The following is a 72,089-nucleotide window of genomic DNA, read 5'->3' on the forward strand; positions in this document are numbered from 1 at the left end:
TTTTTTACTATGGATTTAATTTGTTGATATTCCAAAAATCGTTTCTTGTTGATCCCATATTGTGTAACTAGTCTGTCAAACGAAATAAAGTCTGTTCCTTCCCACATATGGTAATGGTAAATGGCCTGTATTTGTATAGCGCTTTTCTAGTCCCTAAGGACCCCAAAGTGCTTTACACAACCTGTCATCCACCCATTCACACACACATTCACACACTGGTGATGGCAAGCTACAATGTAGCCACAGCCACCCTGGGGCGCACTGACAGAGGCGAGGCTGCCGGACACTGGCGCCACCGGGCCCTCTGACCACAACCAGTAGGCAACGGGTGAAGTGTCTTGCCCAAGGACACAACGACCGAGACTGTCCAAGCCGGGGCTCGAACCGGCAACCTTCCGATTACAAGGCAAACTCCCAACTCTTGAGCCACGATCGCCCCCATGTGTTCCAAGTATCCTTTGCAACTCCAATCTGGAAAGTTTATCATATTATTGTTTTGTAATACTGTATGTCCGGATTGTTCCAGATAGGTGTACGTTTGCATGGGATTAATGAAGACTCTGTCATTTTTAGAAACTCCCACCATGCTGTCAGAGAACAGCTAATATTGATGCTTTTAGAGCATTCATGTCGTTTGATGTTTGAGCTGATAAATGGTAGGTCTGAAATTTCTAGGTTATTACATAGTGCCTGTTCTACATCTATCCAAGGCTCATCTAAGAGGGTGTGTTTAAACCATCTAGAGATTAACTGAAGCCTGTTGGCTAAAAAATAGTGATTCAAATTAGGCAGATCTAATCCTCCTTTATCCTTGGTCCTTCTGTTTTTATTTTTAAAATCTCCTTCATGTTGTCCTGTGTTTTATGCTCTGTTACTTTGACACAAAGGCATCTGCTGTGATGCTTACACCCCTGATAAAGTCTCACAAGTGTCAGCTTTCTTTTTATTGATATACAAATATGGATATGTATTGATAAATGATCAGAATTATAATATTATTGACTGTCTGAGGAAAATTTCCCCGATTCAAATAGAACCGATCGAATCATGGATCGAATCGGGACCTTGTGAATTGGAATGGAATCAAATCAGTGACGATACCCAACCCTCCATATTCGTCTTTCACTTCTGTCACCTGTGTTTGTCCTTACCTTTAACCTAAAAATGTCCTATCTTCTTTCTTCTAACTCTTCATCACTTTACACACATCGCCCTTTTGGTTCAGTGCTAAAGTACAAGTGAAAAGGGAACCTCTTACCATATCCTCAGTGGACCTTTATCCTTCTTGTCCTTTTCTGTCTACATCACATCTCAAATATTTCCCACTCCCACCCTCCCTGCAGACACTCTCTCTCTCACACACACACACCTACACTCACACACATGCGCATTTTTTTAAGTCTCCATCTCTGCTGTCTTACTTCCCCAAAGTCAAATTTTGTTTTTTCACACTTCAAGGCCAGTTGTTCCTCCAGAAATAATTCTACTCCAGCACAGTTTGTTTCCCATTAACAGCACAGCCTCTGCTTTGCTAGTGATCCCCAATGTCTTCTGTAACCTTCATAACTGAAAGGGGAAAACCTTGCAGAAATGTCTGATTTATAAAGAAAACAGCCTGAATTTATTGAAGTTTTAATGATGATGATAATGCACTTTGATTTTTGGAAGCCTTAAACTCCATATCACTATGTACCCTTTAAACTCGGTCAAAAATAGAAAAAGTTAAAAGGTCAACAATGGTCAAAGGAGAATAATTCAAAACAGGAAAATCAGTTTCCCCACGTAGTACCCTGCTTTTCTATTTCTTTCCACCTCCACCCATCACCTACAATGTCTTTCCCTCCCTTACTCCTTCAAAGCTCAAGGTCGAGAATTACTCAAAGATACTGTTGGGTTTTAACAGTTAGCCTCCCTTCAGTGTATTTGCATTCAACTGAAATTTGAATCGGTGCCCATGTGGGTGTTAAAAGGAATAGGAGCAGATATAAGTAATGTGCTCCCACACAGTAACAAAACTTTAAGTGGTGAAGAAATTCATGGTGCCAAAGCAATTCCAATAGTCATATATCAAAGGTGGTCTGCTGACTTTAATTGGAGAACAATTCTTTTCAGAGAAGATAGAATATGACTAGCAATTGCATAGAATTGCATGGTTCACACAGGCAGACTACTATCCTTTTGATATGTTTAAGCCCCTGGTTTATTTGAAGACAGAAAAAAGTCAGATCTCTGAAGGTTATTTGTCTATGTTTGTCAATGTTTGAAAGATCAGAATCAGAATACTTTATTAATCCCGAAGGAAAAGATTAATAAAGTATGAATGCAGAGTAAGTTTTACTTATTTTTCTGAAGTCTAACAATCTGAACTCGTGGTACATCAGGCATAATATTAGGACCACTGACAGATAAAGTGAATAACAATGATTATCTCTTCATCATGGCACCTGGGAAGCATGTGAATATTTTGTTCTCAAAATTAATGTTAGAAGGAGGAAAAATGAGCAAGCGAAAGGACTTGAGAGAGAGTTTGACAAGGAACAAATTGTGATGACAAAGGTCAAAAAAGAAATGTTCGTGTAGGATACTACAACATTACAGTGAACAAAAGTTGAAGGAAAAAGACAAGGCAACTGGAAGATGACAACTAGAGAATAGAATAGAAAGTCCATTAATTACATTGTACATGTACTGTAGGAGCCATTCTTGGGTTAATACCTTATGTGGTCGCTAGAGGTCACCTTTTTCTGTTTTGATCATGTAAAGGTATTTAAGGTAGACGCACGTAATCGGGGTCAGGTGTGTCATTGATTGTAAGAAGGCAAACAGTTTGTGACCGCTGCGCTGTTATGTTAAGATGATATGGGGATAAAGACCAAAAAGGACAAGATAAGTACTGCTGGAGTTATTGGACATTTTACTTAATTCATACATACCAGTGACATCGCATCACCCCCGTTAACGACCACCTCAGTGGTTTCAAGCGTAGGCTTAGCCTCTACATTAGAGTCACAAACTCGCTTTTCTTTGGGGAAAAGTTTGTGCCAACTGTGCCGCGTGTTTTGGGGACTTGGCGCAAACAGGACAATTAAATCTGAGTGATCGATCGTCGTGGAGAGCTGAATGCCATTTGGAAAAAGTTACCGTGGAGGGTTCACGAGGAGCGGACAGCTGGACTATCGCTCTATCAGCTGACGACGTGGAATTCCTGGCGACTGTTCCGTGGATGTTGGAGAGGACTCAGAATTCTTCATCGGAATCAGTACAGCGCCCAACGCAAGGTATGAGTAGCGCTACTAATAAATGGCCATTTATAAAAAGTGTGCACACTTATTCAAGAAGACGTAATTCTAATGCATTGGTGGTGAAACATAATAAATCTGATTTATAAACATAAACCCTCAATACTTGGTAAATATTTGAGTTTTGGAATATTTGAACTATGGTCACAAATAAAGCTGCTGACAGGCCCCCTGAGCCTGCTGCAGAATCAGCTGTGCAAAGTAGCAACGCCAACAAGGCTGGGACGCATCCAGAAAAGGAAAAACGAGTGGTGAAATTGACTGCTAAGGCACTTGCAGAGAGACTGGACAGACTGCAACGTGATAGAAAAACTAAATTAAATAAAGCTAATAATTTAAAAGAGAGTATAAGGGTCTCAGTGGAAAAAAACCGAAAAATTCTCAACAATGAACAGTTGCATAAAGAATATAAAAACTTTATGGACGAGATGATAAGTAATGGATATGCAGAGCAAATACCTTCACACCAGCTGTCTTGCGAAAATGGAAAGAAGTGATATATTCCTCATTACGCAGTTTATCATCCCAGAAAACGATCTATAAGAATTGTATTTGACTATGGGGCATCATTCCAGGGGACATCATTACACAAGCAGCTCTTACAGGGTCCTAATCTCACAAGTACATTGCTTGGGGTTTTGCTTAGATTTCGACAGGATCCAGTCGCATTTATGGGTGACATAAAGGCAAGGTTTTATCAAGTTAAAGTTGCCAAAGAGGACAGAGACTTTCTGCATTTTTTGTGGTGGCCAGATGGAGATCTGAGCAAGGACATAACTGAGTTTCGAATGACCGTTCATCTGTTCAGTGCAGTATCTTCCCCGAGCTGCGCCAGTTTCGGTTGAGAAAAACGGCTGAGGACAATCAAACTGAATTCCTAGACAAGGTATGTGAAACGCTAAAAGAGAACTTCTATGTGGACGACTGTTTAAAGAGTGTGGCCTCCACCTCAGATGCTGTTGATTTGGTCAAAGATCTTTCAGCACTCTGTCAAAGGGGAGGATTTACACTGACCAAGTGGGTCAGTAACAATCGCACCCTGTTGCAAAGTATCTCAGAGGAGCAAAGGGCTAAAGACTTGAAAGAATTAAATCTTGACAGAGACAAACTTCCGGTAGAAAGAGCTCTGGGCTTGCAGTGGTGTGTGGAAAATGATACATTCAATTTCAAAATGGATGTTCCTCAAAAATCCTGTACTAAGCGTGTGATGTAGCATAACTTAAGCAGCAAGGAAGGTGATAAGTAAATAGCATTAGCAGATGATTGAAGTTCTTTTAAGCATATTTTATTGCTAGCATCTCCCTTTTACCATAAAACAATCAATCAGGCATGCAAAAATCCCACTGGCTTTATACAAGACTTTGCCCACACCTGACCTCGTTAGTCCCTACCATTGAAACAAAATAGGTCAAACCAAATAATACAATTCTAAACAAAGAACAGGAATAAAGTCATGCATGAAACTGACAAACTCATTTACTCAACTAAATAGTTTGTAAAGTAAAACACTGCATACAATATAACTCAAAAGGCTACTTTAAAGAAAACAAACAATACTATACAAAATGAAAAACCCTCCATTTGGTTACACCCAGTGATGCAATCATTGACCTCATGACCCTATATAAACAGGAAGTAGTGGGCGGCCCTTCCCATACATCTGTCTCACATATAGGACCTGAATGCACAACATGGACACCATGGTAAGTATAACCAAAGCAACATAAAGAAACATAATTTACCAGACATGTGCCTGTAAACAGAAGAGAATTCAGATGATCTGATGGTTAGTAGTGTTTGCTTTAAAACACATGCATAGATGTAAAGAATGTAACTACTGCTACCACAAACAAAACCCGGGATATTGTGTGTTAAGAGAAGTTACACCAGCAATGTCTAAATTAAAGCATTATGGCTGACTGTAAAATAACAGAACACAAAATAACAATATATGCAAGTGACAAATGGCAAATTAATTCCGTTCTAGCCACTTTGTCACAAAGCGTGGAATGTTATCAATATGTTACAGGAAAAATGATTCTATGTTTCTTTACCTTCTTTTAAATGTACAAAGATGCCCTTTGTCTATGGTTAGATTAGTTTAGAATTATCCTTTTAGACTTTCCCAGCAAAGACATATTGTTTTGGGACATATTGTTTTAGATTGTTTTATCTCTCACAGCTTTCTCCCAGCTCTATCTGTTTATTATTTTCTTATCCTGTTCTCACTGTCTTTCCTATAAAAAGTGCCAAGCCTCTGTTCACGACGTGAGTTGTTCTCAGCAGCTCACCCGTGTACACGTTTAGCAAAGAAAGTAACTTTGTCTCATTGTGTCTTTATTTCTCCTGGGTTTTTTTACAGCGTTTTCCCCCAACATTTCTTGGTCCTTCGAGCTGGAGCGCCTCCATCGTGTCCCATCTCCGTGACCAGTCCACGTTGTTCGCCTGTCGACAGCCCACACACCAGGTGTGTGGAAAAAGACCAAGAGCGTTTAATTCGGGTCTTGGCCAACGTTTTAGAAAGCGACCCACGGTGGTGGGGCCCGATCGAGGTGGACCAGACCCGGCGACACTGACCAGGTAGATACAGACACACTGACATAATCTTGCGTAAAAGCGTATTTTAAATTCAGGGAATTTAAAATAGCGGAAGTAGCTCGTCGACTGGTAGCTTGGAGCTCGTTGACTGGAAGCTCCCCACTTCTGTGGGTTAGGTTTGGAGCTCTGGGTAGCTCCCCCAGCTGGGTCTAGACAGGGTCTAGGGAATAAGTAGCTCGTCTATAGAAAGACTGGCAGCTCCCCTTATGATAAGGGTTCCGATCGCGCGAATAGGTGTGAATGTGTGTGTGTGTATTGTTTTAATTAACGGAGCAAGCTGAATTTTCACGGTCCAATAAGAGACTGAGCTGCTCCTACTGTGTTTTTCTTTTACTGCTATTCACTGACGTGCTGGTGAGTTGAGAGAACGGTCGAGTTCCGTCTCGTAAAGTTCACACCGCTTTCGGAACTAGTCCGAAAGTAGAAGGGCGTGTGAACAACCACTCTCGTCTCTAATACCAGCGAAGGTGATAGCAGCTGTATCGTGTATACATTACTTAAACAAAAATAAGTAAATACACAAATAAGATGGGTAATCAAGCAAGTGAAATTAAAACTCACTCCTGCTGACGAGCAGTGGTGAGAAAAGAAAAGTCCAGGGGCCGGAAAAAACAATGTCTGTAAATTGAGAAATTTAAGAAATCAAAATATAAACAGTCAGAACAGAACTCAACTGCCAGTTTAGTAAAACCAGAAGACGAGACACTGTGCAGTGCCCACAATCCTTTTAGTAAACCAACACCCATTCCTGCAGCCGCATCTGCAGCACCACCCATATCAGGAAGAACATAATAATCCCTTATTAAGTGAGAACTAGAGATCAAAGTAGTTTGAGGTAGTTTAAAAGGGTTGAAAACAGACCCCACTGAGTAGATATAAATATAAAAAGTACGAAATAAAGATAAACAAAGGGAAAATTACAGTAGAAATTATCTTTAGAGTATTTGAAATTAATAATAGCAAGGATAACAACCTGTAAAGTGATATTAACAATGAAACACAGTTGGCATGATGACCATGCCCACAATGTATAAAATGGATATAAAGCAAATAATTCACACGAAAATATTTTAATAACATAAATAAGATATATTAAGGCTGTGTCACTGTTCAGCCAAGGACAGTGTGTGAAAAGGTAACCGTCTCCACCTTGGGAAAAGGATGATACTGCAGGTCATCTGAAGCCCTTGATGGATACAAAATAAAATATAAATAATATATTATAATAGAACTGCCTGGTCCGCCATGCAACAGAGAGAACAAATGTGACCGCAGATTGGGTGAATTCTAAATTATCTGTTTGCTGAATAAGATGATCCTAACTAACAAATTGGCTCAGTAGTAGTATAATGGTACACACTAATAAAATATTATAATATGCTATTGCTGTTATATAAGACAGAGGATAATATTAACAATGACATAATATTAATATGAAGAGGCACCTTAGTCGGTTATGATGTAAGGTGGATAATTGTTAAGCAGTAGTCTGCATCAAGCTTAAGGTTTGCTGAAACTCAGTGTAACGACATGTGAGATGAAGACAATACAGAATAACTAAACTAATGAAGTGCATAGAGGCACTTGACCAGCTTGAAACCTATCATCCTAGAATGACACATTGCTGAGATAGAGCACACCTATAATAACAACCAATAAGCAAAACCCTGTAGACAACAGCTAAAACTACAGGATTGAGAAGCTGAATTAAATATGTAGACACTGCTAAGCTGATGAGCATGTTACACATTTTCTTTTCTTTTTTGTTTCTTTAAGAGCAGAAGCTGCTGTAACACACCCAAAGAAAGACTCTAGGTCTGACCAACCGTCTCAGTCGTGGGCAAAAAGATGACAGTCAATAAAATTCTAAAAGATAATTTATTGACGAAAAATATATCAAGAGATAAAAAAATAAAACAGTCCAGTGTCCCACTTATGAATTGTATAAAAACACACAGTCCCAAGGCCAGAGCCAGCTATGCCACATGGCCAAGTTACACTCCACATGTTGCCTTTAACAGGGTTAGAAGTTGTCCTTGGAGACCCACCACCCTGCAAGCATATAGTCAGTGGTCACTCAAGCCTCTGCAACCCTGCTGCCTTTAGGCTGTGGCATATAATAGGCCCTGGACTGCACAGAGAGACAAAACGACACACTTAATATAAAATTCATAGCGCAAAACCCATCCATCCCAAACATATCTGATTTCATCACATTACATACCTGCACAGAGAGACAAAACGACACAGCAGTGTTTGTAGTGTGGGCTATAAGTAGACCAGTGTGTCAGTGCAATCAAGTACACCTGCCTCTAATTAGTCCAACCCCATTCCAGCCATTGGCTCACCAAAAATGTGACAAACACAAAACCACTCCCAACCCAGTGCAACTTCACACAATAATATGGAGCTGAATTAACACAGGCACATTAGTCTACCATGTTACAAGCTGCATGCTATTAAAAGCCAACATATGCAGACTTCTGCCTTGTTCGGATGGCAGCATTTTTCTTTTTTCTTTTGTGTCCTGACACGTTTATGTTTTTGTTTTTGTTTGATTATTTTGTTGGTTTTGGAAACAAATTTAAACGAACTTGTGACAATACTTGACACATGGTGATTAGGCATATGATTGAAAAATGCCTAGGTTTAGAGCTGTGAGCAATGCAAAGTTTAAATATATATATATATATGTATGTATAAATGGGAAACAACCCTAACTTCAAAGTTTGAAATGTATGAGATGCATGATTTGTTTGAAAAACTAGAAATTATTTAAAAATGCCTTAAGTGAAAATGTAGTGTTGCATCTATAGAGAAGAGAAAAAAGAAGCATTCTGTAACTTAAAAATAAGGCTGACGTGTTGACAATAGACTAAAGCACTAATCCGCAGGTGGCTATCAGGAACAGAGAGGCGAGCAAAGTCACAAACACCAAGGCTGCAGACAGCCACGCAGAAACAGCAGATAACATAGAGACAACGCCTGCTAGAACTGTGGAGAGGAAGGTCACTTCACACGAGATTGTAGGAGTAGGCCACAGAGAAATAATGCTCAGGGATAATCTAAGACCAAAAAGAGGCCGTTTTCCCACACCACCTTATCTTTTTCACACAATCCACATGGACTTTATTGAGCTAAATGAATGCCAAGGGTAAAAATACGCCCTAGTGGTTATAGATGTATTCTCAAAGTGGCCAGAAATCTACCCAGTGAAAAAGGCAGATACAATTTCAGTAGCAAAATGTATGTCTAAGTTGTAGGAAAATAAAGAGATGATTGTAAATAACGAAGAATGTAATGATGTCTATCAAGTGTCTTGCAGATTACAGCCCGGTGTCTGGGTTCTGATCAAGGTGCTCCAAAGGAAAAACTGGAGCGCACCCAGGTGGGAGGGACCACATCAGGTTCTCCTCGCCACGCCCACCGCTTGCAAAATAGCGGAACGACCATCTTGGATCCATCAGAGCCATTGCAGGCGAGTAAGTGAAGCCATCTAAACTCAGCCGACACAGGCTCGCCCAGTTGTCGTGATCTCGCCCGGTGGAGGGAACAGCCTTTCTGGCCGGGGGGTCTACTCACGACAGGAGGGTGTGTCCTGTTGTCATGAGGTGGTGGCTCCTAATAACTGCAGCAGCCCTGACCCTGGCCGGGCTCCTCATCTTTGCTTCCGTGAGGGACAACAAGTCACGCTATATGAAGAAAAGGCAGACACTGTATGACAAAGGAAAGTACACCAAGCTTCCCCATGGCTACGCTACTAACTTCTGGTGGCAGTTTATGAACACTACAGCTCACTTGAATAATAAAACCGACTGCTATGCATGTACCCATATGCCCCTATCCTCGCAGACGTCTGGCCTGTGGCCGTACAGCATACCTGAAGATCGCAGTTGGTGCCTGTTGGGCCTGGCAACACATCCAGGCTACGGTACTCTTTGGTCCAAGGCCAACTACAGCATCCCAGCAAAAGCAACCTGGAGGTCATCATCACCCACAAATGTGAACTGTTCCGGACAGACCTACCTACTGACCTGGCCCCAAGTCTCAGACCCACTGCCTGATGTAATTCTACTGAACAAGCTGAACGCAGCGCAACTGCCAGTATGTGTGATGAACAATGGATCGCGGGCAGTGGGGGAGCTGCCTACTCACCTATCTACCGGATGCCACTACAAACAAAGACTCAGTACCAGACAGGATGTGCACGGACGGCACCAAGCAGTAAAGGACCCAGAGTTTCGCATCTGAGGAGGAGTGAAATTCTTACAGAGCTTGATCCCCGGCATTGGAGCTGCCGAGGTGCGGGATCATGTGGAGGTCAACCGATATGCTCTGCTACGAAACATCAACTTTGACAAAGACCCTGGGACCGGCTTTAGCAGGAGAACAGCAGGCCATCAGAACGATGGTACTGCAGAACAGACTGACTCTAGACCTGCTAACAGCATCACAAGGAGGAGTTTGCAAGCTGATCGGGGAGACATGTTGCACTTTTATCCCTGATGGATACGAAGCTGGAGGAGACATTTATGAAGCTTTGCAGAATTTGACCGTTCTGCAACAATATCTCACTGACCACACACCTGGAGCAGCTACAGCACAAGGCTGGCTGGACTGGCTGTTCGGCGGTTCATGGCTGGCTGCTGTAGCAAAACCGTTTGTCCTTCTAGGTCTCATCATGATAGCACTGCTCATATTAGTGTTGTGTGTGTTGCCATGTCTAAGAGTAATGATTTCAAAGATGATAACAACTACAATGACTGCTTATGTTGCCGTGCCTCAAGAAGAACAGCATCCCGTTGCAATTCTGTTAGAGGAACTTGTAATAGCTGCTAATAAATGACGTGGTGATTAAAAATGACTTGTCAAGTGATCATGCACTGATTAACACATTAGTAGTTTATACAGGTACAACATAAGGTTTTCTTATTCTTTTATTTTCTTTTATTTTTTGTAGTTTTAGTTTTATTATTTTTCTTCATTATTACTTTTATACTTTCTTTTACTGTATTTTCCTTAATTCTTTTATTCTTTTATTTGTTTCATTCTTTAGCCCACATGATTTACATTTCTGCTATGCTGACATTTTGACAATTAAAAAATTGCTAAGGATACTTGATAAATAACCTTCACAGACAATTGTTGTGTACATTTAAAATAAGTTAAAACAGGAGGGAATATGTTACAGGAAAAATGATTCTATGTTTCTTTACCTTCTTTTAAATGTACAAAGATGCCCTTTGTCTATGGTTAGATTAGTTTAGAATTATCCTTTTAGACTTTCCCAGCAAAGACATATTGTTTTGGGACATATTGTTTTAGATTGTTTTATCTCTCACAGCTTTCTCCCAGCTCTATCTGTTTATTATTTTCTTATCCTGTTCTCACTGTCTTTCCTATAAAAAGTGCCAAGCCTCTGTTCACGACGTGAGTTGTTCTCAGCAGCTCACCCGTGTACACGTTTAGCAAAGAAAGTAACTTTGTCTCATTGTGTCTTTATTTCTCCTGGGTTTTTTACAGAGTTTTCCCCCAACACAATATCAAGTTCTATTTATGATCCATTGGGATTTCTTGCACCAGTCCTGCTGCCTGCCAAAAGAATGCAGCAGGAGCTTTGCAAAAGGAAACTGGGATGGGATGAACCAATACCCCAAACCATGTTGCAAAAGTGGAAAAGTTGGCTCAGTGATTTGCAAATGCTTTCCCATTTCAAGGTTAAAAGGTGTATACAACCAAGAGAGTTTGGACCTCTCTCACATGCACAACTACACTATTTTTCAGATGCCGGTGAATCTGGATATGGAACTGTGTCATATCTGCGCATGCAAGACAATAGGAAATCCATCCATGCAGCATTCTTGATGGGCAAGGCAAGGGTAACACCTCTAAAACCTGTCACTATTCCACGTCTGGAACTAACAGCTGCTGTAGTTGCCGTCCGAGTGGATCTCATGTTAAGGGCTCAGTTGAAAATGAAACTCGAGCAATCTGTATTTTGGACAGATAGTACATCTGTACTCAAATCCTTACCTTTGTGGCAAACAGAGTCTCATTCATTGCAACTGCAACTAAACAATCACAATGGAGATATGTAAGCTCAAAGGAAAATCCAGCAGATGATGCTACAAGAGGGCTCAAGGCTGGGAATATTGTTCATAGCAGCCACTGGATCGAAGGACCAAGCTTTCTGCAGAAGCCAGAATGTGATTGGCCAACCAATCTAATGGAATGTTCCTTAGAACCAGAGGACCCTGAAGTCAAAGGTGAGGACGCAGTGAATGTTACTCGAGTAAAAGACTTGCTTGATGCTACATGTCAATTGATGGTGTACTTCTCAGACTGGAGAAGGCTCAAGGTTGCTGTTGCTTGGCTCCTCAGACTGAAGGCAATCCTTCGTTCAATGAGAGATAAGAAAAGAAGACCGCAACCTAACTCAGATAACCCAATTTGTAAAGGTACTACAAAGGAGAAAGTAAAGAAAACACAACTGTATAGACTATCTTCAAATGATCTTTTGGAAGGTGAGCTTGCCATTATTAGATTTTGCCGGCAGCAAAGATTTGGAGAGGAGATTGCTACGTTGTCAAGTATGAAAGGTTCTGTGAGCAGGCACAGCTCAATTTATAGATTAGATCCTTATCTTGATGATGAAGGCCTCTTAAGAGTTGGGGGACGACTGACAAAGGACTCCTTACCAGAAGAAATGAAGCATCCCTTTGTTCTTGATCAACATGTAGCAAGTCTCATCCTAAAGCACATTCATCAACAGAATGGCCATAGCGGTCGTAACCACAACTTATCCACACTAAGGAGAAAATACTGGATCACAAAGGCCAACTTACAGTGGGGCAAAAAAGTATTTAGTCAGCAAGTTCCCCCACTTAAAATGATGACAGAGGTCAGTAATTTGCACCAGAGGTACACTTCAACTGTGAGAGACAGAATGTGAAAAAAAATCCATGAATCCCCATGGTAGGATTTGTAAAGAATTTATTCGTAAATCAGGGTGGAAAATAAGTATTTGGTCACCTCAAACAAGGAAAATCTCTGGCTCTCACAGACCTGTAACGTCTTCTGTAAGAAGCTTTTCTGTCCCCCACTTGTTACCTGTATGAATGGCACCTGTTTGAACTCATCATCTGTATAAAAGACACCTGTCCACAGCCTCAAACAGTCAGACTCCAAACTCCGCCATGGCCAAGACCAAAGAGCTTTCGAAGGACACCAGGAAAAGTATTGTAGACCTGCACCAGACTGGGAAGAGTGAATCTACAATAGGCAAGCAGCTTGGTGTGAAAAAATCACCTGTGGGAGCAATCATCAGAAAATGGAAGACATACAAGACCACTGATAATCTCCCTCGATCTGGGGCTCCACGCAAGATCTCATCCCGTGGGGTCAAAATGATCATGAGAACGGTGAGCAAAGATCCCAGAACCACACAGGGGGACCTGGTGAATGACCTGCAGAGAGCTGGGACCAAAGTAACAAAAGTCACCATCAGTAACACACTACAACGGCAGGGAATCAAATCCCGCAGTGCCAGACGTGTTCCGCTGCTGAAGCCAGTGCATGTCCAGGCCCATCTGAAGTTTGCCAGAGAGCACATGGATGATACAGCAGAGGATTGGGAGAATGTCATGTGGTCAGATGAAACCAAAGTAGAACTTTTTGGTATAAACTCAACTCGTCGTGTTTGGAGGAAGAAGAATACTGAGTTGCATCCCAAGAACACCATACCTACTGTGAAGCATGGGGGTGGAAACATCATGCTATGGGGCTGTTTTTCTGCCAAGGGGACAGGACGACTGATCCGTGTTAAGGACAGAATGAATGGGGCCATGTATCGTGAGATTTTGAGCCAAAACCTCCTTCCATCAGTGAGAACTTTGAAGATGAAACGAGGCTGGGTCTTCCAACATGACAATGATCCAAAACACACCGCCCGGGCAACAAAGGAGTGGCTCCGTAAGAAGCATTTGAAAGTCCTGGAGTGGCCTAGCCAGTCTCCAGACCTCATCCCCATAGAAAATCTGTGGCGGGAGTTGAAAGTCCGTGTTGCTCGGCGACAGCCCCAAAACATCACTTCTCTCGAGAAGATCTGCATGGAGGAATGGGCCAAAATACCAGCTACTGTGTGTGCAAACCTGGTAAAGACCTATAGTAAACGTTTGACCTCTGTTATTGCCAACAAAGGTTATGTTACAAAGTATTGAGTTGTATTTTTGTTATTGACCAAATACTTATTTTCCACCCTGATTTACGAATAAATTCTTTACAAATCCTACCATGTGGATTCATGGATTTTTTTTCACATTCTGTCTCTCACAGTTGAAGTGTACCTCTGGTGCAAATTACTGACCTCTGTCATCATTTTAGGTGGGGGAACTTGCACAATCGGTGGCTGACTAAATACTTTTTTGCCCCACTGTAGCTGTAAGGAAGGTTATCGCAGAATGTAATTTTTACAGAAAATATCATGGAAAAGCCTTGGAGCAAAAGATGGCAGATTTACCCAAAGAAAGAACCCACCATTCACCAACGTCGGAGTTGATTACTTTGGACCTATTGAAGTGAAAAGAGGACGAGGTACAGCTAAACCTTTTGGAGTTATTTTAGCCACTTTAGCCAGCCGAGCAGTGCACTTGGAAGTGGCTAGCTCTCTAAGCACAGATGCCTGCATTAATGCTTTGCGCCATTTTGTGAGTCGAAGAGGGCAAGTCGCTCACATCCAATCGGACAATGGAACCAACTTTGTTGGAGCAGACAGAGAGTTAAGGGAGGCTCTTGAATCATACCCAAATAGCGGATGCTTTGCGACACATTGGAATAAAATGGAGTTTTAATCTGCCTGGAGCATCACATCATAGTGGAATTTGGGAACGGATAATTCGTATGATCAGAAAGATTCTGAGATCCGTTCTTCAGCAACAACAGTTGGACGACGATGGATTAAATACGGTTCTATGTGAAATTGATGCAATTTTAAATGACAGACCCATCACAAAGCTTTCTGATGATCCAAAAGACCTAGAGCCACTTACACCAAATCACATCCTCCTGATGAAAGGAAAACCATCTTTACCACCCGGACTATTTGACCCTCAGGATATGTATCTGAAGAGAAGATGGAAACAGGCTCAGTACATCTCAGATCTTTTTTGGAAACAATGGATACGCGAATACCTGCCTTTGTTACAGGAGAGACAAAAATGGAACCAAAAGAAGAAGAATCTAAAACCTGGAGATATAGTCATAATAATGGATTCTTCTGCACCACGTGGTTCCTGGCCACTTGGAAGAGTTCTGGAAACCATTCGTGACAAAAAAGGACTTGTGCGATCTGCACATTTAAAAACAAAGGCTAATATTCTGGAAAGACCTGTAACTAAACTTTGCTTGTTACATGAGACTGTAATCTAAAAGTGTGTTTAAGTGCTATATTACTTAAGTTTATTTATATGAATGTATATGTTTAAAGTAGACTGTATTAGTGGCTCCTTATTTTCTTTGTGATTAGAATTGCCATGTCTGATAGCCATTGCAATTAGGGGCCGGGGTGTAGGAGCCATTCTTGGGTTAATACCTTATATGGTCGCAAGAGGTCACCTTTTTTCTGTTTTGATCATGTAAAGGTATTTAAGGTAGATGCACGTAATCTGGGTCAGGTGTGTCATTAATTGTAAGAAGGCAAACAGTTTTTGACCGCTGTGCTGTTATGTTAAGATGATATGGGAATAAAGACCAAAAAGGACAAGATAAGTACTGCTGGAGTTATTGGACTTTTTACTTAATTCATACATACCAGTGACATCGCGTCAGCCCCGTTGTGTACAATGATGTTGGTTGAGTTGATAGAAACATTACATTTGAAAATTGTAGGGAGAGAACTGTGACGAGCACCGTTCCTTCCGCTCGAACCCCAGTCGCTCTCGTCTGCCCCCTCATAACACTGCTCTTTATTGCAGTTACATGACTATGCATAAGTTCATTAACATATGACGTCTTACACAGGCATACATGTGAACAAAGAGTTCCTTGTCTGCGTGTACGTATAGATATGTGTGTGTGTGTGTGTGTGTGTGTGTGGGGGGGGGGGGGGGGGGGGCAAGATGTGACCCTGTGAAGACTCCCCAAATGTTGGTGCCAGGAGTGCAGCAGCCTCCACCTAAACAAAGGGCTCTTATACTTAAACAGATACAGAGTAGGTGTCCTCCTATACCATAAATCAGTAAGAGAAGGTACGACCTCATGACCTTAAGATATGTGTGTATGCCAGAGTGCTCTGGGAGGCACACAGAGTCTTTGCAGACTGCTAAGGATCAGACCTCTATCATTATGCAATCGATTATAAAAATCTAAGCATATTTCTAAGCATAAATGACAATCCAACAATGTATGAAATTTGTTCACCTATGCTGAAGACCACCAGTACATGAAACAATCTCAATTTGAAATGCATCACAGAATAGCAGACTTACTTTCTCTATTGAAACAAGCAGCTTGATTGGTTAAGAAAAGGCAGTTTGAGTTTTGAGAGGCCGTTGTGTCATGCTGCTATGTTTTCACTGTAAACAGCAGCTACATTGGTGATCTCTGGCATTGTTTTCAAAGTATCTTTTTGATTTTTAATGTCACAGAGTGCTCTGGGACCAGCACATTTTTCCCACAGGAGACAACTGTATTAACATAAACAATTAATGTAATAAAAGCTGTACAGTTCAGATGTAAACATGGTATACCATACATCTGTACCTGTTGATTTGAACAGTCTCCAGACTTTGCTCACTTCTGCAGACAGAAAAATCTTGTTGACAAGAGGTCAGAAGAAAACAAAGCTAAACCACAAATGATCCTGCAGTCTAACAATGTTTGTTGTAATGCATTACAAATTAAAACACAATGCATTTTTTCAGTTGTGCAGTAATGTAACGTGCTACTGTACTAAATTCAGCAATTACATTACAGTTACAGTTATGCATAACAGTTATTTGGATTACAAATGCTTTTTGTTTTTTAAGGGCGATCGTGGCTCAAGAGTTGGGAGTTCGCCTTGTAATCGGAAGGTTGCCGGTTCGAGCCCCGGCTTGGACAGTCTCGGTCGTTGTGTCCTTGGGCAAGACACTTCACCTGTTGCCTACTGGTGGTGGTCAGAGGGCCCAGTGGCGCCAGTGTCCGGCAGCCTCACCTCTGTCAGTGCGCCCCAGGGTGGCTGTGGCTACAATGTAGTTACCATCATCCGTGTGTGTGAATGGGTGGATGACTGGATATGTAAAGCGCTTTGGGGTCCTTAGGGACTAGTAAAGTGCTATATAAATACAGGCCATTTGTTATTTGCATGCCAGAGGGATAGGAAGAAAAAAAAATCAAATAAACATTCTTTTTTTTTTCTTTCTTTGCACTTCAGCTACACTCAGATGATTTCAGTTTGTGTATGAAAGAGAAAACATGCAGTCTACAATTTTTTAGGAGCAGAGATATGTAAAAGAGCCAAATAGTAAAGTGCAATATGTATTCAAGACAGAAACAACTTCATTAAGCTGCTAACAGAACTTCAGCTTTTTTCAAGCATCTGCACAGACAGCATGGTAACACAAACTTAGCCACAAATGCAGAGTGATGATAAAGCTGAGTGAATGCATCCCACAGCCCAGAAGCTAGACTCTGAACAGGTAGAAACAGAGGCTTCAAACCTGCTCACTGCTCATCACTGCCTTTGTTACCTGTTGACAGTCAGTCACTGTGGTAATCGCTTTGAAAGTTCTTTGAACTGTTTTTCATCTTTCCTTTGTGTTATCAGCCTTATGTTCATATATAAATACCAAAAAATAAAAAAGAATCATATCATATCTGTGTCCTCATTAAAATAGCCATTTGCGTTTGTGTGTGGGACTGTAGCCTGTAAATGGTAACTGGTAACAATGCATAACAATGCATTTCAGATCATTTTACAGAGTAAAGAGAAACTGATGTAATGAGTAGTGTAACAAATTACTTTGTCCAGCAAGTAATTAAACACATTACTAATTGCTTTTAGGAATAGTACTAAGTAATGTGTAACACAGTGCTCTTTTTGAATCATGATCCCAATGCTGCCCATATGGTCGTGACGTGTCAACCACATGGTAGGTACAACCTGAACCCTTTAAGACCTACCATAGAACCAAGTCCGCCAGAGCTTATATTATATTTTTACATGTTGTAGAGCCATTTTTGGGAGCATTTCAAGTTGCTATACATCAATACAACCATTACAGCCTAAATTTTAATAATATGCATGCATTAAGTGCATAGTAATTACATACATTGCAAAAAAGTGCAATAAACTACAAAAAAATTTAAAATGGTTTTTGTTTTTTAACATATATTTCTAGTTAGAGAAATTTAAGAGGCTTATCCCTCAAAACTGTAAATACAAAAAAGTTGCACAAAAATAGTTTCCCACCACAGGAAATTTATTTTGAGTGTCTTCAGTTTTATTTTTGAAATACACCAATTTTTATATACTGCAGGAAGAACGGAAATAAATATTATAGTGCAAATTAGCAAAAAAGCAGCATATGCATCAAAATAAACTATTTCCAGCAGTGCAATTCAACTTCTAAGCATCCCAGAAACGACACAGAAAGTCATAAAGTCAAACATAACTTTTAAAAACACAAGTATAAGCTCATGAGGCCTTGATGATAAAAACTACATTTCCGCGAAACTTGACATCACTTCCGGTTTCGGGCAGGTCATGGTGGACATGCGATAGTTCACGCTGATGGACGTAGGAAGTGTTATGAACAGCTGATCGGATCGGCAAAGCGAGTTTCTGGAATATTATGTTTTTGTTGCTGCAAGCGCTTTTTATGCAGTTTTTGCAAAGCTATATGTGGAAGGAAACTGTGACCTAGGACAAGCTGATGACATAAGATGTAAGTACAACTCCTCCGGTTTCATATGCAAAAAAAATTTATTGCGCTAGCTTATGTGGTTGCAGTGCTACCGGGATTTAAAAATAGTTACGCAAAACGGAGCGTGCCCGCTCTGCCCGGTTTTAAAGGGTTAAGCATACCCTGTTTACTGTCCTTTTGACTTTAGTTTTTTTCCAAATGTTCAAAAAGATCTAAAACTAGCGACTGAGGCTATGAACGTATTAGAAATGTTTTTTACTGAGGTCATAGAGCAAAGGCGCAAAAGAGTCAGTTTATGATTATATACAATCAGATTCATTTTAAGCAACCAAAGGACTACTGCCTGCTAGCTAATAAAAAACAGAATGCTGGTTTAGGCACTTGTATATTTATGTTTAGAAGCTACATTCATCTTTTTTAAAGCCTGTGATTTTAGAGTTACAATATGCCAGGGGGCTGGAGCCTCTCCTAGCCGTCATACGGTGTGTACACTCACCCTTTCGCTTTTAGCTCTGCCAGTCTGTTGCAGGGCAAACACAGAAAGACAGACAACAATTTGCACTCACATTCACACCTATGGGCAATTACCTAGTCCCACTAACTGCATATCTTTCAACCATGGGAGAAAGCTGAAGCTCCTGGTTAAAACCCACAGAAAGGCCCCGACCAGATGGTGGATTTGAACCCAGGATCTAGGGGACTCATCAGTAGTATGATAGCAATAGCAGCAGCCATGGTGTGGAAGCCACAGGGGGCTGTTGCGACATGCACGCAGGCTCCACTGGCAGCCAGCTACACCAGAGCTGACCGAGCGCCAGGCATAAAGGTACCGAAGTACCCTCAACCCCAGAGGGGCCATCCACCCCCAGACCCAGGAGATGTTTCCCTTTCCTCTGGAGTGGAGAGCGGCACAGGCTTCCTTTAATACAGATAGGGACAAAGAACATTCCACAGCACTTACATATCGCACAGCACGCAACCCTGTTTACTCTTTCCCTTCCAGGCTTCTAGATTTTAGGATTCGGCATGTTCTTGAAAGCATTTGACTTTGTTTTTTGCATTTACATGTGGTTAGGCTAATTTTTGTTAACACTGCTCCCGCCAGGGGGAGCGGCGGGGTCGGGGGATGTGGGTCCCCCTGCGGACGGAGGAAGGCGGTTGGGGTTGCGAAATCTCCCGAGGGGATGGGAGAGAGAGAGAGAGAGAAGGGACAGAATAGGCCGGGGTCGCGAAATCCCCCTCCCCCAAGGGGATGGCAGGGGGGAAGAGGCGGGAGTCACGAAATCCCCCCTCGGGGAGGGGATGGGAGGAGGAAATATGCAGGGGTCGTGAAATCCGCCCAAGGGGATGGGAGACAGAGAAGAGGAAGAGAGAGAGAGAGAGAGGAGGGGGTGTGGGGGGGGTCGAGAAACACCCCGGAGAAAGCACAGTGTGTCGCGCGACGAGATGATAAGAGCGTGGATGGCGGGTACTAAGCATGTTGGGGTTTGGTTACAGAGGTGCTGTCCGGGCGTGCGCTGTACAACAACAACAAGGTGCCAACGAGAAAGAAGAAGACAATGTCACGCACTAGACTGTGGGAGCCAAAGAGCACTAAGGTCGGTACAGGTGGATCGCTTTCGCCGGCGGTGTCATCATCACCATGGTCATCACCATCGCCATCACCATCGTCAGTGCGTTTGGCGTACGCGGGGTCGGCTCCGGTCGCTCCGTTGTTGCGAACAGCCGCATTTCACTATCGAGGGCCAGGGGTCGAGGAAGACCAAGACCAAGACCAACGTTGCCCTGTACCTGTACATGTGCAATGACAATAAAGTTGAATTCTATTCTAATTCTATTCTAAGAGGAGAACCCGGAGGGGGAGGAGGAGGAAGAGGGCCCAACACGATCATCCTCTACTATGTGACCAAGAAGAGCCCCAGCCCAGCCTAGCCGCCGCATCAGCAGCAGCAGCGGCGGTGGAAAACCTCCCTTGGTGCTGCATTACAATCGCCGCGTGTGTCCCAGGAGCAAAGACATCAAGACCAAGATCCTGTGCCACGAGTGTACGTGTGCACCAACTGCTGTCCCAACTGCGCCGCTTCCCGCACTGCTGCTCCCCAGACGCCGCCAACATCGTAATAACACAAGTGCCCCTCGGGGGTCCTAGCGATCCCCCATCCTATCATCGTCATAACAAATATGCCCCGAAGGGGTCACTACGACCCTCCACCCTATCACCATCATCATCATCATCATAATAACAAACACGGCCCTCGGGGGTCACCACGACCCACGCCCCGAGAACAGGCGGGTGCACAAATGTTAAAAAAAAACAAAAAATCTCAGTGTCCTCAGTTACCCGTGTACGTGTGGATGTAGCCTAAGGCTCACAAAGATATGCCTTCCAATGCCTCCACTAGTGAAGCAACCCTCCCCCTCAAATTCTTTAGAGAGGGGCCCTCTCTCTCTACTGACTAACGGTGTCCATGTGTAGCAGTCTATTTCAAAAACTACTCTACAATACTTTACTGTGTGGAATAAAGTATAAAACACATGTATGATGTTATCCTTAACATATACATGTAAAAGAAATTTCCATTACATGATTTGGGAAAGTTGTTCCCAAGTTTCCCAAATTTTGGTCAACACGTGCCACAGAAAGTAAGCTGAATCAGAGTCAAAACAGTTCTGTTACTGGGCCCAGAAACAGGTCCAAAGTCCAAAACAACCCAGAAGCTGAGATGACTCCATCTAGAATGCTGTTCAGTAAATCACTTGAAAAAACTTGTGATACAGCAGTTGGTCCCCCAGACAATTCTTTGTACTGATTTTAAATGTAAATTCTTACTTTTGTTGCATATATTTCTTACTTACATTTTTCTGTCGTGATGTTTGTGGCAGAAGACTGCAGAGTATTTTGCCACAAGTGCGTCACCCTCTGGAGCTTAGTGAACTCCAGTGTGGATTTTTCTCTCTATCTTCCTCAGGATGGTCTGGACCAATGTTCCCTCTAAGCTGCGCGTGTGCACAATTACACACTGCTGGCACTCTCTGCACACAGAAAATATGCGTTTTGCACAAAAAAAAAAAAAAAAAATCTAACCTGAGTTGAAATTAAAATAAATACATTATCAACTCTGTTTTGCAGTGTTAGTCAGTAAGTGACTGGCTATGGGATCAGAACGATGCCACCTTATCCCATAGTCCAGCCAATGATGCGATTCACATTCGTATATATGCAGCTAATCAACGTCGTTGACAGGCTATGACAGCGTCCTTATGTGCCGACACCGGTGTTTTAGCTAGCAAAGCGGCGTGGCTGATGTGGAGTGAAGCCACGTTAATGACAATGTGTACAACTATTGGAGATGTGGGCAGGACAGACGGAACAACTGACGGAAAAAAGTGTGGACTTTATACCAGTTTTTAAATTGTGTTGATAGGCCACGTAAAAACCAGAGTTATGATAAAAATATATGTAAAGTTTGTTTTTGTTTTTTTCCGGAATACTATCATTGTTTATATTTACTGCTGGAAGAAACGGTAAAAACTGCATTTTATAAGGAAAACGCTCAAAAGCACTCTCCGCCTGTAAGCAAAAACAAAACCAACCCCCCCTCCAGCCTTTCCTATTGGTGGAAAAATGTACCATGTCGACCAATCAAAAAATTATATGCATCAAAGTGAGGTAGGTGGACGGTAAGTGACGGAAGTGACGAGTAAGGTAAGCGACCCATGTTGTAGGTGACGTCAGACGCCGGAAAATTGGCGGAAAAAAAGCAAATGGTAGCATAGAGTTTAACAAAGGTTTTTCAAGCTTCAGTATTACCAAATATACTAATCAATTGTCATATAACTAACTACATCTGTTTTATCACCTCTAACACCCTGGAGGACAACGGGGAGAGTTTAGACGCTCTCCAAGATTACATCGACCGCTGTTTTCAAGATTTAGTAATGAAGAAGGCCCAGAGTGCATCCTCCCCGGCCAAAATTGAGACGCCGTCATCGAAGAGATGTCACGGCAGACTCCCTCGGTACAACATCGCCTGCCGGCAAAGACATCGCAGACATCCTGGAGTCAATCGACAAGCGATTGTCCAGTTTCGATGCGAGGCTGTCCCTGGTGGAGATTTTACACCAGGAATTTAAATCTCTGAGAGAATCCCTGGAATTCAGCCAGCAGCAGGTGGAAACGCTTGCCGCTGAAAATACCACGCTACGGGAGTCGGTCAAATCTCTCACCGATAACGTGACCCAGCTAAACATTGAAAATAAAAAAATAAAAGAGTCCGTTATCGATCTACAAGCCCGTAGCATGAGAGATAATCTTGTGTTTTCTGGTATTCCAGAATCTGCCGGAGAGGACGCGGAGGCAACGGTGAAAAGCTTCATCAAAATCCACCTGAAGCTGCCGGAGGACACCGTAAAGAACATCGACTTCGATAGAGTACATCGCTTGGGGGGCGTGAGGTCGCGGACCGGGAGACCACGTACTATTGTGGCCAAATTCGGTCAATTGAAACAGAAGGAACAGTTGAAGAGTCGCGGCAGAGAGCTGAAAGGAACGGACTTCAGCGTGAACGACCAGTTCCCCAAAGAGATCCTGGAACGACGCAAGGTCCTGTTCCCAGTTCGACGTAGCTTCATCCAGAAAGGCTCCCGTGCTGTCATCGCCGTGGACGGACAGCTGTACCACGACCCCGGCACCACACCGTGGTTATATTGACTGCACTCCAGATAAGAACCCGCTACACTCTTTTCTTATTCATTCACACTTTCTCCTTTAACATGGGTTTAACCTAGTAATATCAGTATGATGTCATAGCAGATATAACACCGTCACCCTCCGTCATTACTTTAATTGGAATGTTTCCGTTTCGTTTCTTTTTTTTTTGTTGTTGTTGCTCACAGTTCATGTGGTTTCTTTCTTTCTCTTGTCTTTCACTGCTGTGATCACCTACTTCCCCACTCACCTACAAACAACACCCTCTATTTCTCCATATTTTCACACCACGATCACGCAAACACATCCGCTCAACGGCAGCATATTCACAACAGCCTTGTGTTATGTGTCCTGCACAGACTTGCAGGACACATAACACAAGCCACGCTTGTTCATATTAGTGAATATTCACACACATAGTCAGACTTATGGAGCCTCTCACCACACTTTTTTTTTCTCTCTCTCTTTCTATTTACAAACAAGGGATGTTTCCACATTCTCTCCACCTGTCTAAACGAAACACCCAGCGTACATCATTAGACATACACACACAATTATGGGCATGCTGAGGTTTGTCACATGGAATGTAAATGGAGCTGGCACCAGAGGAAAGAGGTTAAAGATATTTAACCAGCTTAAAAAACTACAGGCACATGTTGTTTTATTACAAGAAACTCACAGACCTGTTACAGGTTTAAACAAACTTAAAACACCTGAGTTTCCTAACGTGTTTGCAGCCTGTTATAATTCTAGACAACGGGGAGTAGCAATTTTAATACATAAAAATGTTAATTTTACAGTACTCGATACAGTTATAGATCCAGAGGGTAGATTTCTAATTATTAAACTATCAATATTGAACAAAAAACTATGTATTGTAAGTATATATGGTCCAAATGTTGATGAACCCTCATTCTTCCACGGATTTTTTAGTGCACTCTCTGAACACCTCGAATGCACACTCATTCTTGGCGGTGACCTCAACCTTGGACTAAATGAAGAAATGGATGGGCTCAACACAACAGGAACTCAGCGCAATTGGCAATCCACAAATATAATCAAACAGTATATAAGCGACTTTGGCCTTCGCGATGCATGGCGCTCCCTTCACCCAAACACTAAGGAATATACTTTTTTCTCGCATGTTCATCACTCTTACTCTCGTCTGGATTATTTTCTGGTCAGCAGCTCACTGCTGAGTGACATTTCAGACACTGAGATTCATCCTATAGCTGTCAGCGATCATGCTCCTGTATCTTTAACACTAATGCACAAGAATAATACTACGCCAAGTAAAAACTGGAGATTTAATACATCATTGCTTAAAGATGAAGACTTTATTAAATATTTTAAAAAGGAATGGACTTCATATTTAGACTTTAATGACACTCCCGGAATATCTGCTTCTGTTCTATGGGAAGCAGGGAAAGCTGTGATGAGAGGTAAAATAATTTCTTTCTCATCACACAAAAAGAAAGAAGAAAACAAAAATATTCAGGAATTAGAAAAAACCATCAAATCACTAGAAGAAGCCTACACGTGCGACCAAGATCAGGAAACATTGAACAAAATACGCAAGACAAAACTAGAATTAAATGAAACTATTAATAAAAAAACACAATTCCTTATACAAAGACTTCGCTTGCAGAATTTTGAACACAGTAACAAATCAGGTCGATTTCTAGCTAACCAGTGAAAAATAAATAAAGAAAAAACAACTAAATGTGCTGCTAAAGATTTATCGGGGAACACAATATATGACCCTGGAAGAATAAAAAACATTTTTAGGGATTTCTATGAAACGTTATACTCACCACAAATAAACCCATCTAAAAATGAAATTGATCTGTTTCTTGACAACGTAACTCTTCCAAAATTACTAGACAGTCAAGCAATGGAACTGGATTCGCCACTGACGCCAAGTGAACTCCAGGAAACCCTGATAAGTATGCCTAATAATAAGGCTCCAGGTCCAGATGGCTTCCCTGCAGAATTCTACAAAGAATTCTGGACAATTCTGGCACCAGTATTCCACGGAATGATGCAGGAAATCGAGGAAAATGGCAGACTACCACCAAATATGAATTCTGCCAACATTAGTCTCCTGCTAAAACCAGGCAAAGACCCTTTATTTCCCTCAAGCTATCGTCCAATTTCTCTTTTAAATGTAGACCTTAAAATAATCTGCAAAGCTCTCTCAAAGAGATTAGAGAAAATAACCCCCCTCTTAATTCATCCTGACCAAACTGGTTTCATAAAAGGTCGGCACTCCTCAACAAACACTCGTAGGTTACTTAATTTAATAGACTACTCATACAATAAAAACATCGAAACCATAATATTATCGCTAGATGCAGAAAAAGCATTTGACAGAGTTAACTGGAAATTTTTATTCGCAACTTTACACAAATTTGGTTTTGGAAACTTTTTCATAAACTGGATAAGAATATTATACAACTCCCCAACAGCTCGTATCAGAACAAATGACCAGACATCCTCCAGCTTCTGTCTCCTGAGGGGCACCAGACAGGGATGCCCACTCTCCCCTTCACTTCTTGCAATTTTTATCGAACCTCTAGCAGCAGCATTTAGACAGGCTACAACAATTAAGGGCATAAAATGTAAGAACATAGAACATAAAATCAGTCTCTATGTGGATGATGTGTTGCTTTTTCTGCAAAACACACAAACCAACCTCTCTGAGGTAATTACTCTAATAAACTGGTTTTCAAGAGTTTCAGATTATTCAATTAACTGGCCAAAATCTACAGTTCTCCCCATTAACTGCTCCTTCCATAATTCTTCCTCTGCCCCACTGCAATCCGGAAATATTAAATATTTAGGTATTAATGTTTCTCCTAAGCTTTCAGACTTAACTAAATTAAACCACATCCCACTTCTAAAGAAAGTAGAAGGCGATCTGACTAGATGGAAATCTTTACCCATATCACTCATGGGAAGGGTCGCCACTATAAAAATGATGATCTTGCCAAAAATAAATTACTTATTTTTGATGATCCCTAACAAACCATCACAAGATTGGTTCAGATCTCTGGATTCATATATTTCCAAATTCCTTTGGAAAGATAAACCCCCGCATATCAGCTTAAAAACGTTACAAAGAACCAAGGATAGAGGAGGATTAGATCTGCCTAATTTTCACCAATACTTCTTAGCCAACAGGCTTCAGTTCATCTCAGAATGGTCAAAACATACCTTCTTAGATGAGCCCTGGCTAGATGTTGAACAGGCACTATGCAAGGATCTAGAGATTTCAGACCTACCATTTATTAGCTCAAACATCAAAAGACATGAATGCTTTAAAAGTATCAACATCAGCTTCTCTCTGACAGCATGGTGGGAGTTTCTAAAAATAACGGAGTCTTCATTAATCCCATGCAAACGTACACCTATCTGGAATAACCCTGACATATTACAAAACAATAATATGATTAATTTCCCAGAATGGAGTTGTAAAGCAATTAAATACTTAGAACATATATTAGAGGGAACAGAATTTATTCCATTTGACAGACTAGTTGCACAATATGGGATCAACAAGAAAAGATTTTTAGAATATCAACAAATTAAATCCATACTAAAAAAGAAATTTAACCTCAGTCAAGTTGAATTACAAACACCACCAAGTGCGGCACATTTCCTTACTCTTAAATCCCCCAAATTATTATCTAAAATATACAGAACACTTTCTAAATTAGATGAATCAATATCCCTTCCTATTGCAAAGTGGGAAGCAGATCTATCAGTCAGTTTAGACCAAAACTTCTGGTCTCAGGTATGCTTAAAAACCTTTAAATTGATTAAAAATCCCAATCTGCAATTAATACAATACAAAATACTACATAGAGTGCACTATACAGGTCATCGGATGTTCAAGATGGGCTTTATATCTTCCAACAACTGCTCACACTGTCAAGGCAATACACCAGACAATTACATTCACGCTCTTTGGTTCTGTCCACCAGTGCAGAAGTTTTGGCGCGAGATATGTGAAGACTTATCAAGTGTCTGAAATGTAACATTCCAACTTCCCCCTTAGTGTGTTTGTTGGGCAGCTTAGATAATGTCACTTCAGAAAAGAATATAGCCCATATGGTTTTCACTGCCCTATGCATAGCCAAGAAAACTGTCCTCATGAACAGGAAAAATAAAAACAATCTTAATTCTAACCAATATAGAAATTATATATTAGATTACATTAGTCTTGATACAGCCTCTGCCACCACATCAGATCAATTGCTCTGGGATCCTTTGATCAGCTCCATCACCTAGTGGGGGTGGGGGGTCATAGTTTGGTCCCGCCTTCACTGTTGTGATTGGTGTGGGGGTAGGGACAGGCTTAGGGCGTCGGGGGGTTCCCCGGAGGCATATTCCTTCGGGGGCTCAACCCGGGGTAGCGGTCATGTCCGGTTGGGGGCTCTTTTGGCTCTCGGGTGACTGTTTCCTCGTGGCTGCGTGCAGCTGGGCTAGGGGAGGGTCTGTGCTGACGGACGTGGGTTACTGACCTGGTAGCCTGTCTGCCCCTGGGTGGGTCCGGGATGGGCGTGAGGTTCTGGGGGCGCTCCGTCTCTGGGCTGGGGCCCTGGCCGGGCCTCGGGGCCTTGGGTCCTGGTTTGTGTGTTGCTGGGGTTGTGGGCGGGTGGGTGCATGGGGGCCCATCCCTGGCGCAGGGTGCCGCCGGTGCGTCGAGCCACCTGGGGGGCTCTTCAACTGGTGGGGGAGATTGTCACACCTAGCAGGAGCTTTCCTCTCCCCAGGAACTCTCTGCAGGAGGGGGAGATACAGGAGAGGTGGAGGAAGATCTCAGCCTGGGCGTCTATTGTCTCATGTAGTCTGGAAGATGAGTGGATGGTGGGGTGGGTGCAGTTTTCTCTGTGGTGGGGTTGGGTGGACTGTCCCGGGCTCTGTGGGGCCGGGGGGCGCTGCTGCGCTGGGCCCCGGTCTGGATGGGCCTGGGCCCCCTTTCCCTGGCGGGTCGCGGAGTATGGGAGTGCCTACTGGGGTCAGCGGGAGAGCTGGCCCCAGGGAGGGGTCACCTGCCCCTCCCTTCCTTCCCTCCCCATCTCCAGCTGCCTCCCTCCTCCCGCTCCACCACAACCACCCACACATGTCACCAGGGTGCAGAGGAGGCTACCCCCCCCCCCCCCCCCCCCTCTGTCCCCTTCTGGCTGCCTCTGCCTCAATTTTATCCCACAACTTAGACATTCACATTACTCACACTCTCATTACACATACATATAGGATCTTGGGGGTGGGCACGATACACGGAGTCCAAATTACCATCAGGGTGTACACCTCACCCCTGGCGTCGTTGCCCACCTCTCAATTTTGAATACACGTAGACATTGAGGGCTAGCAGGAGGGACCATGCGCTTACCTGCTGCTCTCTGGCAGGTAGCTCCAAGCCCTCCTGGGTTTTAATTGCACCTTAGAACACACATGCATCAACACTACAATGAGCGGGTGGAGGGAGGTTTGGAGTCTTCTCTCACTCCCGTTCTCTGCGGCCTGCTGGAGCGGGGGGGCTAGGAGGAGTTGGCCGTCCGACTGCGGTCTGGAATGTGGGGCCTCCCTGCTGCTGCGGAGTCGGGGTGGTCTGCCTCTCCCCACCGCAGGGAAAAGGGTAACACCACCTGGGTCTGGGTGCAGTTCCCCCCTCCAGGGGCAAGGGTACCTAGACCCGGTTCGTAGAGTACGCTTGGGGAGTGTGATCGTGTGTACAGCGTCTCTTTATGTCTGTCTCCACATTGGTTGAGTGTGGAGTAAGTGCATATGAGAGCATGAGGGTGGGAATGGATGTTTGTGTCTGTGTGTGCCTGTATGTCTGTGTCTATATGTCAGGTTGGGTATCAGACGCCACCTCTCTGGGGACATCTCAGGCCCTCCAAGGTTTGGAGGCCTATCTCCACCCACCACCACTTCCCCTGCCAGTGGCGGACTCCCTCAGGTGTCGGTGCGTTGGTGGTTCTTTGTGTCTGGGGGTGGGCGTCCGGGTACACACCGGCTCACTCCTTGGCGGCCGCTTATCAGGGCCTGGAGCCTGGGGCTCGCTCGGGCCACTTCGGAGGTGGGGTGCCCCCGGCCTCTCGGTCTGGGGCTCGGTCACTCAGGCACAGCTGGCTGCCGGCGGAGCTCACGGGCGCGTCACTGCAACTCCCCCTGGCTTTTGCTCCGCGGCTGCTGAGTGAGCCCTCATCTGGGATTCTCCTCAGCTCTTACTGAGACAGTGGCGCGGCTGCCCCTCTGTTGGTCTTCCTTGGCCTCTTGTGTTCTGGGGGCCTCTGGATGTCTGGAGTTTTGATCTCCTCCACACCTGCTTCATACCCTGGAGGACGGAGCTGTGGCTCCCCACACTCCCTAGCAGATCGTTACATGGAGAAACCTTTGGAATGCAAGCATGCTGATCCACACAGGTATGCACACAGGTATGCACACAGGTGTACACACGGGTATTCACAGACGCGGACTACAGCTTTCTTGGCCTCAAAGCACATTGTGCCCTGTCTATCTTGCGTGCTGCACAATATCGTTTATTACTTAGTATCTACTGATATTTACTGCTAGCTAGTTTATTGTGATGGTGCCGTTTTTTTATTATGTTGCTCTTTGTTGTTTGCTTTCTCTTCTGTTTTTTTTCTCCATACAGGTGACCCAGGTGTTTTTTTTTTTTTTGTTGTTTGTTTTTTTTTTTTTCTTTCTTCCCCCCCCTTCTCACCGTCTCTTCTCCCCTTTGGTTTTCTTTCTCTCCCTCTCTTTCTTTCATTCTTTCTCCCTGTCCTATCCCCCAGTCATGTCTGTCCCGTTTGTAGGAACTGAAAATAAAATAAATTCATAATTATAATAAAGGTCAATCAAATGGACCAATATGGCAAGGCCATGATGATCCACTTGGTAAAATAAATCCGCTTGGCATCTTTCTTGGCCTTAAGACAACAATTCTGATGGCTAAAGATCCAAACGGGACACAAAAAATAAAATAAAATAAAAATTATATGGCAACATGGCATTTAGTTGTTTAGGAAGGGGGAAATTTTAGGAGTGACGGCGGTGATTTGAGATGTGAGAGATTTGCAATGTTTAGTAGTCTTGTGTAGTTAGTGTGCAGTGTAGTCAATAGTTTTGTTATGTGTGTCAGAACAATGAGGCGACTGCTCAATATTACAGGTGTTACAGGAGTGATATATCTCCTGTTGTCAGGCCTGCAGGTATCAGGCTTGTGATGTTTTCGTTTATCTAATATTGGACAGAAATTATTTTTTGGAGTGGCACAAATAATTTGTGTGGCACCAAATTTGATGCAGAACACCTGATTGTTCTGTAAATATTTTAAAATGTTTATTTAAAAAAATGCCTTGGCTGCATTTTTAGGCAAACAGCAGCAAAAAACTTTGCTTGCAAAACTGGATTAATCCTACCAGTTTTTTCAGCGAAAGAGCTCAACGTCCAGCAGGGGGCGGTTTTCCCTTTTCTTGCTAGGTACAGTTCAATGGGTCCATGGGTGGCTCGCCATCTTGTTTCTCGCTCAGCGGATCAAACTCCGATTCTAGCTCGGCATTTCCCAATCCAAACCTTAATGGCCAAGTCCCGTTCGTCCCGTTGTGTTCACAACGTCATCAAGGAAAGGACCGGTCGGAAAAACAAAAATATATTCCAGAGTACAAAAATGGCCTTATGTAGACTTCTGGCTTGTTTTTTAATATTTTTTTCACTCGTTTAGGCAGCAGCTCCGCAAGGACTGTCTGCATTTCTCCCTCTCCAGCATCAAAAAGAAGGAACAACCCGATTGGGTGTGGCTGGTCACAGGAGTCACGCTGCAGCTTGCCCTTTCACAATAAGAGTCTGAACACATATTTTAGCCATTTTACCTGAATTAACATAAAACACCATGAATTGGCAAGTTCTTTACCCTTTTAACATGTTTTTAAACACAAATGAAATCCTATACCATGAATTATATCATTGCTGATGTTTTTAATGAATTTTTTAACCATTGTGATCTATTTATTGACTATTTATCACCTGCAATATATTTCTTATGACTTTTTTTACTAACAGGCTTTTATTTATTGACAGCTATGTTAACCAGTGTTACGTAAGCAAGCTAGAAGACTGGCAATCTTGCTGGGTATCCAGTTACGGAAGCAACACATAACAAGAGAATTCTGGGTAAAACTAAAGTTACTTTCCCTAGTAACTCGTTACTTTGAAAGTAACAAGTAACTTGAAGTAACTTGAAGTAACTGAGTTACGTTTGATAAAAGTAACTAGTAATGTAACTAAGTTACTTATTAATAAAAAGTAACTTACCCAACACTGATAATTGTACAGCAGATGTGACTGATTGAAATTTAGGGTATGGCGTCTGGACATTTAAAGAGCATCCAGGATCACATCCTGAAACAGAAAACACATTTACAGTGCAGTGTTGTTTAGATGTTATGTGAAAAAATAAATCTTCAAATTACTAAATTATTGAGTCTTGTGATTTTTCTAGTCTTACCAGTTTCAGGAGAGGTTTGGCTTCTTTTTCCTCAAATTCAAACTTCCAAAGCCTTCAAAAGAAAACTAAACACAGGTTTTCTCTCAGCGTTCACATTTCATCACAAACATACTTTCTAGTGATGTGTCGGTCGCGAACGAAACGGCTCTTACGATGTGTTCACACCGAACGCGATGGACGCGAATAGAGCGTCAGGTTTACATGTAAAGTCAATGGAAAGGCGCGATGACACGCGATTGCGGGTCCCGCGAAAATTCGGAAGCAGATTTGCGTCGCGAAAACGCCAAAATGCGTGAAACGCGCGTCAGTGTAGCGCGTCTGGCGCGTTTGACGCGCGAATAAAACCACGCGCGTGAGTTTTTGTGTTGCATTTTGTGCATACGCGCGTTTCACGTCTACCGCTCGAGTTGGAAAAATCTAAACTCCAGCATCATATCGCGCCGCGACAACCAATCAGGAGCCTGGTGACGTGGCTCTGACTGAGGTCAAAGGGGCAGATCCAGCCAAAGTCCTTCATTCTTCATTCAGTATGGAGGAAAAGCTAATCAGTGCTGTGGCTAATCACCCCGAGCTGTATGATGCCAGCTACTATTTCTACCGAGACAGACCCGATGAAGCCGCGCAAAAGCTAGCAAGCCCGCCTACTGTCCCGCGATTTTCCCACTGTTGTACAAATACCTTTCCGCTAACCAGATAATGCGTTTATTCAGAGGACATCTGCAGGAGAAAATGGAAGAGCCTCAGGGACACCTATAATAAGGAGAAGAGGACAGAGAAGGAGAAGAGGAGTGGGTCTGCAGCAGATGGAAGTTCTTCGCGGTCATGGGGTTTCTGGACCCCTTCCTCACCCCGCGGGAGACTAGCGGAAATATGGTGCGGACCGTGGAGAACTTCTCCCCCGAGGACCAGGGACAGCCCGAAGAGGCAGCAGGGGAGTGTCAGTCAGAAGGTATGTTTACAATGAATTAATGTAGGCAGTTAATTTATGCGTGTTGTCATACAGGAATATATTTTGTTTATTAATAAACAGTATACAGTAGTCCCGCTGTTCATCCATCACTGCCTCGCCTTTTCGCAGATTTTTTTTTTATTGCACCGTACAGCTTTCAACAATGCGCATTGCATTCTGCAGCCCAAATGACAAATCTCCTCCGTGTCGTGTCTCCTGCGCTTGCCAAACTTATCATGTTTGGTTTTGATAACCATCATGTCCAATAGAAAAAAACAGCACAAAAACACTCTTAACTATGACCCTCATTCGGAAATAGACACCTGCACCGGGAGCGAAAAAGGTGCTCAAAAGTGGCGCTGCAGACGGAGAAAAAGCACAGCATAATACTTTTACGTTTTAAAATCGACAATGGTTTGCACTTTGAGAATCAAGTTGTGAGAACTGTGACTACTGTTCATGTGCTGCAATAAATTAGAGACCACTGTATATAATAATAAGTATATAATAATATAATATTCTCTATGACTATTGTCTTCAACCTGTTAACATTTAATATTGTCTTGATAGAGTCAAGTAATCATGCAGCAGAGTCCTCCCCTGTTGCTTCTCCTGGCTCCCCAGTCCCTGGTCCCTCCACTCCTGCTGCTGCACCCACAGGTATGAACATCAAGCACTGATAGCTTTTTACTTGCTTGAATCCCCTTGTGATCACCTTTACTAAATATCTACGACCAATCTGTTTGTCATGGAACGGACATATTATAGTTGTTTAAGAAGTGTTACTACCACCTAGTGGTAACTAAGCAGAATGTCTGTTTTGTAGAGGAAGTGGTATACAGGAAGTAGTGTGCTCTTTAGCTGCTGCAGTGACAACATTTGTAATCTGATGGCAATCTCTGCAATCCTGGTGTTAAAGTCCACAATATCGGCTTCATCCGTAAGTTCCTATACATTTAATGTGTATTAGTAAGTTTTGACACTGTTTTGAGTTAAATCATATGGAGGCAGGTAGATGCTTGTATTTTGTCAGCAGATGCTTTATCTGTGGTCGTGTGTTTTTCACTAGAGCAATGTTATTCTCCCAGTGTAATGGAACATGTCTTCATTGTGTATTTTGTATTCCATTTCTTTGTACAGTTTTACAAAAAAGAGAGAGAGAGAATTTATTTTCATCATTAAATCCTGCCAAACACAACAAGCGGCCTGTTTCTTGGAGGATGAAGTGCTGGGAATAAAGATTGTTAAGCTAGCTGTATAGCTGAAATTACGTTGCCTGCAACAAACTTTAGTGAAGACAGCATACTGTTCATATCCTGTTTTTTTTTTCAATTTTGAAAATGAAAATCTAGTAGCAGCCTTCTCATTACTTTGTGGTGTTTTGTGCTGTGTTTTACAGGCCCACAGAGGAGGACAGCTCAAAGGTGGGCGAGGGACGGGTCCCAGGACGGTCCATCAGCGGTGGAGCTGGCTATCCTGGAGTCCCTAAAGAGGCCACGCCCGTCTCCAACAGAGCATTTCCTCCTCAGCCTTGTTCCTGCGCTGGAGAGCATGCCGCCTCAGACACGAGAATTCGTGAAATTTCAAATTTATAAATTAGTTTTTGAAAACAGCACAGCTGTGTTAAATTTGGAAACATTGGACCCTAATGGTCAGTAGTTTTCTGATGAGGCAGCAGCTCTCCAGGGCAGAAACAATGTGCTTATTCTTCTCCTCCTTTTCCCTGAGGCTCTTCCACTCCAAGCTGGGTCCTTTTTATTCCTGTCTCTCTGTAAATAGTTAAATTTCATATATTTATGTTTAATGTTTTTGTTACTGAATTTATATATTTTATCAAATAAACATTTATAATGACAAATGTCTCTTTTCTACTACACAGCAAATGTTGGCACCCGACTTGACACATGTAGAATTTATTTCATATTATACTAATGACAAAATATACTGATACAGTGGGATGCAAAAGTTTGGGCAACCTTGTTAATAGACATTATTTTCCTGTATAAATCGTTGGTTGTTACAATAAAAAATGTCAGTTAAATATCATACAGGAGACACACAGTGATATTTGAGAAGTGAAAAGAAGTTTACTGGATTTACAGAAAGTGTGCAGTAATTGTTTAAACAAAATCAAGCAGGTGCATAAATTTGGGCACCACACAAAAGAAATGAAATAAATATTTAGTGTATATCGATGTGTGTGTCTCCTATATGATATATGCCTTTGTCTGGACGTGCTTCCCATCCAGAGCTGCACAGCACAGAGGAAAGTTCCAGCGCTCCTGGAATCCCTCTGTGATGGACCGCCAGTCTCCAGGTGAAGGCACAGCCATGGAGTCGTCCACTAGACAGTCCCAGATGGACGTCGCTTCCTGGGGGGTGATCTGGCTCACCGTGAACACACCGACTGTAACTGAGCGCTTGGTCCTGAAGGAGTCCCCGGTGACAAGGAACCTGGACAAAATTGTTCAAAATTAGTATTATGTGTACTGCAGTTACAAAATACATTATTCAGATTCCAAAATACTTTTGTGATGTCAGATTTAAATCACAAAACTTAAATCTTACATAAAACATTTTGTAATTATAAGGATAATTACAAAATGTATATTAGATCATATCTAAAACAGGTGTGTTTTGTTTTAACTTTAACATATCATAATTTGATTGGTAGCAACTTTTGCCACTACAGTGTGCCAATCACTCATAATTCCTAAACATGTCAATCAGGTAGGAATGAAGTAAGACATTAATAGAAATAAAGAGTTGTATGTTGACATGTAGCCCTTTCCTTGCTTAAATCATTAATATTTTTGAAAAATGAATCTGTGATAAGACATAGCTTATCAAGATAGAACTATGTAACTAAAGATGAACCAAACTGTTCAGTTTTATCTAACTCTGTTTTAATAAAGGCTGGTGACCCCTGTTATAGAGTCTGACAGCTGCAGGGATTATATACAAATATTCAACTATCCCAGAATTAAACCAGGTCTAAATAAAAAAGAGTGAGTATCACTACAAAGGTTAGCTCAGTGGTCCTAATGCTACAGTTTGATATCAGAAAACACCGAGCGCATACATTGATGTGACACCACAGCCATGCTATATTGCACTGATAACAGCGTAAATCGAATTAAATTGGGACTTGATGAGACCTTCTGAGTATCACTAGAAATATTATAAACAGTCGTCTCTGTACCACAGTTTGCTATCAGTAAACACCGACAGCATTCACTGTTAGCATAGCACATCAAATCAAATCAAATCACTTTTATTGTCACATCACATGTGCAGGTACATTGGTACAGCACATGTGAGTGAAATTCTTGTGTGCGAGCTTCACAAGCAACAGAGTTGTGCAAAATACAATAATGTAAACAAGCAAAATACAAGAATGGCTACATCTGAAACTAATAAATATATGTACAATATATAATAGTATATGCATTTCTGGATGTGTATACTAAATATTTTTCTACGTGTGTGTACACATATTTTACAAATTAAATAGAGTAAACAATAAATAAAATATATAAAAATATACAGAGTTGAGACATGTGCAAAACAGTGGCATTACTGTACAGTATGGAGTGCATAATGTTAAAGTTCCAGTAGTGAAGGTGAGGTGTCTATGACGTGTTCAGCAGTCTGATGGCCTGGTGGAAGAAGCTGTCTCTCAGTCTGCTGGTACGGGACCGGATGCTGCAGAACCTCCTTCCTGATGGAAGTAGTCTGAACAGTTTATGGCTGGAGTGACTGGAGTCCTTGATGATCCTCCCCGCTTTCCTCAGGCAGCGCTTCCTGTAGATGTCTTGGAGGGAGGGAAGCTCACCTCCGATTATCCGTTCAGAGCACCGCACTACTCGCTGGAGAGCTTTGCAGTTGTAGGCGGTGCTGTTGCCATACCAGGTGGTGATGCATCCAGTGAGGATGCTCTCAATGGCACAGTGATAGAAGGTCCTGAGGATGCGGGGGCTCATGCCGAATCTTTTCAGTCTCCTGAGAAAGAAGAGGCGCTGCTGCGCCTTCTTCACTGTTTTGTTTATGTGTACTGACCACGTAAGATCCTCAGCCAGATGTACACCAAGGAACCGGAAGCTGCTCACTCTCTCCACAGCAGCGCCGTTGATGGTGATGGGGGTGTGTACTTCTCTGCACCTCCGGAAGTCCACTATCAACTCCTTTGTCTTTGCGACGTTGAGGGTGAGATGGTTGTCTTGACACCAGTGGGTCAGGGCGCTGACCTCCTCCCTGTAAGCCGTCTCATCTTCATTGGTGATAAGACCCACCACTGTAGTGTCGTCCGCAAACTTCACAATGATGTTGGAGTTGTTAGTGGCTGTGCAGTCGTAGGTGTAGAGTGAGTACAGGAGAGGGCTCAGTACACACCCCTGTGGAGCACCAGTGTTCAGTGTGATGGGGGATGAGGTGATGCTGCCCAGTCTGACCACTTGGCGTCTGTCAGACAGGAAGCTAAGGATCCAGCTGCAGAGGGAGCTGCTCAGTCCTAGATCCTGCAGTTTCCTGTCCAGCTTCGAGGGAACGATGGTATTGAATGCTGAGCTGTAATCTACAAACAGCATTCTCACATACGTGTCTCTCTTCTCCAGGTGTGACAGGGCAGTGTGTAGTGTCAGGGCTATGGCATCATCAGTGGACCTGTTGTGGTGGTATGCGAACTGTAGAGGGTCCAGTGAGTCGGGTAGTGCAGAGCAGATGAAGTCCCTGACCAGCTTCTCGAAGCATTTGCTTACGATGGGGGTCAGGGCTACAGGTCGCCAGTCGTTCAATGAGGAGACGGTGGAGGATTTGGGTACAGGGACGATGGTGGCCATTTTGAAGCAGGCTGGGACTACAGACAGAGAGAGGGAAAGGTTGAAGATGTGTGTGAACACTCCAGCCAGCTGAGCCGCGCATGACTTGAGGACGCGGCCGGGAATCCCGTCCGGACCAGTAGCTTTGCGTGCGTTCACCTTCCTGAAGCACTTCCGCACATCCTCCTCAGACACAGTGTGCGCACTGACGTCATCCGCGGTGCGCACACTGTCCGGTCTCATGGTGTTCGCTGTGTCGAATCTAGCGTAGAATACGTTTAGATCCTCACACAGAGAGGCCGTGGTCTGCGGTGTGCTGGTTTTCCCTCTAAAGTCTGTGATCGTGTTTAGTCCCTGCCACATACTCCGAGTTTTGTCAAACTGTTGCTCCACCCTGTCCCTGTACTCACGTTTGGCTGCTTTGATCGTCTTCCGACGATTTGGGAAGGATTTAACTGTTCTGGATGGGACAACATCTTCCACGCATTTCCTGATAAATCCGCAGACTGAGTCTGTGTACTCATCAATGTCTCTAGCAGCCACGTGAAACATTTCCCAGTCCGCGTGATCAAAACAGTCCCACAGCGTAGACTCCGATTGGTCCGTCCAACAGTGCACCACCCTCCGGGTTGGAGCTTCCTGTTCCAGCTTCTGCCTGTAGGCGGGCAGGAGCAGGATGGAGCGGTGATCTGATTGGCCGAATGGGGCGCGGGGGAGGGCTTTGTACGCATCCCGGAAAGAGGTGTAGCAGTGGTCGAGTAGCCGGTCTCCACGAGTGTTAAAATGGATGTGTTGGTGGAGTTTGGGTGAGACTTTCTTCAGGTTTCCCTTATTAAAGTCTCCGGCTGTGATAAACGCTGCCTCTGGGTGTGCGGTTTCCTCGCTGCTGATCGCGCTGTACAGTTCCCTGAGTGCTCGGTCAGTGTCGGCTTGTGGGGGAATGTAAACAGCCGTAATAATCACTGCTGTAAATTCCCTCGGTAGCCAGAATGGCCGGCACTTAATCATCAGGTACTCCAGGTCCGGTGAGCAGAAGGATTTGACCGGGTGGACGTTCGCATAATCACACCAGCTGTTGTTGATCATGAAACACACACCACCGCCTCTGCTTTTCCCAGTAAGATCCTGTGACCTGTCCACGCGATGCACGGAGAACCCCGGTAGTTGTATTGCGGAGTCCGGTACCTTGTCCGATAGCCAGGTTTCTGTGAGGCAGATCACGCAGCAGTCCCGCATCTCTCGCTGGAATGAGATCCGTGCCCGAAGCTCGCACAGCTTGTTCTCCAGAGACTGGACATTAGCCAGTAATAAACTGGGTAACGGTGGTCTGTTAGTGCGCCGTCTCAGTCGAACCAGAACGCCAGATCTTCTCCCTCTGCGTCGGCGTTTGCGGCCTCCAGGGTCAGAGAACAAAGGCGTCTCAGGTGAGATGAATGGGGGGTCTGCAAACGGAGCGTCCGTGTTGCAAAACTTGAACTCCGGAAAGTTATAAGAAAGACCGTCTTTTATGTCCAGTAAGGTTTGTCGGTCGTACACAAGGAGACATGTGCTAGTCGTGAAAAAATAAAGGAAAAGTAAAATTAAACACAGAAAAAAGCTGTTGCTTGGGGGAGCTCGCAACGAGGCTGCCATACGACGAGGCTGCCATCCATGTTAGCAGTGTATAAATGGATGGTTTAGCATATTAGCACAAGTATCAATAAAGGACTACCGTATTAAATAATTTTACTAACCTCAGGCAGACGGACAGGCGCTCTGCAGGTGGGATTGAGCACCTGTAATAGAGATTGACAGACCACGTGACTTTCGCGCATTGCATGCCGGGAACTCGTGGCAAAGCAATCCAAGTACCGCATCAAATGCAAGCATTTGCAGCACCGCAAAACGTTCATTCTTCGGTTCCAATAAATTCTTGCTTTTTCTTTGCCCCCCAAAAAGGTATGTACAAAACGAAGAAGAACAATGCCGGTCCGTACAAAGACAGACTTGATGAAAAGTCAAAGAAAAGATACGAGGAAAAAAATCAAACCAGTGAAAGGGTCAGACCCTTATGAGCATACAGAGGGACAAAATACGTTAGCGTGCTGCCCAACTTTACCACGCTCATATTTATAATTATACGTTCTTGGAGTGAGTGCATACACTCATGAAGTTTAGTAACTTCAGGTCACTGCAACAAGCCCAGGAACAGTTTACCGACGGATGGGTACAGGACCTTGAAATGCACCGTGTAGAAAGTAAATACCATCGTACGTATCATAAGTTTACCAGTCTCACAAATCGTCGTCATAAATACACATTCGTTAACCGTTTATTAATAGGACCTTTGACCTCAATGGTAATTAATTAGTAGTGGAAATAATTTCTGGTACGCATTACAGAAATGTAGCAGTGACAATAATATTGTATGCTGTAATCGCACTGGGCAATTAGTGATACAAAACAACTATTTTATCCTGTGAATAAAAGTATATGTTTTTGTCAATGCACCATAATAACAGAAGCGAAACGCAATATTGTGTCAGGACAATTCACAATTTATTCACAATAAACAAAGGAGCATAGCCAGACTTGCTTGTAACCTATATCACTAATTATGTTAAGAAAAATGACGCAGTAACTACAACAGCAGACTGACCTTTGTGGGAATGCTTGGAGCAGACTAACCTGTGAGCTGGAGGGTTCTGGGACGTTATATTTGGTCTTTGAATGGCTGCAATCCAGTCGCCTCTTTGTTACTTCGGAAACATGGCTCGAACAATTTCTCTTCAACGACGTAATCCGATAACAACCGATCTCTTTACCCGTCGGCTTCCTGTGGCTGTCATGCGACCGGCTATTGCAGTTAATAATACAACAGCTTCTTGCCATTTTTTGTGTTTCTTTTTATCGCTGTATAACTGATTTCAATTGAAAGCCTGCGTGCGCTAGTACGTCTTGCCACGAGTTCCCAGAATTCTTTGCGGTTTTACCCCTGAGTGACGTCACATTTTCAATCTCTATTGGTGTCTAGGCGGGCGATGCTGGGACCGACGAGGGAAAGCAGGTCCTCAAACTGGCCGACGGTGATAGCGCTGGAATCGGCCATCATCCAGGTGCAGCTCCTGGAGCAAATGGTGAAACTCACCAAACTGCTCACGCCTCTGGAGGACCTGATGGACCCAGGTACAGCGAGGACGTCTTTTACGCCGCTGCTCTGCTCTCCACAGTACATAAAGAAGGGAGACCCTCTCTTCAAGTGCTAGCTCAACAGCGGCCATCTTGCAAAGATACCGGTCTGGCACAACTTCCTCCCACATTCCTCCCACATTTCTGGTTCACGCACGTCGATGGATTTTTCTTGGACACGCGTTGAGACGCGAATGTGCACGCACCAAATTAGGGGCGTTTGGGGCGCTTTGTTCGCGTCCATCGCGTTCGGTGTGAATACACCGTTAGAGCCGACTGTTTGAAGTGAACGACCCGAGCCGGCTCCTTATTGGAAACCGTGGGTTTTTTAAATTTCTTTCCCTCACCCTCTCTCTCGCACTTTTTTTCCGCTTCACTCCGCACGCGAGCCTTGTGCCTTGCCCTGGGTAGAGGGGGGAGGGGCAGTAGTGACACTTGCAGTAGCACACGAACAGAGCAGGAGGAAAAGAGAGAGAAAGAGAGCCAGCGACAACAACATCACATTAGAAAGGTATAGTAATCATCCACAACTATTTTCAGTTGCGGATGATAAAGGACTCAGAAAGTTTATTCATGCAGGCCCATATGACAGAGAATGTGCATCTTCTTTTTGTTTTAATATTTTTTCATATTTATATTTAATTGTGTTGTGGTTTGCAGTGTTTTGTGTTGTTTCACTTTAAATTTGTTTAAAAGGAAGAAGCTGAAAATTTTAATAGTTAAAAGTTGAAATGTAAATAGTTGGTTTTTGTATTATATAATTTATTTGTTACATTTTACGTGGAGTTAATATATAAAAGTATATTTACAGTGGCCCCTAGAGACAAAGCACGTACAAATTCCAAAACACGTACAAACTCCGAAGCACGTACAAACCCCAAAGCACGTACAAACTCCAAAAGACGTAAAAACTCCATAGCACGTAAAAGCTACAAAGCACGTACAAACTCCAAAACAAGTACAAAACACAAAAGAAGTGCGCCAGGATGGTAGGGGCATTGTTGAGCTTTTGTTACCTAGTGCCTACACCGACCACCGGATTTGGTGTGTGGTAGTAACAGGTAAATGAACATTTTTTTTAAATTATTGGAATATATATGGGTGCCTGTGTATAAATACACAAACAATATACATATGCTTTCAATTGTGTAATTTAAGTCATCTAGGTAGCTCTGTTATGGAAGTTCAGTTAACGCTAGCAGTGTGTTTTGGAGTTTGTACATGCTTTGGAGTTTGTACGTGCCTTGGAGTTTGTATGTGCTTTAGAATTTGTACGTGCTTTTTGGAGTTTGCACGTGCTTTGTCTCTAGGGGCCACCGTATATATTTATATATAAACATCTATAAATAAAACCACTGTTTGTTTTTTTTACATTAGTAATTCCTTTTGTGCATAGTTTCATATTGTTGTTAATAATAAATTAATTAAAGCAACAAAACATCCTGAAGAGCCGGTTGGGAGCCGAATAGTGATGTGCGATACCACTGATTTCCTTTCGGAGCCGATACCAAGTAAAATTCAGGGTGGTATCGACGATACTGATCCGATACCGATACCCTATACAAAGACATATTTAATTTATTGTATCTCAAATTATAGCATCATAATGATTACAGGACATCAGATTACTTGTTCTTATCACTTAATAATGCAGAGTTCATCATATAGAAATAAAAATGCTGAAGTTTTGCGCTATTTGAACACCTTGCCTGCCCGCAGCACTAAAGGACTCCGTGAGAGACGTCTGTCTCGCCCTAGCAGCACCTGTCCACTCCTGCTCTTCAGTTCGCCTCAACATACGCTCGTCATATTCTGTGATATGATTTACTCTGAGGTGTTTGACAAGGTCAGTGGTGTTGCCACAACACCTCACTTTTTTGCCACATGTATCGCAAACCATGCCTCAGCTGTTTGTGGAGGTAAAATACGTCCGCACATGACTCCAATTACGCTCAGCCATTCTTGTGAGTGCGCACGCCAAGGGGCTGCGACACATTTATACAGCTGTATTTCACACATGACTATGAAAGGCGGAAGAGGAAGTAGTTCCTTCGAATGTAGACAATCCGAATGTTATAGTTTCTTTCCACTGTGTTTCCTGTTAATGATAAACTACAAATTTACCCTAAATTACTAAAATATCGATATTTTAATGTGAGAATCGATTCTAGAACATAAATGATTGGTACTGGAGGAATCGATATTTCAGGATCAATCCGCACATCACTAGAGCCAAGCCGGTTCTCTAAAAAGAGCTGGAAACCCCATCACTAATACTTTCAGGTCTGAGGTGGATGGTCTGTAGGTGTCACAGTAACTCACTTCTCTCTGAGTGTCTGTTTGCTCTTCTCCACCAAAGAATCTCTCAGATCTTCAGCAGTGAAGTGTGATGGGATTTTGTTTTCCTGCTGAAGTCTACGGAACTCCATCGTCATTGCAGTCTATAAATAAAATTAGAGATTATACTCTCCAGAAATTGCATAATTTGAAATGTAAACATATAAAACTCTGAACTTGTTGGTTTCTTACTGTAGATGTGAACTTGAGCAGAAAAACAATGGCTTACAAAACACTGGACTGTGGAGGGGACTATAAATAAATTTGAAGCCTTACAGCATATGGTAGTTATGCAAATGCTGGGGGTCAGTTCTGACAAATATATTCATAGTTAACACACCCATTGTTTGAACACTGCAGTAAGACATCTGGACATTTTAAAAAAACAAGTAAAATACTGTTTACCTGCTCAATTGGTCAAATGTCCCACTTACTTTGTAATTCACTCACACACTGATACTCGCACACAGAGCAGATGTTTTGTGTGTTTAACAGTTTAATATTTAAAATACAAAATTTTACGCTTGAAGTGGCTTAAAGAATACGAGATTTCAATATTCATTCAGATTTTTTCTGACTCTAAATTTTCTTTGGTTATTTAGATTTTCAAGATGTTCAGCTATTTTTCAACTTTGAAACTTTGTCGTCCGTGTGAACTTTAGTTTTCAACAGTTCTGCACTTTGGCTTATAGGTGACTGATTTGGTATGTTTCAGTTAAATTTAACAAGTTTTCCAAATATTTCAGCAATTACAGGATTTCAGCTAAAAAATATTAATGCCTCACCATCCGCACTGCATTTTCTTCAGGAAATGCATTTTCTAGTTAGAATTAAAATATAGACTCAAATAAAGTTTTTATTCCCATCTACTTATTATTTTGTTATTACATTAATATAGCACAATGTTCAGTTAGCACTGCTTAAAGGCCCTTATGAAGGCCCTGATTGGTGTTAACCGGATTCCAGATAACACCACCCATTTTAAAGTTGATATTGCCATGATGAAAGCTAATGGGAATATCGTGCAACCAGCCACAATTCCAATTCAAAGGTTTTGCCACATGGCGGTGAAATCTGGTCTGATGAAGCAAAACTGCAGGTGCTAGAAATAGGCCAAATTTGTGACATGTTCTGGTAGTGTAAAGAAGTTGAAAGCGGTCCAGGTGACGCTGTGAGGAGCAGTGCCAAAAGCATTTGCCAGGTTAAGAAAGACAGTATGAAGGCCACCCGTCTTGGTTTTGGCTAGCTTGAATTGGTGCCAGATTATGCTGATATGTTCCAGACATTCCAAAAACCCTGGAATTTCAGCCTTTTTTGAACTGTCACATCCACCAGTTTTTTTTCTCTCTTAGTTTGTGGCCATGCTCTGGGCTATAATACTAAACATTAACTTGCATTGTACATTAATACTTTAGTGGATAGTAAAATATCATTGCTATGAAAAAATGCCTTAATTCCTTTGAAACCTTGAATGAAGGTATTACTTTAATAGGAAAATGCTTTCCAATCCATTCCAACAAAGGACCTGCCTAACTGGGCTTTTTTTTTGTGTGTTTATCTTTATTGTATATATGTATTCTTACACAGTGTATCTGTTACCATGCATCCAAGCATTGTCTTTTTGTTTACATCTGTGGGTGTGTACAACATATATTTCTTATCGTTAATAAGGTTCCAGTGGACCATCTACAGGAATAAACAGCCTACACTGAGTACTAAAAGTAACCATCTGCACTGCTGCAGTTTTACTTGAAGAACTGGGTCTTTGCTTTTTATAACGTGGTCTCACACACTCACTCACAGAAGCACACTCACCAAAGACACTGAAAATCTAAATAAATCTAAAAATATTTGACCTTAGAAGTGGAGTACTTGTAAAACACAATAGATTCGTGCACAGGATGTCAGTTTTTACCACTGGCAGATTGTACTTCACCCAGTTTTTCGCACGAGGGTCTTGGTTGTATATTGGTAACTGGTACCATTACCGTTGCATGCCTTTCTGAGAATGAAAGTTAATTTGTCTTCTACTCTTTAAGTATTTTTCCAAAGTAATCCATGGTTCCATCCACTGCAACTGAAAGAAGGCTGGTTGCAGTGTCTAAAGGGCCACAACTGTGTCCTAGTGCTGGAACCACTAATTTGAATGGTTATTCATCAATTATTCTCAATTGTTGTATCTCCTGAGGTTTGAAGAGATAGAAATCCTTTGTTGTTACACAACTAAAAGCTACCTGTGAAAACTTCTTTGTCATCCTGATGTGTTCTTGCAAGTTCAGTGCATAGAAGCTTTCGAGCAGTGTGGAATCCATTGATGTTTTAAAGGCAAGCAGCCAACAGGAGGAGGGCTGAAGTGTTTAGGTAATTAGTGTGTTAAGTTGCATGCTCACTTTGCTACTGTAGTCCATCATAATTACTTTGAATGCACTTGTTATTTGTGCCCCTTGCTTATATATGGAAGACCGGATCAGCATAACTCACAAGCAAAATATTAGAGTTTAAGCTGCTGATTCAAAATATTACATAACTAGATGAATTATTATGGAGTGTTTGGTCATGTCTATAAGATGAAAGAGCACAAAGGCAAGGTAAGGTTGATGTTGACATCTCTAAAACCAACATATCTTTTTTTTTTCAAGTGCTGTCAAAGCAGGCATGTTGGTTACACTGTGGATTGTGATTATTAAGATAATGGTGTCACTAGAAAAGACCTTGATATTTTATTTGAAGCATGTGTCAATAACAATATCCTGCCTCCCTTATTTTCAAACAAATGTCAGATTTCCTCTGGGCACCCTGACCTGGAAAATCTGCCCGTTCTAGCCACTTTGATGCCTCAGCAAACCTGGCAATGAAATGAATGCCTCAGGGCACATCTGTCATGAATCGCCGTGCGGCAGGCAGGAGTAGGACCCAAAATGCAGGACTCACAGGCACGAGGGAATGAACTCAAAACTCAGCTTTATTTGCCGGCGGAACAAATATACAAACTTAAACTAAACTGGGAAACCAAACTAAGAACTCACAGAGAGACACAGGGAGATCCACACACGGCATGAGGGACGACGTCACACTGAACAGAGGGAGACGCAGACAGAAATACACAGAGGGTTAACGAGGGAAGTGGGAACACACGGGGAACACAGGTGACACTGATAATCATAACGAGACAGGGCGGGGTGAACTGAACACTGACGGGAGAGGTGAAACAGGAAGTACAGGAGGAGAGAGAGCACGAGTAGAACCCCAACGTAACAGGCAGGGGAGACATGGAATAAACACGAAAGGGGACGAGGGCTCATAAATACATAGAGGGTACACAGGGGGAAGAGAGAGCACGGGGAGAACTTAGACATAATGGGCAGGGGAAGCATGGAATAAAATACAAACATACAAGGAAACTAAGAACGCTGGGCCAACATGGCCCAGGACCATGACAACATCATCACAAAACTGTGCATATGTCCATTCTAAATGAGCTACACTAGCTTTCAAGATTCTATGCCCAGAGGCACAAAATACAAAAATATCCAATCTGAAAAAAAGGATCCAAAAAATGTGTTTGAAAGGTAGTAATGCACGTAGCAGTAGAGATATTTGCACCTACTTTGATTAAATTATGGCCCACCCATAGTGGGTGCAATTGAGAGCTATTAAAACAATTACACAGATTAGTAAGCATCTTCTTTCTTTAGAGAAAAAAAGAGTTCCCTTCTACCATTAAAATGAAAGGTTGGTCATTTTAAGAAGTATTCCACATAATGCTTTCAAGGTTCAAGGTTCTTTATTTGTCACATGCATAGTTATACAAGTATAACACACAGTGAAATGTAGCCTGACACGCTCCTCGACGTGTGCAAAAATGGGGGGGGGGGGGTAGAGGAAGAACATTATATAACACCCAGCACGCCCCTGCGGGCGGTTTATCCTTCAAGCTCGGGTCCTCTACCAGAGGCCTGGGAGCTTGAGGGTCCTGCGCAGTATCTTAGCTGTTCCCAGGACTGCGCTCTTCTGGACAGAGATCTCCGATGTTATTCCCGGGATCTGCTGGAGCCACTCGCCTAGCTTGGGAGTCACCGCACCTAGTGCTCCGATTACCACGGGGACCACCGTTACCTTCACCCTCCACATCCTCTCGAGCTCTTCTCTGAGCCCTTGGTATTTCTCCAGCTTCTCGTGTTCCTTCTTCCTGATATTGCTGTCATTCGGAACCGCTACATCGATCACTACGGCCGTCTTCTTCTGTTTGTCTACCACCACTATGTCCGGTTGGTTAGCCACCACCATTTTGTCCGTCTGTATCTGGAAGTCCCACAGGATCTTAGCTCGGTCATTCTCCACCACCCTTGGGGGCATCTCCCATTTTGACCTCGGGACTTCCAGGTTATACTCGGCACAGATGTTCCTGTACACTATGCCGGCCACTTGGTTCCATGTATGCCTTGCCTGCTAGCATCTTGCACCCTGCTGTTATGTGCTGGATTGTCTCTGGGGCATCTTTACACAGCCTGCACCTGGGGTCTTGCCTGGTGTGATAGACCCCAGCCTCTATGGATCTTGTGCTCAGAGCTTGTTCTTGTGCTGCCATGATTAGTGCCTCTGTGCTGTCTTTCAGTCCAGCTTTGTCCAGCCACTGGTAGGATTTCTGGATATCAGCCACCTCCTCTATCTGCCGGTGGTACATACCGTGCAGGGGCCTGTCCTTCCATGATGGTTCCTCGTCTCCCTCCTCTTTCTTGGGTTTCTGCTGCCTGAGGTATTCACTGAGCACTCGGTCAGTTGGGGCCATCTTCCCAATGTATTCTTGGATGTTCGTTGTCTCATCCTGGACTGTGGTGCTGACACTCACCAGTCCCCGGCCCCCTTCCTTCCGCTTAGCGTACAGCCTCAGGGTGCTGGACTTGGGGTGAAACCCTCCATGCATGGTAAGGAGCTTTCTTGTCTTTATGTCAGTGGCTTCTATCTCCTCCTTTGGCCAGCCTATTACCCCAGCAGGGTACCTGATCACGGGCAGGGCGTACGTGTTGATGGCCCGGATCTTGTTCTTACCATTCAGCTGACTCCTCAGGACTTGCCTGACCCTCTGCAGGTACTTGGTGGTTGCAGCCTTTCTAGCGGCCTCTTCATGGTTCCCATTTGCCTGCGGGATCCCCAGGTACTTGTAACTGTCCTCTATGTCTGCAATGTTGCCTTCTGGTAGTTCAATCCCCTCAGTTCTGACTACCTTCCCTCTCTTTCTTACCATCCGACGACACTTCTCCAGTCCGAACGACATTCCAATGTCATTGCTGTATAGCCTGGTAGTGTGGATCAGTGAATCGATGTCTCGTTCACTCTTGGCATACAGCTTGATGTCATCCATGTACAGGAGGTGGCTGACAACTGCTCCGTTCCGTAGTCGGTATCCGTAGCCAGTCTTGTTAATGATCTCACTGAGGGGGTTCAGGCCTATGCAGAACAGCAGTGGGGACAGAGCATCTCCTTGGTAGATCCCGCACTTGATGGTGACTTGTGCTATGGGCTTGGAGTTGGCCTCTAGTGTTGTACGCCACATCCCCATTGAGTTCCTGATGAAGGCTCTTAGGGTCCCATTGATCTTGTACAATTCTAGGCATTCCAGTATCCAGCTGTGGGGCATTGAGTCATAGGCCTTCTTGTAATCAATCCAGGCAGTGCACAGGTTGGTCAGTCTGGTCTTGCAGTCTCGGCTGACTGTTCTGTCTACCAGTAGCTGGTGTTTTGCGCCTCTGGTATTCTTGCCAATTCCTTTCTGTGTCCCACTCATGTATTGACCCATGTGCCTGTTCATCTTAGCCGATATGATGCCTGACAGGAGCTTCCATGTAGTACTGAGGCAGGTTATTGGTCGGTAGTTGGAGGGGACCGGTCCCTTCTTGGGGTCCTTGGGGATCAGGACCGTCCGACCTTCGGTTAGCCATTCCGGGTGTCTCTCGTTAACTAGCAGCTGGTTCATTTGTGCTGCCAGACGCTCGTGGAGTGCAGTCAGCTTCTTTAGCCAGTAGGCGTGAACCATGTCGGGCCCTGGTGCTGTCCAACTCTTCATACTGGAGACCCTTTCTTGGATATCTGCCACTGTGATGGTTACTGGACCCTGTTCAGGGAGGTCGCTGTGGTCTGCCCTCAGATCCACTAGCCACTGAGCATTGCCGTTATGGGTTGCGTCCTTCTCCCATATGCTCTTCCAGTATTGCTCTGTCTCCAGCCTTGGTGGTGCTGTTCTCTTATTATTGTTCCCTTGCCACTGAGAGTACACCTTTGCTGGTTCTGTGGAGAACAGCTGGTTTATTCTCCTGCCTTCTATCTCTCTGGTGTACCTCCTCAAGCGGCTGGCCAAGGCTGTGAGTCTTTGCTTGGCAGTTTCCAAGGCCTCAGGTATGGACAGCTTGCTGTATTTCTTATGCACCTTCTTTGTCGCACCTTTCTGCAACTCCGTTAGTTGGCTAACCTCCCTCCGTGCTACTTTGATCTTGCCCTCTAGCCTCCTTCTCCATGGAGGGTACTGCCCCTTGTGGCTGTTCAACTTGTAGCCAAGCATCTCACTGATCACTGATATATATATATATATATATAGAGGATCTGAGGGCTGACCACAGCGACCTCCCTGAACAGGGTCCAGTAACCATCACAGTGGCAGATATCCAAGAAAGGGTCTCCAGTATGAAGAGTTGGACAGCACCAGGGCCCGACATGGTTCACGCCTACTGGCTGAAGAAGCTGACTGCACTCCACGAGCGTCTGGCAGCACAAATGAACCAGCTGCTAGTTAACGAGAGACACCCGGAATGGCTAACCGAAGGTCGGACGGTCCTGATCCCCAAGGACCCCAAGAAGGGACCGGTCCCCTCCAACTACCGACCAATAACCTGCCTCAGTACTACATGGAAGCTCCTGTCAGGCATCATATCGGCTAAGATGAACAGGCACATGGGTCAATACATGAGCGGGACACAGAAAGGAATTGGCAAGAATACCAGAGGCGCAAAACACCAGCTACTGGTAGACAGAACAATCAGCCGAGACTGCAAGACCAGACTGACCAACCTGTGCACTGCCTGGATTGATTACAAGAAGGCCTATGACTCAATGCCCCACAGCTGGATACTGGAATGCCTAGAATTGTACAAGATCAATGGGACCCTAAGAGCCTTCATCAGGAACTCAATGGGGATGTGGCGTACAACACTAGAGGCCAACTCCAAGCCCATAGCACAAGTCACCATCAAGTGCGGGATCTACCAAGGAGATGCTCTGTCCCCACTGCTGTTCTGCATAGGCCTGAACCCCCTCAGTGAGATCATTAACAAGACTGGCTACGGATACCGACTACAGAACGGAGCAGTTGTCAGCCACCTCCTGTACATGGATGACATCAAGCTGTATGCCAAGAGTGAACGAGACATCGATTCACTGATCCACACTACCAGGCTATACAGCAATGACATTGGAATGTCGTTCGGACTGGAGAAGTGTAGTCGGATGGTAACAAAGAGAGGGAAGGTAGTCAGAACTGAGGGGATTGAACTACCAGAAGGCAACATTGCAGACATAGAGGACAGTTACAAGTACTTGGGGATCCCACAGGCGAATGGGAACCATGAAGAGGCCGCTAGAAAAGCTGCAACCACCAAGTACCTGCAGAGGGTCAGGCAAGTCCTGAGGAGTCAGCTGAATGGTAAGAACAAGATCCGGGCCATCAACACGTACGCCCTGCCCGTGATCAGGTACCCTGCTGGGGTAATAGGCTGGCCAAAGGAGGAGATAGAAGCCACTGACATAAAGACAAGAAAGCTCCTTACCATGCATGGAGGGTTTCACCCCAAATCCAGCACCCTGAGGCTGTACGCTAAGCGGAAGGAAGGGGGCCGGGGACTGGTGAGTGTCAGCACCACAGTCCAGGATGAGACAACGAACATCCAAGAATACATTGGGAAGATGGCCCCAACTGACCGAGTGCTCAGTGAATACCTCAGGCAGCAGAAACCCAAGAAAGAGGAGGGAGACGAGGAACCATCATGGAAGGACAGGCCCCTGCACGGTATGTACCACCGGCAGATAGAGGAGGTGGCTGATATCCAGAAATCCTACCAGTGGCTGGACAAAGCTGGACTGAAAGACAGCACAGAGGCACTAATCATGGCAGCACAAGAACAAGCTCTGAGCACAAGATCCATAGAGGCTGGGGTCTATCACACCAGGCAAGACCCCAGGTGCTGGCTGTGTAAAGATGCCCCAGAGACAATCCAGCACATAACAGCAGGGTGCAAGATGCTAGCAGGCAAGGCATACATGGAACGCCATAACCAAGTGGCCGGCATAGTGTACAGGAACATCTGTGCCGAGTATAACCTGGAAGTCCCGAGGTCAAAATGGGAGATGCCCCCAAGGGTGGTGGAGAATGACCGAGCTAAGATCCTGTGGGACTTCCAGATACAGACGGACAAAATGGTGGTGGCTAACCAACCGGACATAGTGGTGGTAGACAAACAGAAGAAGACGGCCGTAGTGATCGATGTAGCGGTTCCGAATGACAGCAATATCAGGAAGAAGGAACACGAGAAGCTGGAGAAATACCAAGGGCTCAGAGAAGAGCTCGAGAGGATGTGGAGGGTGAAGGTAACGGTGGTCCCCGTGGTAATCGGAGCACTAGGTGCGGTGACTCCCAAGCTAGGCGAGTGGCTCCAGCAGATCCCAGGAACAACATCGGAGATCTCTGTCCAGAAGAGCGCAGTCCTGGGAACAGCTAAGATACTGCGCAGGACCCTCAAGCTCCCAGGCCTCTGGTAGAGGACCCGAGCTTGAAGGATAAACCGCCCGCAGGGGCGTGCTGGGTGTTTATATATATATATATATATATATATATATATATATATATATATATATATATATATACATTGGGTGAATGTGCAGTAGTAGCAGCAAGCAGGTGAATTCTGTACATTAATATGAATGGACATCTGACTATTTTACAGAATAGACAATATAAACATATTTAAAATTAAAGGAATTTGGAATGTACATTGTGCCTGGGTTTAGAGTGTCTGGAAGAGAGTCAATTATAGATGATGTGAGAGGCCGGGTGTGTGTGTTTAGGGCCCGGATGGCTTGGGGATAGAAGCTCCTCTTGAGTCTCTCTGTCCTTGCCCGGATGATGCGGAACCTTCTACCAGATTGCAGAAGAACAGTTTGTTGCCAGGATGGGAGGATGGGACGGGTCCTTCAGTATCTGCGCTGCTCTAGTCCGGCATCTCCTGGTGTAGGTGTCCTGAAGCGGGGGGAGAGCAATCCTGCAGCAGCGTTCTGCTGTACGGATCACTCTCTGGAGAGCTTTTTGGTCCTTCACACAGCTGTTCCCAAACCACGATGTCATGTTCTGTGTGAGGATGCTCTCCACAGCGCCTGTATAGAAAATCCTGAGAATCTTTGGAGAGACCCTGAACTTCCTCAGTTGTCGTAGGTGATACAGGCGCTGCCTAGCCTTTTTGGTCTGGACCTGAATGTGGGCAGCCCATGTCAGGTCTGAGGAGATGTGGACACCAAGATACTTGAAGGACTGCACCCTCTCCACTGGAGCTCCATTGATGATAATGGGCTTGTAGTCTGTGTGCTGACTCCTTCTGAAGTCCACCACCAGCTCCTTGGTCTTGCCGACGTTCAGCTGGAGGTGGTTGTCCTGGCACCATGATGCCAGATTCTTCACTTCATCCATGTAGGCTGCCTCATCGTTGTTGGAGATGGCACCCAACACCACTGTGTCGTCAGCAAACTTCACAATGGTGTTGGAGCCATGGGTGGCCACACAGTCTGAAGTGTAGAGGGAGTAGAGCAGTGACGAGAGGACACATCCCTGAGGTGCTCCTGTGTTGATGGTGATGCTGTTAGAGATGCATCTACCCACCCTCACCACCTGAGTTCTGCCAGTGAGGAAGTCCAACACCCATGCACACAGACGGCTGTTAAGTCCCAGATCCCTGAGCTTTGTGAACAGTCTGCAGGGCACTATTGTGTTAAACGCTGAACTGTAATCAACAAACAGCATTCGCACATAGTTACCCTGTTTCTTGTCCAATAATGCTTTGTTTCTGCTTCTAGTAGGTTTTCCTGCCATCAACCATTAATATAAAATTATTTTCATAAAGTATATTTGTATACTCGTATGAGTCAATTTTCTATTTTGGCATTGATTTGTACGATGTTTGTTGTATGACATTTGTTGTATGCTTATCCTTGTATGCTCCCTGTATTTGATGTGTTCTATAGTAAACAAACAGAAGATTTGGCCACTGATTAAGGAGTAAAAGCACAAAGTGCTTAGATGCATCAAAATGCATCTAAATTGTTTTGAAAAACTGGTGTTAAAAAGTATCTTAGTTTATTTCTAGGTACCAAAGGACATTAATGTACCTCTTTGTTCTCAAACCCAACCCAGCGACAGATGTACTAAAGTAGATGGAAGGAAAATGGAACAAAAAGGAAGCAATAAAGTAGCTTGTCTACGGGAAGACAGAAAAGTCATGAAGGAGCAGAAAAACAAACTAAAAGGGACAAAAGGAAACAATAATGCAGAGTTATGATGGTGATGATACATTAGTCAGAGGCTGAATTGGAGCTTTCCATTATGCTTTGACCACCTTGGGGATCTGGCAAACATGGAATCTATACATCCAAAAGTAGGGAAATTGGAGACAGAAAATGCTGAAGAAGCAAATATTGAATCTCAAATGTCTGCCTGTCCAAATTGGCTGTTCTGTTCTGGATGTCACTCTTTATTGGCTCAGATTAGTTCTCCACATTGTGAACAATCCTCTCATGTCACCTATGGTTTCCCCGATCTTTATTTATCAATCACATCTAACTGGCTTTGGATCATGTTATGCCAACCTTTGCATCAAAATGCATTTAAACCAGCGGCCTCCAAGTTGTTTGGTACCAGGCCATGAGAGTTGAGGCTTAGGTGTGAAATTTATGGTTTCCAGGGTTTTTATCGTTTTTTTTATCATTATTTTTTATCATTAACTTGGTTTCCCTGGATCTTTTCCCGTGTGTTATGAATAAATCTTCTTTTTTTTGGTACCGGTACTGATTTTATTTTGTTGTATTTATCCGCGACACCTTAAAGCCCAGTCCGTGAACATATTGTCGGACATAAACTGGTCCGTAGCGCAGAAAAGGTTAGGGACTAAGCAATTGTGTTGCCTGGCGTGGCACAGAAGTGGTTTTACATTAATTTTAAGAGCTCAAAATGACATAGGTGGCAATTCTAGCTAAAAGTGGTCATATTTTTTTTTGGTTTTTGAGCCCATGGACCCAAAAATTCTGTATTTGACCAATAAACCAATTTTAGGAAAAGCCTGGAAATATGAGATGATGGACTTTTATTATAACTGTCTGTGGCGTGGGTGTGGTCCTTGGCCAGCTGCAGAGGAGGCGTGACGCAGTGAGCTCCCGGGGCGGCGCAGGGGCGGGGTGAACAGGTGTGCTGGGATCTGACAGTGATTGTGTCTCTTTATATGTTGGCAGTGACAGACGGAGACGGATGATGACAGCAGAGAAAGAGAGCGCGGGAGTATATGTGCCCACGTACAACCCCGAGTTTAATAAAAGTTCTGCATTGTCAAAGTCGCTCCGGCTGGTATTTCTTGGGTCCACCGTTACACTGGTGCCGAAACCCACGCGTGATGTCCGGTCCCCTGCCGGCTCCCCCTGCTCCCCCGGCGCCGCCGCCGCCCGCCCCACCGCCCGCCCAGCCGCTGCAGATCTTGGGCCAGATGATGGTGGACATGGCGGCGATGGCGGCTCGTCAGGCGGCCACGCAGGACCAACAGTTGGCGTTGCTTCGCCTGCAATCGGAGCAGCAGACCGCGGCTCTGGGGCAGCTGCTGGGGAATGCGGCCGCGCCGGCTCCCGCCCCTCCGCTGTCGGTGACGTTGCACCGGATGCGGGATGGGGAGGACCCGCTGGTTTTCATCGAGGCTTTCCAGGCCACGGCGGTGGCCTGTCGGTGGCCGGAGGAGGAGTGGGCCGCCCGGCTGCTGCCGCTTCTGTCGGGTGAGGCCCAGACGGCGGCGCTGAGCCTGCCCCCCGGCTCGCGGGGGGTGTTCGAGGACGTGTGCCGGGCGGTGCTGGATCGTTTGGGGCTCTCCCCAGAGGATTACCGCCGTCAGTTCCGGGCCAGCAGGATGTCGGGGGGGGAGCGGCCGTTTGCCTGGGCTCGGCAGCTGGAGGATGCGGCAGCGAGGTGGCTGCGACCGGGCCCCTCGGCTGGGGAGACGCGGATGCTGAACATGGTCGTCCTCAAGCAGTTCGTGGGAGGCCTGCCCGAGGCGACGGCTCGTTGGGTTCGCTGCCACCGCCCGGCGGATTTGACGGCGGCGGTGACGCTGGCAGAGGACCATCTGGCGGCCGACCCGGTACCGGGCCGTGAGGAGCCGCGGCGGGGCGCCCGTGTTCCGCCGCCCAGGCCACCGGCGGCGGCGTCGCAGAGGAGAGGCGGCGGCCCTGCGGGAACGGAGCAGGCAGCAGGGTGTAGCCCCAGGAACCCGTTCCGGCCGCTGCTTCCTGCCGGAACCCCGGCGGCCGCCGAGGTTGCCCCGGAGCCACGGGGAGCCGCACAGACGCCGGGGCCGGACTGTTGGAAGTGTGGGCGGCCGGGGCACCTGCGCCGAGACTGTCCGCTCATGGAGGTGGGGCAGGTGTTCCGCGTTGCCGGCGCTCCAGCGCCCGCCCCCGGTCCAGGAGTGACGTACCGCGTGCCGTTAAGGTGTCAAGGGGGTATTCGCCATGCTTTGGTGGACACGGGCTGCACGCAGACTCTGGTCCACCAAAGTTTGGTTCGCCCCGGGGCATTGTTGGAGGCTGACTGGGTGGAGGTTGAATGTGTGCACGGGGATATTCACAAGTACCCAGTAGTGTCACTGTTGCTGAAATTCAGGGGCAAAACGCATAGAGTGAAGGCGGCGGTTAGCCCGCGCCTGTCGCATCCCCTTATTTTGGGTACGAATTGGCCGGGGTTCCACAGCTTACTGGGGCAGTACGCGGGGATGCGATCGCGGTCTGTAAATTCGTGTGACGTTTGCGCGGCGCTCGGCGGTGACGCGGGGTCGACCGACGCTGACTCTGGGGGGGAGGAGGAGGCGGGGACTTCCACGGAAGCCCCGCCGCCTCCCGTTGTGTACCCCACGGAAGATTTTCCACTAGAGCAGTCTCGGGACGACACCCTACGCTCAGCCTATGACCAAGTGATGGATATTGATGGTCGCTCGGTGCGCCCCGACGCTGCGCGAACGTACCCTCATTTCCAATTGCGGAACGATCGGCTTTATAGAGTGAGCCGTGACACTCACACTAATGAAATCCGCACACAGTTATTGGTGCCGCAAAGCCGCCGGGAAATGATTTTCCAGGCGGCTCATTCGAACCCCATGGCAGGGCACTTGGGTGGCGAGAAAACTCTGGAGCGCATAATGGCCCGATTCTATTGGCCGGGCATTTGGGCCGACGTGCGCCGCTGGTGTGCGTCGTGCCCCGAATGCCAGCTGGTTAACCAGCCGGCCGTGCCAAAGGCGCCGTTGCGCCCATTACCGCTGATGGAGATCCCGTTTGAGCGTATTGGCATGGATCTCATCGGGCCATTGCACCGGAGTGCACGCGGCTATCGCTTTGTGCTGGTCCTGGTGGACTACGCAACGCGGTACCCGGAAGCAGTGCCGCTACGCACCATTTCAGCGAAGAGCGTGGCGCAGGCACTGTTTCAGGTCATCTCCCGAGTCGGTATTCCGAAAGAAATACTGACTGACCAGGGCACGTCGTTCATGTCGCGCACATTGCGGGAACTGTACGAATTACTGGGTATTAAATCTATTCGGACCAGCGTCTACCACCCTCAGACTGATGGGTTGGTGGAGAGACTGAATAAGACTTTAAAATCCATGATTCGTAAGTTCATTCGCGAGGATGAACGCAATTGGGATCGCTGGTTAGACCCTCTGTTGTTTGCAGTGCGGGAGGTGCCCCAGGCCTCCACGGGATTTTCTCCCTTCGAGCTGTTATACGGCAGGAAGCCGCGGGGGGTGCTCGACCTGATTAAGGAAAACTGGGAGGAAGGTCCGAGCCCTGCGAAAAGTGAAATTCAGTACGTGCTGGACCTGCGAGCAAAGCTGCACACACTGGGGAGGCTCTCACGGGAGAATTTGCTCCAGGCCCAGCAGCGGCAGCGACGCCTGTATGACAGAGGGGCTAGACTCAGGCAATTTTCACCGGGAGATAAGGTGCTTGTGTTACTTCCTTCTTCCAGCTCTAAATTACTCGCCAAGTGGCAAGGACCCTTCGTGGTCACACAGCGAGTGGGGGACGTTGATTATGAAGTGGTACGGTCGGACAGGGGCGGGGCCACGCAGATTTACCACCTCAACCTCCTCAAAGCCTGGAGGGAGGCGGAGACCGCTTCTCTAGTGAGCTTGGTAAGAGGGAGAGATGAGTTGGGGCCGGAGGCGCCAAAGTCTAGCATCCCCGCCTCCCTCCATTGCAGTGACCATCTCACACAGGCCCAGAGGGCGGATGTTGCTGCATTGCAACAGCGCTTTGCCGACATGTTCTCCCCCTTGCCCGGCCGTACTTCTCTCATAGAGCACCATTTTGAGACGCGGCCTGGCGTGACGGTGCGTTCACGGCCCTACAGGCTGCCGGAACATAGAAGGCAAATTGTTTTCCGGGAATTGAAGGAAATGCTGAGGCTGGGAGTGATAGAAGAATCACACAGTGCTTGGTGTAGCCCCATCGTCCTTGTAGTAAAGAAGGATGGGTCTATACGGTTCTGTGTCGATTATCGCAGAGTGAATGAGGTGTCACGTTTTGATGCTTATCCCATGCCCCGGGTCGACGAGCTCCTGGACCGGTTGGGCACCGCTCGCTTTTTTACGACTCTGGATTTAACCAAGGGCTACTGGCAGATTCCCTTGTCTACAGAGTCCCGGGAAAAGACGGCCTTCTCCACTCCGTATGGGTTGTACCAATTCGTGACGCTTCCGTTCGGCTTGTTCGGCGCCCCTGCCACTTTTCAGCGCCTCATGGACCGGGTGCTGCGGCCCCACGCTGCCTATGCTGCCGCCTACCTAGACGACGTCATCATTTACAGTGACACGTGGGCGGGGCATGTGCGGTGTGTGGCCGCGGTGCTGGAGTCCCTGAGGCAGGCGGGGCTCACGGCCAACCCGAAGAAGTGTGCGGTTGGACGGAGGGAGGTACAGTATTTGGGGTACCACTTGGGGAGCGGGCAGGTGCGACCTCAAGTGGAGAAGACGGCGGCGATTGCATCCTGCCCGCGTCCCAAGACGAAAAAAGAGGTGAGACGGTTTCTGGGGCTGGCCGGCTATTACCGGCGGTTCGTCCCAGGGTTCGCGGACCTGACCAGCCCCCTGACTGATCTCACCCGCAAGGGTGCCCCAGATCTGGTCCAGTGGACGGAGCGGTGCCAGGCGGCGTTTGTGCAGGTGAAACGGGCTCTCTGTGGAGAGCCGCTGCTGTTCACACCTAACTTCTCCCTCCCTTTCTGTCTGCAGACTGACGCTTCGAGCAGAGGGCTGGGGGCCGTTTTGTCCCAGCAGGTGGGGGGAGTTGACCGGCCGGTCGCTTACATCAGCCGGAAGCTCACGGACCGCGAGTCACGGTACAGCACCGTGGAGAAGGAGTGCCTGGCGATCCGGTGGGCGGTCGACTCCCTTCGCTACTACCTCCTGGGCCGCCCGTTCACCCTCTGCTCGGACCACGCCCCGCTGCAGTGGCTCCACCGCATGAAGGATGCCAACGCCCGGATCACTCGGTGGTATCTGGCCATGCAGCCCTTTAAGTTCAAGGTGATCCATAGGCCGGGCGCGCAGATGGTCGTGGCCGATTTCCTCTCTCGCTCGCGGGGGGGGGAGTAGGTTCGGCCGGATGGGCCCCGGCCTCAGTCGGGCGGTGGGGATGTGTGGCGTGGGTGTGGTCCTTGGCCAGCTGCAGAGGAGGCGTGACGCAGTGAGCTCCCGGGGCGGCGCAGGGGCGGGGTGAACAGGTGTGCTGGGATCTGACAGTGATTGTGTCTCTTTATATGTTGGCAGTGACAGACGGAGACGGATGATGACAGCAGAGAAAGAGAGCGCGGGAGTATATGTGCCCACGTACAACCCCGAGTTTAATAAAAGTTCTGCATTGTCAAAGTCGCTCCGGCTGGTATTTCTTGGGTCCACCGTTACACTGTCAGATTTAATACCGTGGTGATTCAGTACTCAAGTGTGGGACCCTACGGTGGCCCCTAGAGACAAAGCACGTACAAACTCCAAAACACTTGCAAACTCCAAAACACATGCAAACTCCAAAACACTTGCAAACTAAAAAACACATGCAAACTCCAAAACACGTACAAACTCCAAAACACTTGCAAAATCCAAAACACTTGCAAACTCAAAAACACATGCAAATTCCAAAACACAACGGAAGTGCTCCAGGACGCTAGGGGCAGTGTTGAGCTCGATTTGCAAAATAAACGGCAAGTTTGTCTGTATGGGACGGTCTAGTCTCCGTCGCGCTTCCCAGGTTGCCTAGCAACCATGATACTATTAGAGCACTTCGCTCTTGCTCTGCAGGCCTACTTGTTGTTCCTAGAGTATTTAAAAGTAGAATGGGAGGCAGAGCCTTCAGTTTTCAGGCCCCTCTTCTGTGGAACCAGCTTCCAGTTTGGATTCGGGAGACAGACACTATCTCTACTTTTAAGATTAGGCTTAAAACTTTCCTTTTTGCTAAAGCATATAGTTAGGGCTGGACCAGGTGACCCTGAATCCTCCCTTAGTTATGCTGCAATAGACATAGGCTGCCGGGGGATTCCCATGATGCATTGAGTTTTTCCTTTCCAGTCACCTTTCTCACTCACTATGTATTAACAGACCTCTCTGCATTGAATCATATCTGTTATTAACCTCTGTCTCTCTTCCACAGCATGTCTTTTATCCTGTCTTCCTTCTCTCACCCCAACTGGTCGCAGCAGATGGCCGCCCCTCCCTGAGCCTGGTTCTGCCGGAGGTTTCTTCCTGTTAAAAGGGAGTTTTTCCTTCCCACTGTTGCCAAAGTGCTTGCTCATAGGGGGTCATATGATTGTTGGGTTTTTTTCTCTGTATCTATGAAGCGCCTTGAGGCGACTTATGTTGTGATTTGGCGCTATATAAATAAAATTGAATTGAATTGAATTGAATGCTATGACCTGTCTCTAGACAGGTTGTAACATTGGACAAAGCTGAACAGAAAGACAGCACAGAGGCACTGATTTGGTCACATCTTCTGTATAATCACAGTTTCAGAGATGCTTAAGTTAAACAAGGGGGAAACTGGCCCAAAGGATAAAACAGGGGCAACATAACAGGTGATAGGAAACTGTTCTCTGGTTAAAAGGATTTTAGTCAGTTGACTTCTCTGATCACTGTGGAATCTGCTTTGTCTGTTTTACACTTGTTTTACATGCTGGATTGAGACTGTGGTCGCACTGGTCTGGGACCCTTTTTACAAGCTGAAAACTTTGATTTATGTACTGTTGGTTCAGTGGACTTCAGTGGCTATTAAGTCTGTTAGTGCTATCAGTTACAGCTGGCAGGAGGACTGGGAAGGTCAAATGTAATGGCGTTGTCAGTGAAGAGAGCCAATAATGTTTAGACAGAGTAATGACACACACACACACACACACACACACACACACACACAAATGGAATATATGTTCCATTATGAAACAGGTGAATAATTTTTCCCTTTCATCAAATATTCATAGAGAAATTACTGCTAGATCTAAAGTGAAGGACTACGTGGGATCTTTTTAGCTGATGTATAAGGAAACATTGGATGACAATAGGGCGTCTCAGCCAAATATATGCGGAAGTTCTGGAATTATAGCTTACACTGGTCAGTCTTGTTTCCTGTAAATCCTAACACTTTCTGTTTCAAAGAGGTTGAATTCAGACTACCCAGGTTCCACCTCGGTGGGTTAAGCTCAAGGTTCTCTCTCCATCCTTTATATTTACTCCTCCTCACCTCATCATCTGCCAAACTTAAAGAAAAGCTTCAGTATTACCCCAAGTGGTAATACAGTTGATTGGATTGAACTCCCATATCCTCTCCCAGAGTTGCTTTCCCAAATTAGTGCTCATCCAGTTCACCATTTTCTGTGAAAAACTGTGTAACTATAAAGTCTCTGAAAATTGAGTTGTTGTCACCTGTGTCCTGCTTGAGAGTCCATTGTTGGTCGTGACAGAACAATCTGGCAATATGGACACCCAATGAGACCCAACAACATTAAGTTAAAATGTTGAGAATGATCCAGTCACCTCGTACTAAACTCCCTTCAGCTCCCTCTCCAGATAGGTCTCCTAGCCAGAGGCAGCCAAACATCCCATGCCAGTCACACCCTCTACCTCAGAGACACCAACAATGAGGGTGTTCAGTGATGGTACCTCCACATCGCCAGAGCTGTTTACACGAGGAGGATGAAGGCGAAAATGTGTCTTTATTGTGAGCAGCCAGGCTACTTCATTGGTACATGTGCTAAGCAGCCAAAAGGGCCTGTCGCCAGTAAAGTGGTGTGTCAATCTGTATATGGCAAACTGCCTTGCCACATGATACCTGCCATCATTTGCTGTAATAATTACTCTTTAATCCTCCAAGCACTAACTTAATCCTCCGGTGCAAAACAAAACCTGGTGGAGTGTGAATTAGCCAAACAACTCAAATCATCAATCGAACCTCTACCTTCATTTATTCTTGTGTCAGCCCTCAACAAACAAACTCACTGCCATCACTCACCGGACCAAGTCAATACATTTATTTGTGTGTGGGAATCATTTTGTGTTCTTGGTTTTCACTTAAGGAGCTAATACTCCCACAATCTTAGGTTATCTATAGTTAGAGAAACACATTATTGGATACAGTGGGGCAAAAAAGTATTTAGTCAGCCACCGATTGTGCAAGTTCCCCCACTTAAAATGATGACAGAGGTCAGTAATTTGCACCAGAGGTACACTTCAACTGTGAGAGACAGAATGTGAAAAAAAAATCCATGAATCCACATGGTAGGATTTGTAAAGAATTTATTCGTAAATTAGGGTGGAAAATAAGTATTTGGTCACCTCAAACAAGGAAAATCTCTGGCTCTCACAGACCTGTAACGTCTTCTGTAAGAAGCTTTTCTGTCCCCCACTCGTTACCTGTATGAATGGCACTTGTTTGAACTCATCATCTGTATAAAAGTCACCTGTCCACAGCCTCAAACAGTCAGACTCCAAACTCCGCCATGGCCAAGACCAAAGAGCTTTCGAAGGACACCAGGAAAAATATTGTAGACCGGCACCAGACTGGGAAGAGTGAATCTACAATAGGCAAGCAGCTTGGTGTGAAAAAATCAACTGTGGGAGCAATCATCAGAAAATGGAAGACATACAAGACCACTGATAATCTCCCTCGATCTGGGGCTCCACGCAAGATCTCATCCCGTGGGGTCAAAATGATCATGAGAACGGTGAGCAAAGATCCCAGAACCCCACGGGGGGACCTGGTGAATGACCTGCAGAGAGCTGGGACCAAAGTAACAAAGGTCACCATCAGTAACACACTACAACGGCAGGGAATCAAATCCCGCAGTGCCAGACGTGTTCCGCTGCTGAAGCCAGTGCATGTCCAGGCCCGTCTGAAGTTTGCCAGAGAGCACATGGATGATACAGCAGAGGATTGGGAGAATGTCATGTGGTCAGATGAAACCAAAGTAGAACTTTTTGGTATAAACTCAACTCGTCGTGTTTGGAGGAAGAAGAATACTGAGTTGCATCCCAAGAACACCATACCTACTGTGAAGCATGGGGGTGGAAACATCATGCTATGGGGCTGTTTTTCTGCCAAGGGGACAGGACGACTGATCCGTGTTAAGGACAGAATGAATGGGGCCATGTATCGTGAGATTTTGAGCCAAAACCTCCTTCCATCAGTGAGAACTTTGAAGATGAAACGAGGCTGGGTCTTCCAACATGACAATGATCCGAAACACACCGCCCGGGCAACAAAGGAGTGGCTCCGTAAGAAGCATTTGAAAGTCCTGGAGTGGCCTAGCCAGTCTCCAGACCTCAACCCCATAGAAAATCTGTGGCGGGAGTTGAAAGTCCGTGTTGCTCGGCGACAGCCCCAAAACATCACTGCTCTCGAGAAGATCTGCATGGAGGAATGGGCCAAAATACCAGCTACTGTGTGTGCAAACCTGGTAAAGACCTATAGTAAACGTTTGACCTCTGTTATTGCCAACAAAGGTTATGTTACAAAGTATTGAGTTGTATTTTTGTTATTGACCAAATACTTATTTTCCACCCTGATTTACGAATAAATTCTTTACAAATCCTACCATGTGGATTCATGGATTTTTTTTCACATTCTGTCTCTCACAGTTGAAGTGTACCTCTGGTGCAAATTACTGACCTCTGTCATAATTTTAGGTGGGGAACTTGCACAATCTGTGGCTGACTAAATACTTTTTTGCCCCACTGTATATGGATAGCTCCTTGGAGCCTTTTGCCTCCCAACTGCTTACAGCCTGCCATTCCTCCACAAACACAAATCCTTACAATCTTACTCATCTGGTCTGTCTTCTGTATCATGATCTGCAGCAAGTGTTCAGTAAAGAAAAAACTCCCTACCATCTCCTTACCAACTCATCATTGGACGACTGTGGCATCCACCTAGACTTGTAGTCAAGACCGCCTAATCCGAGACCAAGACAAGACCAAGACCAGAGGGTATCGAGACCAAGACAAGACCAAGACAAGACCAAGACAAAAGTCTGTCGAGACCAAGATGAGACCAAGAAAGTGGTCTCGAGACCGGTCTCGAGACCAAGACCGGTCTCGAGACATCCAACTCTAGTCAGCAACCACATAAATATGCCCATTAACCCTTTGAAGCCGGTCGGAGCTGTAATAATGTGAATTATTGTTTACAAGATGGTTTGTTCCACAATAGAGTGTGTTGCTGCACGGACGTTTTAGAGTGTCACACAAGTAAGGATTGTTAGGCTGTATGTTGCTGTTGTACATGGCAGAGGACCAATCTGAGTCGCATGACTTGTTAATAAAACTTACTACCCCGTTGGGTAGGAAATAGATATTCTGGAGTCTGTCGTGAATGAGACCAGAATATAACATGGTGGCAGCGGAGCGGGCAGCGGAGCGGACAGCGGAGCAAGCTGCACGGCTGGACTAAACCCCCGAGAGACGCCTGTCGGAGCGGTGAGCAACTAGCGGCTAATCGAGTTAGCACCGCCGCGAGGCATGGAGGGCCTTAAATCGCCGCCGACGCTGGTATTGGACTCCAGTAACCTATCACGGACATGGAAGACCTGGAGGGACGAGTTTATGCTCTATGTGGAGCTGACCATGGACTCAGACGGCGAACAGAAAAAAGTAAGCTTGTTCAGTTATCTCGTTGGTGAAAGCGGCAGGGAGCTGCTAGACACGCTAATGGGCGACACGGCGAGAGATCGGTGGACAGTTAAGGACATTATTGAGAAGTTTGACAATCATTGCAATCCTGTAGTTAATGAAACTGTGGAGCGTTATCGGTTCTTCACAAGAAACCAAGGCGCCAGTGAGACAATCGACAGCTATGTGACGGAGTTAAAGCTGCTGACAAAAACGTGCAATTTTGGAGTAATAAGGGACTCACTGATTCGTGACAGGATTGTATGTGGACTTCACAACCCGAGTTTGAGGGAGAGACTGCTGCGTGAGAAAAACATGACACTGGATGCATGCATACAGCACTGCAGAGCCGCGGAGCTGTCGCGGGAAAACAGCAAAACCATTTCGGGAGCTGCAGTGGAGGAGGTGCATGCTGTGCGTGGAGCTGCGCGCCAGAAACGGATCGGCGACGCAGTGGACTGTAAGTTTTGTGGCAGAACACATGAAAAAAAGAAAGAAAAATGTCCAGCATACAGGAAGAAATGTAAAAAGTGTGGCAGAGAAAACCACTTTGCAGTTAAATGCATGGCACATTCAGAGCAGAAGAGAAGGACGAATGTACACAACGTGACAGCATGTGACAGCATCAAATCACTAGAAGAAGCCTACGCGTCCCACCAAGATCAGGAAACATTGAACAAAATACGCAAAACAAAACTAGAATTAAATGAGATAATTGATAAAAAAAACAAAATTCTTAGTACAAAGACTACGCCTACAAAATTACGAACATGGTAATAAATCCGGTCAATTTCTAGCAAACCAGCTAAAAATAAATAAAGAAAAAACAACTATATGTGCTGTTCAAGATTCATCTGGGAACACATTATATTAACCGATACAAATAAACAACATTTTCAGGGATTTCTATAAAACGTTGTATTCACCACAAATAAACCCATCTAAAAAAGAAATTGATCAGTTTTTGGACAACATAACTCTTCCAAAATTATTGGACAATCAAGCAATGGCACTGGATTCACCACTGACACCAGGTGAACTCCAGGAAGCCCTGATAAGTATCCACAATAATAAGGCTCCAGGTCCAGATGGCTTTCCTGCAGAATTCTACAAAGAATTCTGGTCGATTCTAGCACCAGTTTTCTACAGAACGTTGTTGGAAATTAAAGAAAAGGGCAGACTTCCATCAAATATGAATTCTGCAAACATTAATCTCCTGCTAAAACCAGGCAAAGACCCTGTATATCCCTCAAGCTATCGTCCAATATCCCTTATAAATGTAGACCTTAAAATAATCTGCAAAGCTCTCTCAAAGAGACTGGAGAAAATAACCCCCCTCTTAATTCATCCTGACCAAACTGGTTTCATAAAAGGTAGGCACTCATCAACAAATACAGGTAGATTACTTAATTTGATAGACTACTCATACAGTAAAAACCTAGAAACTACAATATTCTCTTTAGACGCAGAAAAAGCATTTGACAGAGTTAACTGGAAATTTCTATTTGCAACTTTACACAAATTTGGTTTTGGATCCTCTTTCATAAACTGGTTAAAAATATTATATAATTCCCCAACAGCTTGTGTTAGAACAAATGACCAGACATCCTCCAGCTTCTGTCTCTTGAGGGGCACCAGGCAGGGATGCCCACTCTCCCCTTCACTATTTTCAATTTTTATTGAACCACTAGCAGCAGCAATTAGACAGAATTCAGTAATTAAGGGCATAAAATGCAAGAACGTGGAACATAAAATCAGCCTTTATGCGGATGATGTGTTACTCTTTCTCCAAAATTCACAAACCAATATCTCTGGGGTGATTGAATTGATAAACTCTTTTGCAAGAATATCAGATTACTCAATTAACTGGTCAAAATCTACAGTCCTACCGATTAATTGCTCCTTCCATAATTCCTCTTCTACACCGCTGCAATCGGGAAATATAAAATATTTAGGTATTAATGTTTCTCCCAAGCTTGCAGATCTAACTAAATTAAACCATATCCCACTTTTAAAGAAAGTAGAAGATGATCTGGCTAGATGGAAATGTCTACCCATATCACTCATGGGAAGGGTTGCCGCTATAAAAATGATGGTCTTACCAAAAATAAATTATTTATTCTCAATGATCCCAACTAAACCGCCACAAGATTGGTTCAGATCTCTAGATTCATGTATGTCCAAATTCCTTTGGAAAAATAAACCCCCACGTATAAGCTTAAAAACACTACAAAAGATCAAGGATAAAGGAGGACTAGAACTGCCTAACTTTCAGCACTACTTCTTAGCCAACAGGCTTCAGTTTATCTCAGGATGGCTAAAACACACCCTCTTAGATGAACCTTGGCTAGATGTAGAACAAGCACTCTGCAATAATCTAGAGATCTCAGACCTACCATTTATCAGCTCAAACATCCAACGACATGAATGCTTTAAAAACATCAACATCAGCTCTTCTCTGACAGCATGGTGGGAGTTTCTAAAATTGACGGCGTCTTCATTAATCCCATGCAAACGTACACCTATCTGGAACAACCCTGACATATTACAAAACAATAATATGATAAACTTTTCAGATTGGAGTGATAAAGGAATCAAATATTTAGAACATATACTAGAAGGAACAGAATTTATTTCATTTGACGGACTAGTTACACAATATGGGATCAACAAGAAAAGATTTTTAGAATATCAACAAATTAAATCCATACTAAAAAAGAAATTTAAACCGGGTCAAGTTGAACTACAAACACCACCAAGTGTGGTTCAATTTCTTACTCTTAAACCCCCCAAATTACTATCCAAAATATACAGAATGCTTTCTAAAACAGATGAATCAATATCACTTCCTATTGCAAAATGGGAAGCGGATTTATCAGTTAACTTAGACCTAAACTTCTGGTCTCAGATTTGCTTAAAAACCTTTCATCTAATTAGAAATCCCAGTCTTCAATTAATTCAATACAAAATATTACATAGAGTGCACTATACAGCTCATCGGATGTTCAAGATGGGCTTTACGTCTACCAACAACTGCTCACACTGCCAAACCAATTCACCGGACAATTATATCCACGCTCTTTGGTTCTGTCCACCAGTTCAGAAGTTTTGGCGCGAGATATGTGAAGACTTATCGAAGTGTCTGAAATGTAACATTCCAACTTCCCCCTTAGTGTGTTTGTTGGGCAGCTTAGATAATGTCACTTCAGAAAAGAATATAGCCCATATGGTTTTCACTGCCCTATGCATAGCCAAGAAAACAGTCCTCATGAACTGGAAAAATAAAAATAATCTTAATTCTAACCAATATAGAAATTATCTATTAGATTACATTAGTCTTGATACAGCCTCTGCCACCACATCAGATCAATTGCTCTGGGCTCCTTTGATCAGCTCCATCACCTAGTGGGGGTGGGGGGTCATAGTTTGGTCCCGCCTTCACTGTTGTGATTGGTGTGGGGGTAGGGACAGGCTTAGGGCGTCGGTGGGTTCCCCGAAGGCATCTTCCTTGGGGGGCTCAACCCGGGGTAGCGGTCATGTCCGGTTAGGGGCTCTGTTGGCTCTCAGGTGACTGTTTCCTCACGGCTGCGTGCAGCGGGGCTAGGGGAGGGTCTGTGCTGACGGACGTGGGTTACTGACCTGGTAGCCTGGCTGCCCCTGGGTGGGTCCGGGATGGGCGTGAGGTTCTGGGGGCGCTCCGTCTCTGGGCTGGGACCCGGACCGGGCCTCGGGGGCTTGGGTCCTGGTTGGTGTGTTGCCGGGGTTGTGGGCGGGTGGGCCCAGCCCTGTAGCAGGGTGCCGCCGGTGCATCGAGCCACCTGGGGGGCTCTTCAACTGGTGGGGGAGATTGTCACATCTTGCAGGAGCTTTCCTCTCCTCAGGAGCTCCCTCTGCAGGAGGGGGAGATACAGGAGAGGTGGAGGAAGATCTCAGCCTGGGTGTTTATTGTCAATTGTAGGACAGGACTGTACGGTGTTTCTGCAACAACAAACCTTGGATTACCCCAGAAATTAAAGCTGTCCTCAAGCAGAAGAGGAGGGCCTTCAAATCCAAAGACAAAGAGGAGTTGAAAAGGGTGCAGAGAGAGTTGAGGGGACTGATAAGGAATGGGAAGGACAGCTACAGGCAGAAGATGGAGAACCAGCTTCAGCAAAACAACGTTGGTGAAGTCTGGAGAGGCCTCAGAACCATCTCAGGCCACAAACAGCAGAACTCTCTGCCTGGGAGGGATGTGAGATGGGCAAATGAACTGAATCATTTCTTCAACAGATTTGATTCAGCCATGAGGCAGTCTGCAACATCGGCTGCAGACTCACCCACCCCCACTGCTGCTGTTCCACCTCAGACACTTCACACCTCCTCTATTCACCCTGCTCACTCCTCCCCACCCCCAACAACAGCATCCAATACACACTCAACACAAGGCTCCAGCCTGTCTCTCTCAACCACCCAGGTTAGGAGGGAACTGAGGAGGATTAATGGCAAGAAGGCAGCGGGCCCAGATGGCATCAGCTCGAGGGTCGTCAGGTCCTGCGCGGACCAACTGTGTGGGGTGATGGAGCACCTCTTCAACCTGAGCCTGAGGTTGGGAAGAGTCCCACAGCTCTGGAAAACCTCCTGTGTTGTACCAGTGCCAAAGACTTCACGCCCCAAGGACCTCAACAGCTACAGGCCGGTGGCTCTGACATCCCACCTGATGAAGACCCTGGAGCGGTTGGTCCTGGCTCAGCTTCGGCGCCTAACAAGCTCATCACTGGACCCACTTCAGTTTGCCTACCAGCCTGGCATTGGAGCGGATGATGCCGTCATTCACCTCCTACATCGTTCCCTCGCTCACCTGGAGACCGCTGGAAGCACTGTGAGAATCATGTTCTTTGATTTCTCCAGTGCCTTCAACACTATTCTTCCCTCGGTTCTGAAGGACAAGCTGGTGAACTCTGGAGTGGACCATCACCTCACTACCTGGATCCTGGACTACCTCACCGACCGACCACAGTATGTGAGGACTCAGGGCTGTGTGTCGGACAGGGTCGTCTGCAGTACGGGGGCCCCACAGGGAACGGTTCTGGCTCCGTTCCTCTTCACCATCTACACTGCAGACTTCTCCCACAATTCCACCCAGTGCTTCCTGCAGAAGTTCTCTGACGACTCTGCAATAGTCGGCCTCATCACTGATGGGGACGACAAGGAGTACAGAGGACTGACTCAAGACTTTGTGGACTGGTGCCAGCTGAACTACCTCCAGATCAACGCCAGTAAAACCAAGGAGCTGGTGGTAGACTTCCGCAGGCACAAGCATTCTCCACTGCAACCACTGAACATCCAGGGTATGGACATTGAGGCTGTGGACAGCTACAGGTACCTTGGTGTTCATCTGAACAACAGACTGGACTGGACTCATAACTCAGACGCCCTCTACAGGAAAGGGCAGAGCAGGTTGTACCTGCTGCGGAGACTCAGGTCGTTTGGGGTGGAGGGCCCACTCCTGAAGACCTTCTATGACTCTGTGGTGGCTTCTGCTATCTTTTATGGCGTGGTCTGCTGGGGCGGCAGCATCTCTGCTGGGGACAGGAAGAGACTGAACAGGGTGATCCGAAGGGCCAGCTCTGTTCTAGGATGCCCTCTGGACCCAGTGGAGGTGGTGAGTGACAGGAGAATGGCGGCTAAGCTGTCATCCCTGTTGGACAACGTCTCCCACCCCATGCAGCAGACTGTGACAGCACTGAGCAGCTCCTTCAGTGGGAGACTGCGGCACCCACGGTGTGGGACGGAGAGATTTCGCAGGTCTTTCCTCCCCACTGCTGTCAGACTCCACAACAAAGACTTTAACTGAACAAACACACACATCCACACATGTGCAATAACACTAAGTGCAATAATCCTTTCTGGCATCGTTGTAATTTTACTCAGTTGTATATAGCATTCGTATTCTATTTTTATCTTATTGTATATTTTTATTCTATTTTATTCTACTGTATATAGTATATTATTTTATTCTATTCTGTACAGCTGTGTACTGTATTTATTCTTATTGTATTCTAATTTTTGCGTCATAACTTTTGCACTGTCCACTTCCTGCTGTGACAAAACAAATTTCCCACGTGTGGGACTAATAAAGGTTATCTTATCTTATCTTATGTAGTCTGGAAGATGAGTGGATGGTGGGGTGGGTGCACTTTTCTCTGTGGTGGGGTTGGGTGGACTGTCCCGGGCTCTGTGGGGCCGGGCGGCGCTGCTGCACTGGGCCCCGGTCTGGATGGGCCTGGGCCCCCTTTCCCTGGCGGGTCGCGGAGTGTGGGGGTGCCTACTGGGGTCAGCGGGGGAGCTGGCCCCAGGGAGGGGTCACTTGCCCCTCCCTTCCTTCCCTCCCCATCTCCAGCTGCCTCCCTCTTCCCGCTCCACCACAACCACCCACACATGCAGGGCCTTAGAGTAGGGGTATGTCACCAGGGTGCAGAGGAGGCTACCCCCCCTCTGTCCCCTTCTGGCTGCCTCTGCCTCAATTTTATCCCACAACTTAGACATTCACATTACTCACACTCTCATTACACATACATATAGGATCTTGGGGGTGGGCACGATACACGGAGTCCAAAGTACCATCAGGGTGTACACCCCACCCCTGGCATCGTTGCCCACCTCTCAATTTTAAATACACATAGACATTGAGGGCTAGCAGGAGGGACCATGCGCTTACCTGCTGCTCTCTGGCAGGTAGCTCCAAGCCCTCCTGGGTTTTAAATGCACCTTAAAACACACATGCATCAACACTACAATGAGCGGGTGGAGGGAGGTTTGGAGTCTTCTCTCACCCCCATTCTCTGCGACCTGCTGGAGCAGGGGGGCTAGGAGGAGGAGTTGGCCGTCCGACTGCGGTCTGGAGTGTGGAGCCTTCCTGCTGCTGCGGAGTCGGGGCGGTCTGCCTCCCCCCACCGCAGGGAAAAGGGAAACACCACCTGGGTCTGGGTGCAGTTCCCCCCTCCAGGGGCGGGGGCACCTAGACCCGGTTTGTAGAGTACGCTTGGGGAGTGTGATCGTGTGTACAATGTCTCTTTATGTCTGTCTCCACGTTGGTTGAGTGTGGAGTAAGTGCATATGAGAGCATGAGGGTGGGAATGGATGTTTGTATCTGTGTGTGCCTGTATGTCTGTGTCTATATGTCAGGTTGGGTGTCAGGCGCCACCTCTCTGGGGACATCTCAGGCCCTCCAAGGTTTGGAGGCCTATCTCCCCCTACCACCACTTCCCCTGCCAGTGGCGGACCCCCTCAGACATCGGTGCGTTGGTGGTTCTTTGTGTCCGG

Source organism: Maylandia zebra, linkage group LG2 (assembly GCF_041146795.1).
Source record: "Maylandia zebra isolate NMK-2024a linkage group LG2, Mzebra_GT3a, whole genome shotgun sequence".
NCBI lineage: Eukaryota > Metazoa > Chordata > Actinopteri > Cichliformes > Cichlidae > Maylandia > Maylandia zebra.